This window comes from Benincasa hispida, chromosome 1, assembly GCF_027475165.1.
Source record: "Benincasa hispida cultivar pf3 chromosome 1, pf3_genome.v1.1, whole genome shotgun sequence".
Classification (NCBI taxonomy): Eukaryota; Viridiplantae; Streptophyta; class Magnoliopsida; order Cucurbitales; family Cucurbitaceae; genus Benincasa; species Benincasa hispida.
Window position 1 is genome coordinate 43,053,511 of NC_143478.1, and position 60,948 is coordinate 43,114,458.

The following is a 60,948-nucleotide window of genomic DNA, read 5'->3' on the forward strand; positions in this document are numbered from 1 at the left end:
AAACCCATATAACGAATAAGTAGATTCGTAACCCTCCCACTACGTCGAGGTTCCCTCAATGATTGAGGTGGATATGTCGAACTAGATGCACCTTTTGTTGATGTACTAGGCTCTTCAACAATTCTTGTTGAAGGTTCAGTAGTTTCATTGGAAAGCTCATTTAACACTATCTTACTGTGCAGTTTATGCTCCCTGATGTGGTCCACTTCTAAAAATGCAGCATTTGTTGATAGAAACACTTTACTATCTTTAGGATCATAGAATTGGTTACCTCTCGTTCCCTTAGGGTAGTATACAAATAGGCATAATTTGAGATTTCAATTTCTTAAGATTAGCCTCAAGCACATATGTTGGGCAACCTCAAATCCTAAAATGCATAAACTACCTTTACGACCATTCCATAATTCAAAGGTGTTTTAGAAATACTCTTAGACGGAACCCGATTCAAAATATAGGCTGCAGTCTTTACTGCATAACCACAAAACGAATCAGGCAAATGAGCGTAACTCATGATAGATCGAACATTTCGATAAGGTTCAATTTCTCCTTGCTAACACACCATTCTACTGAGGTGTATCAAGTGCTGAGAGTTGGGATGCAATTCCATGTTCTATCAAATAGTTTTGGAATCTAAGATCCATATATTCTTCACCTCGACTAGTTCGAAGTTTCTTAATTGTTTTACCTATTTTCAACTTCAGCCTTGTACTCCTTGAACTTGTCATTGAATTCATACTTATATTGCATTAAGTAAACATACCCATATCTTGAATAATCATCTATAAAAGAGATGAAGTATTCAAACCCTCCTCTTGCCTTAACATTCATAGAACCATAGAGGTTCCAATGTACAAGTTCTAAAGGCTCATTGGCTTTATGATCTTTTCCAATAAAAGGGCTTTTAGTCATTTTGCCTTCAAGGCATGACTCACATACTTGTAAAAAAATTTCTTCTAACTCACTTCGTAATCCATTTTTTACCAATCTCTCAATCTGAGAGATTCATGTGACCTAATCTTAGGTGCGAATTTTTTTAGAAGAAACTTTTTGTCTTTTATTTTGAGTTACTGCAGCTTTGAACATTTTGATATTAAGGAGGGTCTTAAATGCTAATGGCCTTAGCACATAAAGGTTATCTTTGAGATTTGCATAACAAATTTGAACACCATACTTGTAAATAAACACTTTATTCACAATAAAACTCAAAGTATAGTTTTGTTCTAATAAACACTTTACCGAAATCAAGTTCTTTTTCAAATAAAGAACTTCATACACATTGTCTATTAATAAGTAAGATTTATGTAAAATCAACCGAAGCCCTCCCACTTCCACAGTCTAGACGAGAGCCCATCCACCTGCCGCCAGGAATTTATTCCCTTAAAAGAAGAACAAACATGATTAGTGGCGCCCAAATCTACTATCCAGGCAGAATCATCATTCTCCATTAAACAAGTTTCCAGAACGAGTAAATCATTTTACCTTGTTTGGCTTTCTTCTTTTCTGTCAAATAATGTCCCTCTCGGTTGCAATGCAAAAAGATTCCCTTAGCAACTTTGGCCTTCTTGCCCTTTTTGGGTAGCAATGGGATTAGCCTTCCCCAGACCTCTTCCCTTCTTCTTCTTCCACTTTTTGGTGCCCGAAGAAGAAGATGCAGATTTTGTTTCAGAGGTCGAATCTTTGTAGAACTTCTTTGAGAATGAGGCAACATTTGCCTCACCTTTTTGTTCCTTGACTTTCATTAAGAACTGGTATGTCTACAGCTCTTCAAGAGGGTGGTCAGGTTATAGTCAAGTTTGTTCATAACAACATTACTACGAAACTGGAGGAAACTCTCAGGTAGAGTCTTCAGTATGAAGCTAATGTGATAAGCTTCATCGATGACATACATGTTCATCTTTGCCACATTAAAGTAGATCATCATGTTCAGAACATGTTCATGAATAGAGGCCCCTTCTTTCAGGGCATTGAAGATGTACTTAAGAGCATTATAAAGGAGCTGTGTGGACGGTTGTCCAAACATGTCCCTTAATGAAACCATGATCTCACATGCTATGAACATGGGTTTGTGCTTCTTGGCCAAGACTTCAGACAAGCTGGCCAAAATATACGCTTTAACCTTTTAATTCACCTTGACTCATCTATCATATTCTAGGATGCTCCAGCATTGGGTAATTAAGGACACTCCTCAACAAGGACGAACCTCAGGTCATCGATTATTAGCACAGTGTTAATTGAGTTTTTCCAACAAGTGTAGTTTTTGCCAGTTAATTGATCAGGTTTTAGAAGCTTCAAAATAGTGCTAGTCATTTCAAAGTTTGCTGAGACCATACAAATTATTTATATTAGTTGTTAATGCATTACACAATTAAAACTAATCAATTTAGCAAAATTCTAATGTGCCTTAAATGACATCTATTTTCTAGTGATGCTTTAGTAGGTCAGGATAAAAGCCATCGTAGGGTGATTAGTTACTCCTTCATTGAATTGAGACATTCTGAACTAATAATTACAACAGAATAACCTTATTCCTATAGTGATTAGTCATCATTGTTCAGTTCAAAAATCATTAAATTACGTAACAATTTCTTATAAGTGTAACTCTTTAGTTTAGATTCTAGAGTTTCACCCCAACGAGCCAACCGTAGGAAAAAATTGATTGGGGCAAAAACTAAAGAAATCCCATCCATTTCTAAAGTTTGAGTAAAAATTCATGTAATCACCATCTGTATAGGGGATGCAAGAAAAGGTGCCTCAAGGCCAAACATGAAAGTTAACTACAAACTAATGAAAGAGATCATAGGATGTGTTGACACACGTCCCTCTCACACTTACTATAAACACTCTCTCCATTCACCTTGTTATTGACCTATGAAAACACCATCCATAAGGGGACACAAGTAAAAGTGCCTCGAGGCCGAGCATAGATCTCACAGTGAGAAATTTTAGGGAGAAACATGAAAGGAAATTGAAGTATCATATACATCATTTCCCTCCCACTGAGTGTTTTACCTAAGGTTAATTAACTTAGAAAAAACCCGGCTAATAATTTTTATTAAGTGATTGTTAACTTTTCCCAATGTAATAATTACATTGGATAGTTTAATAATGTTGATTTATGTTTTTAAAATACTTTAACAAACTTTATTCACTCCATTTTCGTCTGCTTAAAAACCTCAGTCTAGACAGAACCTTCCTTAGACAAAGGTCCCCTATAGATAAATTTCTTATAAATTTAATCTTTTATTCGAATCCATTTTAATCCTATTAAACGAAATTAAAACATTAAACCTATTTCTAATCATATTAGAAATATTGTGAACATAGGTCTAAAATGAAATCAATTTTGAACTATTTAAAATCAATTTTAACCTATGTTTGCATGCAACTCTTCATTATATATTTTAATTATAATTTCATTAACTTATAACAATTATAAAGATTAATGAAACAGTTAAAACCTATACATACATCTAATGACATACTTTTTAAAAAAATATAACAATTATATTTTTATTAAAGTGGCGTCATGCTTCATGCATTCCAGTTTCATTACTACATAAATAATATATATATAAGAAAGTAATGAAAATAAAATAATAACATCCATTCATCCATACTATATATTATAACACTTATAATATAAATGATGCATGGACATGCTATCATATCATATAACTATTATATAAACAATGCATGATCATGTTTTTCATTAATAATTTAACTCTTATATAATATTAATGAAACTATATTAAACATGGATTTATAATATAACTCTTATATTAGAAATACATGAGCATGCTAATAATTCATACAACTATATAACGCTTATATTAAATAAGGTGCATGAATAATGTTTATCCTAAGTGGGATTTTCAAATAAAAACTATAATGGCAACATTATGTGACATATATTTAATTTGACCATACATCAAATGCAAAATTAAATTAAGTAGCAAATTGGACTGAATTTTGGCACCTCTGACAAATTAGTTAAATTAATGTAACTAATTTATATTAATCTAATCAATAAAAGAAAATAAAAACGGCTTCAAAAAACCAAAACCAAGCTCAAACCCACGACCTCACGCACACCTTCTGTTGGGAGTGGTGTCCTAATTCTCCCAGAGTCGCGTAATTTGTAAACATTCTACACATTATTATGAATAAAATAAGAGTTATTTTATTGCATTTACTCATATCCAATAAACAAAGATCCATGGTTATTGTATGTACACTTAAGCATGTATATGAGATATACAAGTGAATCATGTCTTAAGTGATAACCTAAAAAGGTCTTTAGTATACGGATTAAGGAAGGATACCTTATCCTGGTGACACTACGGATACGACCCGTTTTGTAGAGGTTTACAAGTATTGTGAACTACTACAGATGGTCTGGTTCTAACCATTCATGTGGAGTCATGCGAGTGGGGGTGTCCTATACAAAGAGTTTGTATAAGACCGGACCACGAGATGATTAGTCTCTTTATACAACACTGTTAATACTTGGGACTTACATCTCACCTAAACAACCATAGTGACATGACCCTAATCTTGAGTGTTTTGGGAACTCCTGTCTTTGAGGGCAGTCCTTTGATTAGTATGGCTGAGAGTGGCCAGATTTTCAACTCAACAAGCCTATCTTATTGAGGATTTGTCTAATTGGGGAGCTAAGAACTCAGTTACACAAGATGAAATTCACTCCTTCCCCGCAGCAGGGGTAAGTAGATAGATTATTCTCTTAAGGGTTGATTATGGGTCTTGAACATAGTGGCCACAATCTCTCTTTTGAAGAGAGGACTCAGTCATAGTAAGATTATGACTTATGTTCATTAGAGAAGTCAGTGGTACTTAAGGAGTCAGATATAACTATAGGGGCAAAACAGTAAATTGGCCCAGCTGTACTTACGAGCGATCTGTGAAGGGTTATTGCACTGTTGATTGGTTGATATAGACACAAAATATATCTGTAGTGAGAAGAGTGCAATTGTCGGTTTTTAATGGAGTGCCCAACAGTTAACGGATGATGGATCCTGTGACTAAAGAGTTTAGTCAGTTATTCACATACCGTTGGAGCTTTAAGCTACAGGTCCATAAGGTTCCCTTGGTAGCTCAATGGATTCAAGTTGAGAATCAGTTATTGGGGTTAATTTGAAATGTTCAAATTGACAAGAGGAAATTCAATTATATATGATATAACTGGTGTGATGTATGAGATACATCAAGTGGAGGATTAATGTAAATATTATTTACATTAAGTACCATAAAATAGAAAAAGAACTATGGTTTATATGTTTCATAAGATGAAATATTAAAACTATTGGTTATAAATATAATATGATAAGTTGATTATCATATTTATTTATAATAATATTAATTATTTGATAATTATTTCTTTTTCTCTAATAACCGATTGAGTGGGAGGTTATTGGTGATTTTATGGTAACCGTAAGATAAAATGAAAAATGTTTTCTTAAAATTAGAGTTACTCAATGCGGAAAAAACTCACGGAGAAGCTATCAAGTGAAAGTGTTTCACTAAGTGATAGCTAGTAGAGAGACTAAACGATCGTGGAGTTTAACTATCCGATAGTTCACTCAGTTGGTCGTAGCTAAATGATTGTCTGGCTTTGTCTATATGATAAGCTGCCATCTTCTACACAATTGAGTATTTCGTCTATATGATAGACACTTCCTATCTCCCACTTACTCAATCGTCTACAAAATTGTTGTTCCTCCAGTCTTTTCCTCTAACCAAGTTCATACAGAGCTCACAACTCCTAGATTCTCACACCAAGAATACCAAGGTAACCATTGTTGTGGTGTCCTCACTCAACTCGATTGATTTCGAGGTTCTGGAGGTCGTTCGTTGGGTTCGTGATCATTGTGTTCGCTGTGTTCGTGCTGTTAATCATGCTGTGCACTGGTCATTGTGTTCAGTTTGCTGTGTTGTGAATGCTTATAGATTGTTCGAGGGAATTTGAAGAATGGTTCTCCAAAGGTACGCATACTCTATCCCTTGACATTTTTGAAAGCATGTTGTAATTTCGTTTTGTGCATGACCTATTAGTTTCCGTTCTTGTATTGTAATTGTGTATGTTATATTTTGAATGGAATTTGGGACGATCCTTCCGCTGCTCATGGAAATCCTCATGTCTGATTTTCTTCACCTTCAACATCGAAGCACTGCAACATTGTACCCTAGCGTTGCGATGCTACATAAATGATTTTCATTTCACTTCGTGTCGGAGTGTCAAGAAGCTAGGGTACAACATCTTTATTAGCCTCATAATCTAAGATAATGAAGTCTGCAGGTAGAATGAATCTGTCTATTGTTACCAAGACATCTTTTAATTTCCCTTCAGGGTGCACCAAAGATCTATCTGTGAGTTGAAGAGTCACCATTATGGGTGTTAGCTGTCCCACATTCAATCTTTTGAAGATTGAAAGGGGCATTAAGTTGATGCTTGCCCCAAGATTGCATAATGCTTGACCAATATAGATTCCTCCTATTGAGCAAGTTATTGTGAAACTGCTTGGGTCACGCATTTTTTGTGGGATTATAATGTTGGATTCTTGTGTTAATGCCATCATGGTGAATCTTCCCGTGCTTCTCTTCTTCCAGACAATGTCCTTAAAAATTTTTGCATACATCAGCATCTGCTCTATCGCTTCTATAAATGGTTATTGATGTGCAATTGTTTCAATATTTCTAAGAAGCATTGATACTGACCTTCATCGTTATGTTTCTTTTTCCGTCTTTGAGGAAATGAAGGTAGCTGTACTTTCAATGTTTCATGGTCTGGAGGCTTAGCGGTGATCGAATCTTCTGGTTCCCTAGTTTCGGACTCCTTTGATTCAGTCTGCACTAGAGGTTTCTTTGATTCAATTGTAGGTTGCTCCTTTGATTCGGTCTTGTGAGGCTCCTTTCTGACTTTTATCGCCACCTTTCCACTACTTAAGTTGATTTCTTGGTAGTGTTCTTTCCCTATATTACCTGGATTACGTGGAAGCTCGGTTGAGCTAGGCAATGTCCCTTGGGGTCTGTTTTTTAGCTCTCCTACAATTTGTCCCATTTGAATATCCAAATTGCGGATGGATGTAGCTTGGTTTTGAAGGACTATTTCATTTTTTTCGATGTATTGCTTCAACAATTTTTCCAGGGATGATGAGGATGGTGTTTGAGAGCTGCTAGCTTGCTGTTGTCCATTAGTTCTATGGAAAAATCTTGGTCGTCCCTCTCTCTGAGCCACAGGTTGATTACGTTGTTGTTGGTTGTTCTTCCAAGAAAAATTAGGGTGATTTCGCACCCCGGGTTGTAAGTATTTGAAAAAGGATTGTTTTTCACAAAGTAAACTGATTGAGGATTTCGTGGGCATTCCTTAAAAGAATGTGATTCTTCAAATACAACACAGCTGGTGCTTGTTTGCTCTATCGCATTGACTTGCCCATTACGAGTTCCTGAATTGTTTATTGCGATGCCTTGCAACAAGTTTATCATCGCATTCATCTGATTTTGTAATGATGCGATGGCACCATTACTCGTATTACCTTCTCTGGGCTTTGTTCTTTGATTGCTTTCTTGCCAATCTTTGTGATTTTTTTAGATGCGATCAAGAATATTCTTTACTTCATCATATGTTTTGTCCAAAAGACTGATAACAGGTAGAAATACACGTTATTACAGCTCAAATAAGTAAAACAATGAGAGAATGCGACGTAAAAAATAAACAATATCATGTCCAAAAGTGTTAAACTGAGAAAATTGCGATCGCATGCACTCATCGCATAAAAGCAGTTAATTTACTTTTTGCACAGGAAAAATCCATTGGTGCAAATAAAATTGCAATCAAAGGAATTAGGCGTCTGCGCGCATGAAAGATTACGATCGCAAAGTCATGCGATCATATGCGATCGTGAGGAGTCGCTCAAAAAGGTGGCCGCATAAAGACTGCGCATCAAGGTGACGACATGATAAATCATGATGGGACGGAAAGCTGATGACAGTCGAATCTGAATTTAGTTGACAAGCCGTTAAAGCCATACTGTAGCAAGTACACTAAACTTTTTATGACCATTAATCAGTGCATCAGAGTAAGAGATTTAATGACCGCCCATCATTGAAATCATTAGAGAGAAAGGCTGCTTCACCTTGAGCTCTATAAATACAAAAAGCCACCATTGTAACGGGGGATGAACATATAGAATAGAGAATAGGTTAAAGAGTCGTTAATCTGTTCACGTACATATTCATACTTAGATTTAAAGGACGGAGACGAGCAAAGAGACGAAGAAGCCAAGAGATCAATCCCGGATAGATCGAGATACTGCCGAAAAGCGCTACAAAGGGAGTGAGGGCTAACACTTGTGAGAGCAAGAATATTCATCTAGACAGAGTTGGAGTAGAAAAGACAGTGTAAAAGGCCACGGGAAGCAAGACATTGCTTACCGGGTTTCTTATCTCTAAATTTCATTGTTATTTTGTATTAAGCACTTTATTTATAGAAAATGGAAATCTCATTTCAATCTATGTTCAATCTCTCCACATTTCACATGTGTAGCTAAATTTTCGAATGGGTTGAGAAGTACTTAGCTAGCATGACCTAAGATTTACATTTTATGCGATCATCTTGCCTTATGTATGCGTCATTCACCCTTTAAAGATGCTTGGGAGAGTAGTTTAAAGTTAGAATCTAGGCTTGAGAGAGTCATATTAGAACCGCATAAGCAAAAGATAGAAACTTAGACATAAGTTCTATTGCTATTAACACATCACATGCACCCTAGAAATAGGATATGATAGTATGTGGTCACCTTGTTTATGTGTGCATCACTCTTCATTGCGTAGACAAGAATAGAGGCTTAGACATAAGTCCTATCTACATTTTCGTATACATCGCATGCATTCTAGAAATAGGAATTATGGCATTTTCATTGAGAGATGACATGTTGTTTTTTGTGTGTAGTATGATCGCATAACTTGTACGTAATCTTAGGAAGTGTTAGCTAAACCCCTTCTCAACTTGTTCATCGATACTCATTATAACTCTCGATTTCATCAACTCTTCGTTCGAACTCTGTCGCATAGGAAATTTTCTTAATCAAAACACCATCCAACTTATTTGTTTTCACCACCGCAAGAGAATCAAAGTAACTGTCGCATATTTACTCAGTAGTCCCTGTGTTCGACCCTGGACTTACCAAGAAATCTAGTGAGGCTTATGCATGTGCAACACATAATACATTACCACAAACTCACACCATAATCGCATCACAATTTACAATGCATCAAAGACCTTCTGTTGTTGCCGCATTGGCAGCTATCTGCGATGCAGAGTTGAGTCCATGATAGAAAACTCCATTTGGAGGCAATCCGGCAATCCATTGTGTGGGCAGTCGCGTACTAGTCTCTTGAATCTCGCCCATGCATCACTGAGCGATTCATCTTCTTCTTGTTCAAAATTGGTGGTCATTTTCCACCTTCTGACATTTTCTGTGGGAGGAAAATACTTCTTCATAAACTTCTCCCCAACTTGTTCCCATGATGTTATCTCTCCTGGTTCGAGAGAGTATGCTCATTTTCTTGCTTCATCGCATAGTGAAAATGGAAATAACGTGAGTCGAACCTCTTTTGGGGAAATATTAAGGAACACAAAAGTGTTGAAAATTTCAATGAAGCTTCGTAGATGGGCGTGCGGATCTTCACCATGCCATCCTCCAAACTGTTCTGCTGTTTGTATCATTTGTAACATTACTGGCTTCATCTCGAACCTTGATCCATCAAATGCTGGTCTCATGATTCCTGGGGAGAAATCATACAAGTTTGGTGATGCATAGTCCCGGATGAGTCTATTGCGATCATTTGCCAGTAGGATAGGATTTGTCATCATGTTGTTTTCATTCGCTACTCGTTCTTCAGGTTGTTCAACCATTCTACGAAATCTTCTTTGCCACTTATTGTTACGCAAAATTTGATGATGCGATGATATGCGATACTACTTCTAGATGTATGCGTTATTAATGAAATACTTGTAGTATGCTATGCGTTGTCACAAGTTTCCTTGCGTTAAAACCAAGTACAATTCCACCGCAATTTTCTCGGAGTAAATCGAGGTCGAACACAGGGATTGCATAGTTAATGCGTTATGTTCGTGATATATACGACCGGGGGTTTTTCAATTAATAAAATATTGTTTTATACAGGAATTTAAAATTGCCGTAAAGTAAAATATGCGGTAAAGTAAAGTTGCGGTAATACAATAAAAGTGCATAAAAGTAAACCTAAGCTAATATGATACAAGATACAGGATACTGATACATGATACTGAGATTGAGATTGACTGCGAAGATTATACAAAGGGTCGTGTTATGTGGTGGCAAGTCTTTATGTATGAAACAGAGATAGAAAGGGTAATTAATATAAACATCGTAAGTTCATTAATTGCGTTAAAGATATAACTACGGTTCCGTTTTCCCTTGGCGTACACCTCTCAGTGATCGGTCGTGTTCCCACATCTCTGTGGTGAAACAGGGATGAACGTGATGAACGCAAGGTTGCTTCCATCTCTGGAAGTACTTCTCGCTTTAGTTAACGCATTCTTCTAACCTTCTCTCGACAGGCAGAATGGCATCTTCACTTCTGCTCTCACAGGTGATGATGCCGTCTAGCATGCTTTAGCTAAACATATTTATTTCTTTAGCACAGATTAATTTACTTGTTTAATTCATTCTAATTACCAAGGGATTAAGAAAACATCATGGAGAAAGCGATTAATGGAGGAATGGAAATAGACAGAAAGATGGAGATAAAAATGATCATGACATTCAATACTAATATTTAGCGTCTAATACATGGTGTGAATGATGGAGATTAAGAAGATGAATATAATTGATGATAAGAGATAAAAACAAATACAGAAAAGTGCCAACATCTTGACATAGATCTGGATGATGGATTTTCTTGCCGGCGAATGGAGTGAATGGAAGGAAAAGCTTCCCTCTCAGGTTTGCTCGTCCGGTGGAAGTGACCTTGGTACAAACCTTTATGGCGAGGATAGAAAGGATTTTCCCTGAGACTCACCTCTCGGCCTTGTCTCTTAAATCTTCCCGAATATTCTCCGATCAGCACTCAGACCAGTCTCTCTCTCAATATACAAATAACAAAATATGCTCCTATTAAGTATATTTTCTCATAGAATTTCAGAGGCTATTTATAGGCTCAGCTTTGACTTTCTGTAGTGTGAACCCCACTTTATTGTTATAGCAATTCCGAAAATGGTGGAGTGAATATTCTTTCTGTTACACGATCAATCCCATCAGAAATGCACAACGGTCAGCTGTACACGTGTCTCAATCCTCCGCAATTGTGTTGCTCTTTTGCATCTTCGATCGTTTGCTCGCATGCGGTGTTGTTTTTTATTACCGCATGCGGTTGAAGTTGTGTTGATCGCAAAGCTCCTGATCGATTGTTGCCTGCGCCGTCATTATGTTGATCATCTATTAATTCCTGAATGATTGGCGCAATGCGACGTAGATGCGTTGATCTTTTTCTCTTGAGCCATGAACGCATACGGTGACTTGATTTCCTGCAAAACAGAATTGAAATATTTTTTTCTACCATTGCGATGGTGTCAGTGGGTGTATTGACGACAATTTATAATTCTTGCATTTCTTAGCCAATTTCCATACAATTAACGCAACTTTCCTTTCTTTTGGCCGTAATATCTAAATAAAGCAGTATAAATAACTTGTATTTCTACAAGTTATCACTTACGTCGAAGGAGACACAAGAGACATCAAAGCACAATTGTTAGCCATTATGTCCTATTTATAGTCTATGAAGGGTTCCACGGTGTTTGAAATGACGAGGTCACCCACTCAACAGATAGACCACGATGCCACTAGTTCACCCATCCCTCCTATATCTCAGTCACCCACCCTACCTCTACCTAGTCACCCACACAGTTTCTACCTAGGTCACCAATCTCACCCCTACCTCGGTCACCCATCCAACCTCTACCTAGGTCACTCACCCCACCTCTACCATGGACATCTACCTCACTTGTAAAGCTCGATACATCCACCTCATCTATTCATCTTCCACTTGCAAAGCCTGATACGACGGCCTCACCTATCACTCTTCCACCCACAGAGCCAGATATCACATCCTCATTTATTTCTCACCCCGATACCTTTACCGCTACCATATCCACTATCCTTATACCTTCCAGATACAAGTAGAGAGGACATTGGATCTCTACTTTCTGAGAAACAATGTTTGCTGAAGTCAACCTCTATCGCACAATCTGACACCACACATCTCGATCCACTGGTATGATCCTTCTGTGATAGGAAAATCTCCTTCCGTATATTTGTTATTCGACATGTTCATCATTTTTTGATATTTATGTAGGTTATGGTCGAAAGTCGAAAAACCACTCATAAGAGAAAGGGTGTTGACAAGTAAACACCTCCGGTCAAACCAACGAAGTAAATAACGAAATAGAAGGAAAGTAAGGTACAATTTCCTTTGGACAAACGATCGATTAAGTACCTTCTCCTTGAGTACTTACAACATTGTTTAAAGCGACTGGAGGGAGAAACCTCATTTTGATTTCATCATTGGTAGAAATGGAGCACAAACAAATGAAGGAAGGAACCTAGTCGTTTAAATCAGATCTCCATTTTGGTACAACAAGAAAGAGTTTACTAATTCAACTTGGCATAAGAGGTTCCACCTTTTGTATTTACAGAAATGATGAATTGGATTGCCGATAAAAATATAGACTATGAGGTTCGAGAAAATGCATTTTAGCCATTATCCAAGTCATTCTAATTACCACACATCCTTTCATTGCATGATAAATCAATGCATCAACGGTAATGAATCGAACACAAACAACCGGCCTCTATTAATGAACATCCAATGTTCACCGATGTTTGTTGTCGTATACATAATGAACCCCTCTTTCCTAACATATACCTTATTATGGATGAAGGCCTTAAATCTTTTGTTTCAGTTTGTAAAAGATAAATTTTACAGCCAATCGAACATGTGCATGAACAAGTTCACCATCCTGCCAATTGGAATAATGGTAACCATTTACTGCACTTGTGAATAAGACTATGTGGTTGAATATTACATGTTTTTAATGTTGAATTCGCTGTGTAGAATCACTTTAATGCTGGAGATGGAGTATATAAACAGATTAAGAGCAAGTCGATATTGCACGCTACCTTAGTATGAGAGGAAGAAGAAATGTATAAGGATTACGTCATAGGTAAATTTGATGCCAAGTGGGCAGATGTGGATTTTATGTATACAACAACAAACATCGGTGAACATTGGATGTTGATTAATAGAGGCTGGTTGTTTGTGTTCGATTCATTACCGTTGATGCATTGATTTATCATGCAATGAAAGGACGTGTGGATGCGATGATCATGCAAGTTTTCCTAACAAAGCCCAAGTATAAGCCTTCTTAGGGTCCTGGTAAGTCCAGGGGTGAACGCAGGGATTACTAAATAGATATGTGATGGTCTCTCTGATCCTATTGCGATGGTGATGAAGAAGTAAATGGTGATTTAACTTAGATTTTCTAATGCGATAAAATTAAATGCCCAGTGATGAAAGGGTGGTATTATAACCAGTATGTGATGAAGGGGTTGAGAAGAGATTTAGCTAGCATTTATTAAGATTTTGTACAAGTCATGCGATTAAGCTATACACAACTATTAAACACTACATTTCTCAATGCATAATGCCACATTTCCTATTTCTAGGATGCATGCAATGTAGCAGATAGAACTTATTTCTAAGTCTCTACTTTTGCTTATGCGATCTAATCCGACTCTCTCAAGCCTAAATTCTGTCAGACTACTCTCTCAAGTACTCCAAATGATGAATGAAGCATACATAAGACAAGATGATCGCATAAAGTGCATAGCTTAAGTCATGCTAACTAAGTACTTCGCAACCCATTCACAAATTTAGTTACTCATGCATGGTATGGAGAGACTGATCATAAATTAAAATGAAGTTTCCATTTTTGCAAATAAAGTGTTTGAGTACAAAATAATAAATGGTGTAAGAAGTATCAAGCTGGATAAGCAATGACTTGCTTCCTCTGGCTTTTTACACTACTTTTATCACTTCAATTCTTTCCCAAGATACACTCTTGCTCTCGCAAGGGTTTGGTGTCTCTTCCCCATGCTATTTTCGGTAGTCTCTCGACCTCTCCGAAAATTAATTTCTTCTCAAGAATTCCCTTCCCTCGGCTTTGCCTCGCCTCCTCGCGTCCTTTTTCTGGTTTGGTAGCATTGGATATTTATAGACTTCTAGACAAAGAAGTTCTTCTCACTAATGATTGCATGGATGGGCATCATTAATTTCCATACCCTGTTGCGTCGTCTAATAGTCACCGGAAGTTCAATGAATTTGAAATGGTATGGTCTTCAACGGCCGTCAACTGCATTTCTGATTTGACTATTATTAGTTTTACGTTTCATCATGTTTCATTACATTAGGCTACCGCCTTTATGTAAAGTCATCATGCAATCATCTTTGAGGTACCCATGGATCGCAAACTCAAACGCGTCATCGCATTCTTCCCTTGGATCGCAAACTCAAACTGCGTCATCGCATTGTACTTGCACAAAATAATGCAATTTAACTATTTTTATGCGATGAATGTTAGTGATTGCAATTTTCTTTTAGTTGTCCCATTCAATGCCTATTTTACCATCTCTTTCTCCCATTGTTTAATAATTTAAGCTTTAATAACTTGTATTTCTACTAGTTATCAACCATCCATCACATCAAAGAAGAAGTTGGAGTTTTGGCTTGAACAATTAACTTACACCCTACCATTGCTCCTTCATTATTGCGACTTCAAAGGAAACCGGACCTAGAAATATTCCGTTGAAAAAAATCTCGACCTACTACTATAAACATATAGCACGGGTCTCTTGATTGTGGAATATTTGTAATCAAATTCTTAGAGCAGTTGGTGACGGGTAGTGATCCTTCTATAATCACTCGGGAGAAGATGAGTGATTATAGGATGCAGTTGCCAAGTCAGTTGTGGGCAAACACTCCATATTATTGATGTATATAAAATGTCAGTGTAATTTTACATGTGATTAACATAAAATATCAGTGTAATTTTACTAACATATCGTATACATATATAAACATGTTAAGTAACTTTACTAGAGAGAGCGTGATTAGCGAGAGCGACAATAAGAGAGAACGAGACAATTACAAAACAAGTCATAAAGAGATATAAACATGTTAAGTAACTTTACTAGAGATAGTGAGATTAGCGAGAGTGACAATAAGAGAGAGTGAGACAATTATAGAACGAGTCATCAAGAGATGCAAGACGTTAAGTAACTTTACTATAGAGAGTGAGATTAGTGAGAACAACATTAAGAGAGAGCGAGACAATTACAGAACGAGTCATCAAGATATAGCAAGATGTTAAGTAACTTTATTATAGAGAGTGAGATTAGCAAGAGTGACACTAAGAGAGAGCGAGACAATTACAAAATGAGTCATAAAGAGAGATAGAAAGATATTATGTAACTTTACTATAGAAAATGAGATTAGTAAGAGTAACACAGTTTAAGAGTATACATTATTCTTGGAAAGTGGCACATACAATTTAAACACCCTAGACAATGGACATTTGTCTGTACATAGAGAATACAATGAGGATTAAAACTGGCAAATAGAAAATCAAACTCGACCACCATTTGAATCATTTCTACTATGTTCAGTATGTCGCTCAGATGTGAGCGGTTCATTGCAGTTTTGTCAATTATGCCCATAATTCCCACATCTACCACATTTTACTTGTCTGCAATGTTCACTTCTAGATAGTATTCTTTTTCTCTTTGTCGCCCTACCTGTGCCACTCTTCTAAGAGGATGAATATTCTTTTCTACATGTCCGGAGGTCTCTTCCATTCAGATGTGTGACCAAGCGAATTTACAGGCTCTACATAAGTAGCCATGAAGGAGTCACTGCTATAAAATTGACTACAAAGACTTCGGATGGGGATGTTTCATTCCTAAGCAGCCACAATTGCATGCAAACATGGGATATCGAGTGAGTCAAATTCCTCACATGTGCATTTCTTCGTATGAAGATTCACAATACCATCCAATCGATTGTCCCGCACATAGACCCTATAACAATCAATCGGCTCAACTTGATATCGTCTGCCCTTATCACACTCACTTGCTAATCAATTTTCACAATAGTCCGGTGTAACATTGTTCGACATGCCCAATAATTTCTCCATTCATAAAATCATGACTGGATGAGGCTTCTAACATGTTCCAATAAGCACATTATGGGCAGCTGTCGATATTCTTTAGTCAAAGAATTGAAACACTCCGTACTATTGGACGGCATGTTGTTGTATCTTCGTTCTGTTTGGTAAACATGTGTACACCTTTCAATGTCGATATCCTTCAAATATTTCGTTACAACACCATCTCAAAAACTATGAAGTTGATCCCATTGTGCTTGGAACTCTGACATGCATAATTCCTGGCTGCATCCTTGAACATCCCAACAATCGTACTATTCTTAAAGTTTGAAGTAATATATATTTTCTATGTGGTACGTGCACAATCCATGAAATTTCGTGGGGAAAACTGCACAAACGGCATTATCAATAGATACCCCCGATCGGATACGAACACCAAATTAGGGGGGTTCTTCAATGGCACACTTCAAATTTGACATAAACCATTTTCATGCTCGATCAGTTTCATTGTCCACTATGGCATATGCTAGTAGGTATACTTAGTTGTTACCTGATAACTTGTAGAAGTACAAGTTATTGTCTCTCAAAAGTTGGAACAATTAGGGTTTTTAATGATAAAATCTCACCATTCTTAGAGAAAATGCATGGAATTACTCAAACACTACTAAACTTATACAAAAGAATGTTTATTGCTGAAAGTTGCGTCACTAATGCATAATATTGTATGATTTCAACAAAGATTCTAAGTGTCGCAGACAACGTCAATGCATGGACATGTGTCGGAGGGATTTCAACACAACAAAGGTTCATTGACTTAGGCTATTTGTGTCAAATTACCACTTACAAGCATGGGCATCTGCAGCTGGCAGCGTCTGAAAAGTGTTTGAGTGTTAGGCGACTGACCAGGGTAAGGAATTTAATGTTGCCCCATCATTAAGCTGGTGAAGAACAACGTCTATAAATAGAAGAAATCCCACCAGAAGAAGGATGATCAACGCATTTGTATAATTCCAAAATTTAGAGACTTAGAGCTTTGCTACTGTGACAAGAACACAAAAAGGAAAAGATCCACCCCCATCGTTGATCAAGGAGTGAAAAAACTTAGCTCAAGCAAGAACTTTCTTCCATTTCTTCCACAAGTTGGTTGTACACGAATTTAAATTGACCCAAAGAGGACAAGAGATTGTACTCTACGGCTTGACTTTTTCTTTTCATCTCAATTCTATTCTCTTCATCTCATTTGATTAAGTATTGATATTGTAAAGACAATCTGGTTTTTTATGAATTCACATATTTGATCAACTACACTTTGCTACTGTTTATTTCTTGCAATATGTTAGATGCTTCTATAACTTCATGCAAAGTCCATTTCTAAACGCCTAAGCCAACATAATCACTTGGTAAAAGTTACTTTAGATTGAATTATTCGAGAGAATAAGCAAGCAAGCATTAAGTTAAAAATTCTTGGTACATCTAGAGATAGAACCACTAGTGTTTTATTACATTCTGTGATTAACACATGTATCCTAGAGATAAAAACTTGTGTGGCATTCACATTGAGAAGTGCTTAACAGAAAGTAAGCAAAATCCTAATGCATCTACACAGAGTTATAAACGAGCAAAGGCATTTCCATTTGCACCACATACTCGTAAGTGTATATTCCACTTAGATCAACACATACCACTTGCACTGAACAACATTTTCACACGAACCCCTATTTTTCCACTTGACCATTTTGCATCTTCTTGCATGCACACAGCAAACTTAATGTAGACAACACATTCAGCATTCACTTAGGACACATTCAGCATCAGTATGCCGCATCCAATAGTGTTACTAGAATAAGGTACCCAACCTTATTCATATACTATAGATCATTTTGACTATTTACTCGAACTTGATCCACTTGTATGTCTCCACATAAAGTATTTATATAATAGTCAAGGGACTTAGGTTTATTGGATTTCTAAAAAATAATATATTTAACAATAACTTTATTGAATTCTTAGAATAAGTTCTAATGTTTACAAACCACGAGTTTTAGGACATAAAACCCAACAGATTAGGCACAAAGGTTAGGCAAAGCACTTTGGGCCTGTAGAACTACCTACAAAACTTTAATAGGTATGTCTCCATACTCTTTGGTATTGAAAAAGCCTGTCACTTACCATTGGAGCTAGAGCACAAAGCTTTTTGAGCAATGAAAAAGCTGAACTTGAACCTGGAAGCCGCAGGCGAAAAACGTAAGTTTCAGCTCAATGAGCTTGATGAATGGCGGCTGAAAGTATACGAAAACAGCAAAATCTACAAGGAAAAGACTAAACGTTGGCATGACCAACGCATCAATACGAAAGAATTTTCTATTGGACAAAAAGTCTTATTATTCACTTACGATTCTGTTTGTTTCCAGAAAAATTGAAATCTAGGTGGTCAGGACCGTTTATCATTAAAACAATCTATCCACATGGAGCTGTTGAATTAACACGAGAAGATGGCACAAATGTGTTCAAAGTGAATGGGAAAAGGGTGAAGCCCTACTTTAAAGAAAGTTTAGAATGACAGAAGTCATCTCTTGAGTTATGCGAAGCCAACTGAGGCTCGTGTCGGAGCTTCCCTGCATTCAAATAGACACATATTCTAGGGATGCTTTTTCTACACTAACTCTTTTTGCATTTTGTATTCTATGTTTTCATTATTTGCGTTTTACTTTGTGCTATTTGTTAGCCTTTGCTTTGATTTATGGCCATTTGCTGAATTTATGCATTACAAATTTTAAAAAAATGTTAAATCAACTTGAAGAAGTTTGAATTGAAAGGGGGTAGGATTCTAATGTGCTGGACATAAGCCAACGCATAAACCAACAATCAGAAAGGACATCCCTCGAAAACATAAATCACTCGATTGCTTAGAAACCCTAGGCATGTCCTTTCATCTACGCAATTAATGACGATGTCAGGCACCGCCTGACGTCACTTCACATTCCCCCCAACAGCCTATAAAAAGAAACCCCCCCTAACCTTCTGTCTTCTTATTTCTTTACTTTCATTCCTTCTTGAGCTCTCGAAGCCCTCGTCGTCCGTTCAAACCAGGCATTTCAGTCAGCATTTCGGTCATCTACCTCAGCCACGATGTCAAATGTTTTAGATAGCTAGAACCAATCGCTGAGCTTCGAAGGAGATTCACCGGTAAGCTCTTTCTTTTCTTCTTCTATTTCCATGTTGCCTCCCCCATCCCCTTGCCCAGCCTCGAAAGCCCTTTTTTCGCCAAACCTTCGCGCAACGGTTTGTCTTTCGTCTCAGCCGAAATCCTCTAAAACCTTCCAAAAACCTCAACCCTCTAAAACCTCCCACAAACCTAAAACCACCACCAAACCTAAACCTAAAACTTCTACCAAGCCGAAGCGACAGGTGGCAACTATGCACCCTTCAACCTCTGTGTCTATCGCCAAACCCTATAGATAACCCACACCACCACCAGTTATACCAAACATCAATCCGGTGGTTGCGACGCATGACCCTACCCCAGACCACCTTCGCATTGCTCCATCACCTGACGTGCGTCCCCTTACCTTTCTTTCTATCTAACCCTTAACCACAATCTTCCCCACCAAAACGGAACCATCCAGCCAACCCATTCAACCCACCTCACTCATCATCATATCATCCCCTAAGTCACCGCATACCCCGTCTGGCACCCCACCGACCACACCACCTAAACCAAGCTCTGACAGTCCTGCGTTAGAGTGCGATAGTGTTGATCTTGTGGAGCTAGCTCGAAAAGACGAGCAAGAAGTCTTTAGGGCGATTTTAGCGAGCCTAAACCGAGGACAATTCGATGTGGATCAAATGATGCATTCTGACCCAACCAATGCATCACTCAAAGTTGAGGATGAGGCGAAGCGATATGCGATGATGCTCGAAGTTGAGTTAAAAGAAGAAGAAAATGAAGAGAGAGAAAGAGAGGTTGGCCTAGACGTATCACAACCTCAACAAATCGATGCGGATGAAAGGCCATCAAAAAGAAAAAGAAAGTTAATTTTGGAGGATGATGAAGAAGAGCGTCTTGCACCTGGACCTAAAGGTGCAACACATGAGGCAAACTCTGACTCGAAAACCATGGAAAGGGAATTGGAGAGGTATAGGCATGCACTCAAGGGTAGAGGAAGCTTGCCTTTCAAAGAGAATTAGAAAATGAGCTAAGAGAGCTTGCGTGAGAAGCTAGAATGAATGAAGCAGGGAAATGTAAGGTTACAGTTGCGTCACCTAAGAAGACTAAGGGGAGGAAGCGTCAGTTCAATGACATCCTTACAAAGAAAAGTTTCTTCCTTGAATGCAACCCATTGCCTGCTTATATAACAGACACTGTGGATGCAATGGGCTGGCGTCAGCTTTGTGTTGAGCCCATAAGGATTTGGCCCAACCTTGTTCGCCGCTTCTACAGTAGTGAGTTTGATGAAGAAAGAAACACAACACTTGTAGATGATATCTTGGTGCACTTCTCTACTAACAAAATCAACGAAATGTTCAATATTGAGAGTAATCCAGACGCATAAGGGAATAGCATCTTGGAGCAACCAACTCTCAGCCATTTAGAAGATGCATTAAGAGTGGTGGCCAAACCTGGAAGCACTTGAAAAATTTCAAGAAGTGGAATGATGATTTTAGCTTCCAGGAACCTCATATCGGATGCAAACCTATGGTTGTATTTGATTAAGAACCGTATCATGCCAACAATGCATGATGAAACGATTTCAAGAGAACTCGTTCTGGCCATCTACTGCATCATGCAGCGCATCCCCCTAAACATAGGAAGGATAATCGTGGATCAGATCAAGGCCATCAAAGCAAAACCATGCAACCAACTTTACATCCCTTGGCTGATATGCACGCTATGTGAACGTGGGGGCATCCCTCTGGGGGATGAATATGAGGAGATTGATGGTCTCATGGACATTAAATTAATCAGGCGTGTACTTCGCGGTTCGCCAAATCAACCTGCCCTACCTTCTAAGACTGCGGCAGCAAGACCTCGCTCCTCCCAATGCACCCCAAAAGAAGACGCGTCCAGATTATTGAACACAGCGATGATGCTTCAGAAGATGAACAAGGATCTAAAGCGGAGCATGCGTTGACAGAAGAAGAAGTGCGGTCAGACTTGAACCTTCCTCTTCCAAACTCACCCTTGGCCTCGCAAGAAGATGAGATTCTTGATGTAACGCATCACGATGACACCAACTTAGATTAAGAAACCCTTAGTCCTCTTCCTTCCTCCTTACCATCTTCAATTCCAACCTTCATCCCTCCAACTATCTTTGAACCAACTGGGTTAGGGACAAGCAACACAAGAAACTTAGAAGACCCAGTTGGAAGAACTGAGGAACCAACACCACTGCAAGCAAGTACCAATCTTGATGAGTTAAAGGCGTTCATTAGTGATCAACTCAGACCACTGGCTGCATCCATAGAAACACTTCAGCATCAGATATGGTTCTAAGGGACTACATGCGGCAGCAAACAAGAAGAATGCAAGACCAGTTCGTCTTTGCAACTTAATACATCAACCAGGTCCTGATAGGGATGTTTGCCTAGCCACCTCTGCCTGCCCACCTGATGAACCCTTTGTGCTTCATGAATGAAGGCCCTGCAGATGAACACAAGGATGACGCACCAGCACAGTAAAAATTTTGGGGGTGTTGGTTAATTCATTGTGCCCATTGACCATTTGTAATAGTTTGTTTTGTTTCTGTTATTCCATAGCTGGCCTATCAATGAAATGAATGAAATTGCTATCATTTCTCATCCTTTTGTTTGTCTTTAGCATACCTTTTTTTTTCTTTGGGTATTTTTCTTGTCTCGTGCTCTATTTTACCTCAATGATATTACTAATATGCGAAATTTATAAGTATAGAGTAGGCATTAAAAAAATCAACCAAGTTTGAACTTCTCTAATCAACCAAGTTTGAACTTCTCTAAAATGCCAAGTACATGCTTTCTTTCTAATGCATGCAAACCCTAAATCAAACCTCTTTTTGAAAAGCCTTTTCGAAATTTTGCTTCTCTTTTAGGAATGAGGATTTTGCTTATCTCCAAAATTTGGGGGTGAGAGAAGTCCGAGTTAAGACGCATTAATCAAATGAATTTAACAAACGAAAATATTAAAGAGAAGAAGAAACAAAATAGAAAGATGTAATATGCAAACTCCTCTACCAATACTTTATAAAAGAAAACCTCAAATTAGCCAGAGTTAGATTGGAACAGGCACTTAGCCATAGTTGGATGCTCGTATGACACCCGTGGGGGCAAGCCAAAATGAAGTTAAGTCTCCTAGACCAATGCATCCCAAAACTCCACTATCTAGCTTAAAGAAATTGTATCCTGAAATGCATACATACTTAGATATGAGTTTAGTTGTGAAGGGCTTTCACCCGTAGCAGGATGCTCGCATGACACTCGTGAGGGCAAGTCAAAATGAAAGTGGGATGCCTAGAACAACACATGGTTGGTCCAGAATTCATATTTTCTTACCTGCATCCTGTTTTAAAAAGAAAGCATCTAATGCATTGCTGGTTTAAGAAAAATGAAAAAGATTTTAGAAGCGAAAAGAGTTGTTGACAAAAGGCTTGTTGCACTAAAAATAAAACATTCTTCCTTTTAGAAAAGAATCAAACTTGCGTTACATTTTCAAGACACCAATCTCAAGCTTATAAGTGAATATGATGAGAGGTGAAACCTGCACATTCAAGACAATGAAGATAACAAGGAATTATTTTTGGAATGCTCGAGGACGAGCATTGTTCAAAATTTGTGGGTATGATAACTTATAGAAATACAAGTTATTGTCTCTCAAAAGTTGGAACAATTAGGATTTTTAATGATAAAATCTCATCATTCTTAGAGAAAACACATGGAATTACTCAAACACTACTAAACTTATACAAAAGAATGTTTATTACTGAAAGCTGCATCACTAACGCATAATATTGCAGGATTTTAACAAAGATTCTAAGTGTTGCAGGCAACGTTAACGCATGGACATGCGTCATAGGGATTTCAACATAACAAAGGTTCATTGACTTAGGTTGTTTATGTCAAATCATCACTTGCAAGCATGGGCATCTGCAGCTAGCGGCGTCTGAAAAGTGTCTTAAGTGTCAAGCGGCTGACTAGGGTATAGAATTTAATGTTGTCCCATCATCAAGCTGGTGAAGAGCAATGCTTATAAATAGAAGAAATCCCACAAGAAGAAGGATGATCAGCTCATTTGTATAATTCCAAAATTTAGAGACTTAGAGCTTTGCTGCTATGACAAGAAGAACACAAAAAGGAAAAGATCCACCTCCATCGTTGATCAAGGAGTGAAGAAAACTTAGCTTAAGAGAGAACTTTCTTCCATTTCTTCCACAAGTTAGTTGTACACGAATTTAAAGTGAGCCAAAGAGGACAAGAGATCGTACTCTGCGGCTTGACTCTTTTCTTTTCATCGCAATTCTATTCTCTTCATCTCATTCGATTAAGTTTTGATATTGTAAAGACAATCTGGTTCTTTATGAATTCACATATTTGATCAATTACACTTCTCTACTGTTTATCTCTTGCCATATGTTAGATGCATCTATAACTTCATGCAAAGTCCATTTCTAGACATTTAAGCCAACATAATCACTTGGTAAATGTTACTTTAGCTTGAATTATTCGAGAGAATAAGTAAGCAAGCATTAAGTTAAAAACGCTTGGTACATCTAAAGATAGAAGCACTAGTGTTTTATTGCATTCTGTTATTAATGCATGCATCCTAGAGATAGGAACTTGTGTGGCATTCGCATTGAGAAGTGCTGAACAGAAAGTAAGCAAAATCCTAATGCATCTACACAGAGTTATAAATGAGCAAAGTCATTTTCATCTGCACCACATACTCGTACGTGTACATTCCACTTAGATCGACGCATACCACTTGCACTGAACACCATTTTCACACGAACCCCTGTTTTTCCACTTGACCTTTTTGCATCTTTTTGCACGCATACAACGAACTTGGTGTAGATAACTCATTCAGTATTCACTTAGGATACTTCTACATTAGCTATAATGCAAGCTCTACGTTAGCTTTGATCTAAATTCCTGAGTTCGACCCTGGACTTACCAGGAACCTGAATTAGATTTATACTTGGATCCAATTCAGGAAAACTTAAACGCATAAAGAGGAGTGTCACGCGTCCCTTGATGCATTACTAACGCATCACCAATGCATCATTCACATTTGCACCCTATTTTTCCAATTTTCTCACACAATACACTCCTAAATTCGCATCACGAAGACAACAAACATTACTGTCCATGAAAACGCTGGCCAACATGGTCTATTTGTATTTTCATTTCAAATGCGACCCATCAACAATTATCGCAAGTCGGAAACTTGCAAAACCTCTAATACAAGGTCGTAATGTCATAAACATTTACTTGAAATGCGCATCATTTTTCAAATTCGATTTCAAACCTTGTATTTAAATTCTCCATTTTTAACGTTTCACCATAAGCATGTAATGATAGAGTTAGCATGCATTAAATGGAAGCAATTGAGGATCTAAGCACTCTAACTACATTAATTTTAGTTAATTAGCATGCATGTTCATAGTTTTAGTATATTAGGGTTTCAAGTGAATACATTTGATGATTCTCCTAAATTGATTGAATTCACCATGAAATTCTTCTTCAATCTCTGTAGTAGACCACTACAAGTGTCTTCTCTACTAATCTCAGGTCTTGGATTGAATGGTGGAACTCAAACTAAGAGTGATTTGATGTGATTTTGAGAGTTGAATTGAAGAGGAAAAATGCAATATTTTTTCTTCAAAATTTTCAGGTTGCATAAACTGATTTCAGCATGAATTTGTATCTATTTATGTAATTAAACATGCAACACTGAATTGAAGAGGAGTTTGACACATAAAACTCCACTAATTAGGTGGATTAGGTGGAGGAACTTGGAAAAATGGGAAATACCCACTTCCAATTTTAAAATTAGTTTTCATTTTAATTTAATTTTATTTTTTTTAAATAAATAAAATTAAAATAAAATAAACTTAATTTTTCAATTTTAATTTTTCAAACTCAATTTTATTTAAAATACTTAATTTTAAATAAATAAATAAATAATTTAATATCAAATATTAAATTAATAAAATACCTAATCCATGCATGAATCGCCATTCATGCATTTGATATTTAAATCAAACTTAAATATTTCCAACTAGCCAAATTCGTTTAATTCGTTAATTAAACGTTAATTATATTGAATATAATTATCCAAACCCTAATCCGAATTCGAACATTTCAAATTCTCTCAACATGTTATTCTAAGGTTTAATCCTTTTACGAGCTAGTAGAGGGATCTAATGGACCTACATATCATGAACTCCAACGATTTGAGATTAATTGGCTAAACTCTTTAAACTGAAACCACGTTCCTAAGAATAGGTATGATATTTGAGATTTGAGATTAATTGGCTATACTCTTTAAACTGAAACTCTTTAAACTGAAACCAACGATTAATTGGCTATTTTCATACCTTTTTTTAGACCACGTTCCAACAAACATCGACGAAACCACGTTCTAGAAAAGTTCGTTCCATTTGAAAAACCCTGTTCTGAAAACTCTGTTTCGTTCTGAAAAACTCATTCAATAAAACTCCGTTCAACAAAATCACAGTTTAATTGAAATTTAGATTTTAAAGAAGTCACCATTATATGTTCAGCGTATTAACGATTTGAGGTTTTAAACAAATAATTTTGTGAAGATTGTCAAATTATTCGTAGGTTGACAAACAATAACATCATGGTGGAAGAGCGAGAGCGAGATCAAGTGAAGTGAGAGCAAGACCAATATCGTGAGGGACAATTCTCGTAATCTGGTATGGTGATGACGTCAACGCTGGTTTATTTGACATTTTTTTTTTAAAAAAAGGATTATTTGACATTATGAGCCCAAATTTTAGGTCATCTACCCAAATTTCTTATTTCTTAGGTTGTTGCTGACAAAATAAACCTCTCTCTGGAAAATTTCACGAAATGACCCGAAACCCAAAAACTTTTCTACCAATGACCTCTTCCTAAAAACTTCTACCACTGACATTTTCTCCATGCGAAATTTCAAAATTACCCCCAGTTTTTTAAAAGCCTTCAGACTGCACGGTGAACACGTCTCTACGAATACTTTAAGCGTGCATTTAGATATTACTAAGTGATCGGATAGATATTACTAAGCGATCGGAGAGAATACTAAGCAATTGTTTAGCTATCAGCTATAGTTTTTATTAAGTGATCGTTTAGAAAATACTAAGCAATCGTTTAGCTATCCACTGTAGGTTTTATTAAACGATCGTTTAGAGAATACTAAGCGATCGTTTAGCTAACTGTTCCCCGATCGTTTAGATATCCATTATGTGATCGTTTGGCTTTTGTTACGCGATCGTCTAGTTTTTGTTATATGATCATTTAGGTTCTGTTATGTGATCGTGTAGAGAATACTAAGCAATCGTTTAGCTATCCACTATAGTTTTTATTAAACGATTGTTTAGAGAATACTAAGCGGTCATTTAGCTAACTGTTACGCGATCGTTTAGATATCTATTACGCGATCGTGTACTAATTTATAAAGAAATCGTTTGGCTAATACTAAGTGATCGCTTAGGTTTTGTTATGCGATCGTTTAAATAATACTAAGCGATTGTTTAAGTTTTGTTAAGCGATCGTTTAGCTAACTGTTACGCGATCGTTTAGTTTTCATTTAAATAAATTTATGCTAAATTTGTAGAATACTATTGGTGTTGTACATTTAACTAAGCAAATAAATAACTAAGCGATAGTTTAGATAAATTTGTGCTAAAATTACATATCATACAGTACAATTGGTGTTGTACAAAATATAATTGGTACTAAAATTACATATTGTATAGTGTAAATATGTACAGAATAATTGGTGTTGTACAGAAAAATCAAAGCGAAAGTGAAAATTACATATTGTTTAGTCTAGATGGGCCAGTGCCAGGTGTTATCAACGTTTGTCTACACGTTTTCTTGTTATGTCTTGTCTAACCACATCGTGTACACCTGTGTATTTGTCGTGACTCCTCTCCAATTGAAGGGAATATCCTTGCAACCGCCTTTGCAGTTGAGATGTGACGATCTAATATAATCACTAGATTGGGAACGTCTCCTATTGAAGCCTTCAAATGAGTCATGAACCAAGTCCATGATGCATCGTTCTCACCATCTACAATACTGAAGGCGATAGGATATATGTTGTTATTTCCATCAATACACTTGCTATTAACAACATACCTTTATATTTCTCATGCAAATGGGTCCCATCAACAACGATTACTGGGCGGATGCAGTTTAGAAAACCCCTGATACACGGACCAAGTGCCATGAAGACGTACTTAAAATATTGTCCGTTTTCTACTTCAACCTCAAATATGGTACCTGAATTTGCAAGCTTAAGTATCTCGCCGTAGCCCTAACAACAGTATATGATCTTTCTGGCGACCCTCGTGCATACACCAATTCGTACTCTCTAGCGCGATAAGCCCGTCCGTAGGTAATGTTCACTCCATATTCTCGTCGGACGTCCTCAATTATATCTCTTGGGCGGTAGGTTCGGCCAACTTGTTCGTATTTGGACTTTATTAAGTGTCCAATAACCCAACTTTTTGCTTGTCGATGATTACCAGTTCTCATTTCAAGAGAACATGTATGTTTGTTGGGATATTTGATCACTTTGAAGGAATCATTTTCTTTCATTTTTTTGGCACGGACCCTCCACTTGCATTCCTCCACCGAACACTGGACAGTTAGCAAACTCTTTGTTGACTTTTTTACGTGGTAGTCAAAGTTCTTTCTTATTGCAAGCATCAATAATTTAACTGAGAAGTCATATTTCAAAAAGAAAATTTGACCGACCTTTATATCCTGGTCATTCAGACAGTCATGAGGTATTGTGACGAGGTTATCATACGATGGGTCCTCTAATGGTTTTGGTATATCAACAAATGGTTCGGTTAGAACGGTGGAATGCATTAGAACCGAAGGCATCACAACCGGTGGAACGGGAGCAGGTGGGGTTGAAACATGGATGTTAGGTGTTGAAGAAGTTTGTCCATATCCATGTTTAGTATTGAATTGTGAAGTACATCTAGGTTCACTGTTCGACCAAACCAAGCTTCACTTCGGTCATCCCCCAAGTTACATGGCTCAATATGATCATCAATTGAAGACATGGTATGAATTTGATTGGTTTGATCGGTTGGATTGCAATGTTGGTGTACTCCATGACTGTTAGCAGGTGTAACTAATACAAATAATAGCATATGGGATGCCTCACTGCCTTCTAAAAAGAAGCTAAGATCTTCATCGTCGACTATGTCAATTGCAATGTTGGTGTACTCCATGACCAACAGATTGTAGCAACATTTGATGTGTATATCAAACATATCCGGATCGATATTCAGTCGTTGGTGCATCATGCTCACTAATTCACTGACTGTTATATCATTTCTGACTTTTAGACCTTTCATATGACCACCAACATAATTTCTTCCGGACTCATCCCAATCCCCACCAAATCGTACAAAGATGCGAAGAGCGCCATTGATCTACAATTGGATAAACAAATCATTGATAAGTGAACGATCGTGTATAAATTACTATGCGATTGTGTATAAATTATTAAGCGATCGTGTAGAAATTACTAAGCGATCGTATATAAATTACTAAGCGATCTTGTTTAAATTACTAAGCGATCGTGTATAAATCACTACACGATCGTTTATAATTTACTAAACGATCGCATAGTAAATTACTAAACGATTGTTTATAATTACTTAACGATCATTTATAATTTACTAAACGATTGCATAGTAAATTACTAAACGATCGTTCCTAATTTACTAAATGATCGTGTATAATTATTACTCATTGCATATATTACTAAACAATCGTTTATAATTTACTAAACGATCGTGTATAAATTACTACACGGTCATTTATAATTTACTAAACGACACTTATTATGAAAGCGATCTGAGAGAAGAAATCATACATTGAATGAAGGGTTGAAGAAATCATTGAAGGAAGAAGAAATGTGGACAGAATCCAACGATGAAAGCTACGAGAGAAATCTACTAGAGAATCCGAAGATGTTGCCTGAAACTTTGAGAGAAAGCTACGAGATGAGAGAGACGTTCAACGACAGAAAATGAATAATGAGAGAGACTGAGAGAAAGCTACAAGATGAGAGAGACGTTCAACGACAGAAAGTGAATAATGAGATAGATGTTTCATTCTCTTTAGAATATTAATTGGGAATAAATGTTTTGGTGGAATGTTGATGGTGTATTGAATGCCATTGAATAAAGGGCAAGGAGATCGTAGAAGGAATAAGAAATGTGGCGGTCTAAAGACTTTTTAAAAATTATGAGTAATTTTGATATTTCACATCGGAAAAAAGTTTTCAGAAAGAGATCATTCGTAAAAAAAAAAAAAATTGGGTTTTGGGTCATTTTTGGAAATTTTCCCTTCTCTCCCCGCTTCACTTAAGACCGTTTCTCCGTCTCCCCGAACCGTTTCTGCAGAATCCGCATCATCTTCTTCTTCAACCTACTCCGGCAGCTTCCTCCGGCTCCGACAACGCCTGAAACAAACTACTCCCGATCCTCTCTTCACCAACAACTATGCCCTAAAATTCCATCCACTATCCACCATGTTTGTAAGTTTTTGGATCTGAATCGGACCCTAAATCGAAACTGGCTTCTCTCTCTGTATTCTGAGAGAGAAAGAGAGAGAGAACAATGTCTGCTATGATCTTCCATGTTTTCTCATCGTCGGCGCTGCTCTCGCTTGGCCTTTACCACATCGTCTCCGTTACCCTTAATTTCCTTAAATCCCCACAGTCCTACTCCGCCAGGCCCTACCATCCTTTCCCGCCGTCCTCCTCGCATCAGCTTCCTCTTCTTCATCACCAGCACCACCATCACTACGGTCTCCGGTACCTGCAACTCTATCTCTCAATCCCATGTCTCGTTATTGCCTTTGCCCATCAAGCCATTGTCGCCGCCGATCCTGACCCTCTTCTTAAAGGCAGCACCCCTGTCCACCATTTCATTTCCCTTCAATCCGCCGCCGTCATCTTCCTCTTCCTCATCTTAACTATCGCCCTTCTCCTCTCCGACTCCACCTCCCTTCTCCCTCTCCCTTCCGATCTCTTCTTTGCTCTAGCCTCCGCTCTTTTCTTCTTGCAATTCTCCGTTTCTTCCTCAGCTGCTTCTGTTCAGACCTCCGATCTTGAAGCCAAATGCGATTCCGTCTCTGGTAAAATCTCCGCCCTGGCCTCCTTCCTCTGCCTGGCCCTTGCTTGCTTGCCCAGGCTCTTCGTGGCTGATGTGGGTTTGGGGGCGACTTTCTTCCTCCAGGGTCTTTGGGTATTGCAGACGGGGCTCTCTCTCTATGTCGAAGCGTTCATTCCTGAAGGATGTCACAGGTTGCTGGATGTGGTGAGTGGCGTGGAGGGATCAACCAAGTGCGATTTGGAGGAATCCCGGCTCAGGGCTGTTGCCATTTTGGATCTGGCTTTTCTGATCCATGTTATGTTTGTCCTGCTCATTGTAATTGTCATTTATGCTGTCATTGCCAAGACTGTTGGCGTGCGGAGAATTGGGTCTTATGAAGCTTTACCAGCTGCTGCTATTGGTGGGGAAAGCAATCATATACAGATGAAAGCATTGACGGGCACTCAGGCTTAATCTCTCTTTATTTGGTTGGCTTATATCCCTTCATCTTTTTTCTTCAACTCTTGTTTTTGTTGTAGTTGTGCTGGCTATTGCGATCAAAGATTTTGTGCATTTTTGCTATCTGCTTCTCAGTATCAACAGATTTTTCTTTGTATAATCTGATCCCCCCTCCCTTCTGAACCTTTTACAAGTTATTCAGGTACTTCTACTTTGTTTAGAGTTTAGAGTAGCTATCTTGACTTGATTGGTTACAGTGCTTTAATTCCTCCTTGAAGTAATATACCAAACATGATGTGGGCCTTCATACTTGATTATGCTGTCTGAACTGTATGCCTTCTACCGGGGTATCATTGTATTATTATGAATCTGATGCCTTTTAGGATCCCTTCACTTGAATGTGATACTGGAAAAATGAAAGATGATTTCTCTCTTGTTGGGTTTTGGCTTATGTTCTCTAGTTGAATTACTTTGGCTACCGGAACTTTAATATGATTGGTTTCCCAAATTCGGAAGTATGAAATGCTGAGGGAAGATGTTTATTATTTCTAGGAGCTTGATTCTCATGTATTTACCTTGGAAGTCTTAAGGATCACTTGATGAATTTGTACCCTTATTGCTCCTCCTGAAACCCAAATTAGATCAAGTTTGTTAGGGTGGGGGGAGGCATTGCTTTTGTTCAAGCAATCATTTGTTCCTCACAAATCATGTTGACCCAAATCTTCTCTGGGTGGGTTTTGGTTTTGTGTTGGAAAAACTATCAGGTGGGATTATCTTATCTTACCAAAGAAAAGTTCATTTTCAAAATGAAATCAGACATTTCCTATCCAAAAAGAAAAGAGAATGAAACCCAGCACTTATTTTCCTGGTACTTGAAATGGTTGATGCTAGTAAGGAGATGTTATTGTTAAGAATAATGTTTTGTTTATGGATTGATGTCTTCTATGTGTGGTGAAAAGTTCAATATTGGAATATAGATAGGAGGAAATGGATCCAGGTTCCTCCCTCCCTCTGTTATTTTCAAAAGAATTGCTACAGCTTGAAAAACTGGCAGTCAACCAGACCACTTGTGGATGTGGCCATGTGGGTGGAATGGAGGATGTAAGAAAAATGTACCCTGCTTCCAAACTTGAGATAGAGATCATAGGTTCAAATTTTTCATCCAATCCACTCCACCTGTTTGGTTGTTAGTTAGGGCAGGGAGAGTCTCCTTTTGAAGCGAAGATGTTTATTTATATTCAGCTTTATGGGGGATGGTTTCAAGTAGTTGCCCTACTCCTCAATAGTCTCTTTCTAAAATGCGATGCAATGATTACTTTCTTTCTAAATTAATTTACCCTAGTTTAGTAATTATTTCATTTTTTTTAAATTTTTGAAAATTAAACTTATTTTCTTTCTATTTTTTATCGTGATTTGCATCTTTGTTGAACACTATGGATGAATTCTTAGTTAAATTCTAAAAACAAAAACTATTTTTTTTAGTATCGAAAATTTGGCTCGACTTTTTTAAACTATTGGTAAAAAGTAGATAACAAAAGAAGAAATTTAGAGGTGGATGTAATCTCTATAGGCTTAATTTTTAAAGATAAAAAATCAAAAAGCAAATAGTTATCAATTGAGGTTTTAAAGTTTGGTTTTTTTAGAATTCAAGGACACAATAGTACAACCTATTGAACAAATCTTGTTTTGTTTTGTATTTTTAAATAAGGTTTTTGGTACCATCACAACTTTCTAGGACACTTTTCTATCATAATTGAAGCTTGAAGACTTCAAACTTATTAATATCGAGAGCAAAACAAAATTCCATCTTTTTATAGCATGTTATAGCTGCAATTTTTTTTTTTTTTTTTTTTTTTTTGTTGCTTTCGCAGGTGATATCCTCGCCTAGAATTTTATGAGACTTTCAACTCAATCTTTAATGGAGCTGTCAATATTTGAAACTCCTCTTCATTCCTTTTTAAGTTTTTATGCCTCTCTTCTTCGAGAAGTGGGGTCTTCCATTTCTTTAGGTTCTGAAAACCTTCAAGGCACTCCAAAGTAATGATCAATCACAGGCACGCTTGTGTGGAGTCATTGAAGCTGTGGGAGATCGTCGTGGATTCTCATTCAAAAGCCGTTGAAGAGAATTTACCGTTGTCTTTTTTACTTTTTGTGGTGCCCTAAATAGACAATTAACTATGTCGGCCCTTGAATCTCGTTTGCCTTAGATTGCTATGTTAGTGTCCTACCTCTGGCCCACTTCCCTCTAGTCTGGTTTCTTGATATGGAGATCTTTGCACCAGTGTGATGTTGAGCCTATTGCACTCAGATGCCTAAGTTAGTACAAGGAGGAAATAATTCAGTTAAGCACTTAAAAGAAGTAAAGTTGGGTCTTTCCTTTTGAGATTACTTGCTCTTCTCCTTGGGATGGTTGAATGAAGCTATTTATAAGTCTATCCTCTGACACATGTCCACGATTGCATGTGACAGTAGGAGGTGTTAGGGACGCTTCTTACACTCGAAGTTGTAGGGTGCCAATCTGGCATTGGCTTATTTAATCTCTCTATTGGTATATATTTACTGGCTCAACTGATCGGTCCAAACCCTGAGACACTAACATTTTTCTTGATGTGCTTTTTGATATCTTTAGGGCTTGGACCTCATAGACAAGACTTTGCCTTGAAAAGAAAGAGAAGTGAGATTTCACATGGTATTGAGGAATCTGGAAGCAAAATAAGGCATATGAAATTGAAAATGGGAAACAGTAATTATTCAACTAAACCTCTAATCCAAACGCAGGTCTCAATGTTTGTTGGCAAAAAGGAAATGGTTCACAAAAAAACGTTACCTTTTCTCCATTTTCCTACTTCTAGTTTGTTAAATGAGAGTCACAGTGTTTGTATTTGTTGTGTTTGTTGGGAGAAACATTTATCAAACAAAAAATACAAACGTTCAATTATGATATTCATTCTGGTTGAGATTCTATTGAAAAAACCCAAATAATTAGTAGTTCAAATGTGTCAAGTTAAAGTTAATTGTTTTAGTCTCGATCTTGACACTAGATGAGCCATTAAAACAATTAATAAAAAAAATAGTGTTATTTGTGAAATGTGGAAAACTTTAAGTGCTATTTCTAATAGTTAGCTTAAACAAGGATACTAAAACAATACAAGACATTATGCAACATTCATGAGAGTTCTTTCAAAGCAATTGGATTATTTTCTTATGATCTTTTTTCGTTTTGTCGTAAGAATGATGGAGATCAATTCATTTAAAATATTTACATGTTAACTTAAAAGTTAAGGCCTTAAGTTTGAAACTATTAGGTTGTTAGAGTTTAAAACTAATTACTAGACTAAAATGGAATTCGTGAATTGAACTAATATGAAATAACATCAAAAGTTTGTGAAGGTCACACATGAGGGAAAGGAGGTGTACTCTCAAGATTGAAGATATTGATGTCAACAAAAAATGTCCAAGTCTAATTTTTTTTACGAAAATGTCAATAGAAATATCTACAAAATGTTCAAAATATTTCTAGAAAAAGCATATATATGTGTGTGTGCGTGCGGGTGTGCGTGTGTGTGTCTCCATTTTACTTTTTTGTCATTCTTCTCTCTCTCTTTATATATATATATTCACTCTTCTTTATATGTATTATTGCCAATCATCTATTATCACCCATTAGATATTACAATTCAAATTTTAAATTAATATTTATTTGATAAAAAAATCGTAAATTATTAAAGAAAAATAACTAATAAAAATAATATCAATTGTATTAAATTGAAAAGAAATTAAATTGAAAAAAACAAATATGCCACATAAGTTCACATTAACTATAAATTAATAAATAATCTTAAGGATATTCTAGGACCATTATGTAAATTTAACACATTTTCGTGTAGAAATCTTTATAAAATAAACACAATTATTTAAAGATTTTCAGATATCTATAAAAGTATTCATACAAAACAAACATGGTTACGTAGGATGCCCAATATTTGTAATTTCAGACATCTATAATTTTTTTAATTGATTTCAGTTTTAAAACAACTAAGTGCAAAAAAAAAAAGAATGAAATAGAAAGAGAAAAATACATTTTTTGCTCCATAGATTTTGAGTCTAGTTTTTATTTTGATCTCCAAGTTTCAAAATGTTACACAAATGGGTTTAAAAAACTAAAAAATATTTTTATACACAAGTTTGTTTGGTTTGATATACTAAAAGTGTTTCTATTAATCTCAAGTTATTATAAAAGAAGACTATTAAAGAACTGGTCATCAGAGGTGATTGTCAAAGTTAGCCGTTGAAAGGAGTCATCAAAGCTTCGTCACTGAAATTGGGGGGTCGAAGTTGGTCTTCACTAGAATTGGTCGCTAGAGTGATTATTTGAGTTAGCCATCAAAGTTTGTCACACAAATGGTCGCTAGAGGTGACCGTCGAACTTGGCAGTTGTTGAAATTGGACTTCGGATGTGGTCTTGGCTAGAGTTGGATGCTTGAAGTGATTATCGAAGTTGGTCAATAGAAGGAATCATCGGAGCTAGACACTAGAGGTGGTATTCGCTAGAGTTAGCCTTTAGAGTGATCACTAGAGTTCGTCGTATAACTGGTTATCAGAGTTGGTTATCGAAACTAGTCGTATGAAATAACGATGATTGGGCTATTATAGTCCACTCAATCCACTCTAATTGAAAGCCTAAGCTTCTCGTTATAATTTATACTAACGTTAACCACATTTTGTTTCTTACTCTTTTTTTTTTTTTTTTTATCTTTTATGATTTTTTTTTAGATGTGGTTTTACCTTGGGTCGATATTAAACTCATAATACCATGGTCCCTCGTTATTAATGTAGTCCGGAGCTTACCCGATCCATCTTGACCGACAGGTGGTGACAGTTAAGTACGCCGGGCGCGGCCATGGCTTTGTTCACAATCCTCACACACAGAATCAGTCAGTATTCTCTCCCCTTCATCTCTAATTGACCGCACAACTTCCCTTCTTCTCCTTTTTTTCACTTTTCTTCATCACGCCTTCTTTCTCTCCGCCCTCTCACGACGGCGACGGAGTACGGCAGTTTCCTCTTCTCTCTAAACTCCGAATTCCCTTGGGAGGGAAGCTACTCACACCCAATTCCTCCCTCCCATTCTTCCTACATTCTCCATTATATTTCTTCTCAATGCCACACTTCCTCTCTTCGATTGGAACTTGATCTCAACTGCGCTCCATCTCCACTCACGGATCTTCTCACAGGTAAACCCTCGCCACCCACCTCTCAATTCTTGCTTTTCTTTAATCTTTCTTCATTTTTATTTTTGATCAGTTTTACTTTTTCTTTCCTTCTATTTGACTCTTTGGATTTAGATCCATAGTTTTGGCTTCAGATCTTGATCAGTAACTTGATTGACCCTTCTCATCCCTAGTTTCCTTGATGCCTCTATCATCTTTACTTCTTTGTTGCCTGTTTCTTTTCTCCTCCTTTTGTTAACATTTTCAGTTTTACTCCATTTACATTGCTGGATGTCGCCCAAATTACTCTCTCTAGGTCCGTTTTTGTTTCTGAATTTGTTCAAGACTGTAAGCTGTAACAGTTGTCTGTGCGTTTATGTTAAAAGACCTTCCTGCCCGGGTCGCAGGGGAGTATTATGTTCCGAAATTATTCTGTTCCATTTTGAAATCGAGATTCTGCTTTTTGCTCAATTGGTCGAAATTTAGATATCTGCTCGAAATTTTAGGTTCTTTCAATCCATTAACACGTACTCGTGATTCTCCTTTTGAGCTTGTTCTATGCTTAGCCTCATGAGCAATTGACACTGCCTCACTTTTTTGTCGTTTGGTCATTTACTTCTCTGCTGCTTTTCAACGACAGGCTGGGATATTCAGCTGTATGCTGATTCGCTTATACCTCTTTAATTTATGGGGGAGTGGGTTATTGGAGCTGTCATCAACCTCTTTGGCAGCATTGCCATCAACTTTGGGACGAACCTTCTTAAATTAGGCCATAACGAGGTTGGCAGAGATCTCTTTTCTTACTCTTGCTCTACTCTGGGCTAAGTACTCTTCACCCATTGTTATTGCTGTTTTCTCTGTAGAAAACATTTCTTATCCACATTTTTCTTGAGGATGCAATACAGTCATGCTATTCGTGGCTGGTGTCAATGTGTCATGCATCATAAAATATAAGTGGCATATTTCATTTCAAAAGAAAATAAAAAGTATATCACTTTTTCAAAGTTGTAAACCTGTTTCCCTAATTTGTTTGGTAAGTAATAGCCCATCAAACTTCCGAGTTTCTTAACTAGTTGGACTCAGTTATACTTCGTTTGTCCATCACTTTTTATCAGAAGTGTGTTCGGGATATCTGGGTTTCAAGTATTCTATTTGGCATCATTATTATATGTACTGTGGTTTGTAAAGAATTTACTCTTGCAGAGAGAGAAGCATTCTATGCTAGAAAACAATGGTTCTAGTGGAAAGACTCCATTGAAGCCCATTATCTACTTCCAGACTTGGAGAGTTGGTAAGTCATTTTCTGGTGTACATGTTATACTTTTTCTGGAAGAAGACTACATTTGGTACCTAAGGCCTTCGTTATAACTTAACTTATACGTTTTTATGTACAGGTATTACATTTTTCATTCTTGGAAATTGCCTCAATTTTATTTCCTTTGGATATGCTGCCCAGGTTGGTAGAAATACTTTATCCCATTTCACAATTTGAGTATATTCATATCATTGGTAAGTCACTTTCTGTTCCACTTTTTCTAATTTTACTTGTCTTCTCCCTTCTCCTTCTCCTTCTCCCCCACTCCTACCCTGCAGTCTCTTCTTGCAGCACTTGGATCCGTTCAGTTTGTGTCCAATATTGCTTTTGCATACTTTGTACTCCACAAGATGGTTACTGTTAAGTATGTAAATATCTGTAATCGCACGTCTTTGTAACCATGAAGGCTCACGTAACATGTCATCATCGTTATTGTTTCTAATGGTGAAGGACTGTATTGCTTTTTTGCAGGGTAATGGTTGCCACTGCTTTTATTGTTCTTGGAAACGTTTTTCTAGTTGCTTTTGGCAACCATCAGTCCCCTGGTAGATGCCATGCTTTTGATTTATTTATCTTTCAACTTTCAAGTTTTAGTGGCTTGTTCTTCTACGTGAAATGCCAAGAATGTCTATTTGAGTTTTCATTGAAGAAGCTTCTATGATAAGGGGGAAGGGTAAATGATCATTTAATAAATATCGTGTGTTTAGGGGGATTGAAAGGGATCATAATGAGTGTGGTGCCTTGCTAGATTTCATGTTTTCTTCTGAATTTCGATTTTGAAGACCTTTTGTAACTATCCTAAAGATTCTATTTTGTATAGTTGGAGTCCCGTCGTGTAGTAGGGCTCTTTTTTGTGGGCTCTTTTTTGTATGCCCGTGTATTCTTTCATTTTTATCTCAATGAAAGTTGTTTTTACAAGAAAGAAACTAATAAATTAAAAAAACCTCATAACACCATCGATTATGTTTTTTTTACTGATAGGCCATTTTTGGAATTTGGCCTATATTGTCATTGTTCTGTGGTTTAGACCCTGATTCTAGGGGTTGATATTTAAGTGCCATGAAATTTTGTTGTATGGTGGCTTAACATAGAGAACTGGATGCATTTAAGCCTAGAATTGTTAACCAATATGTAGTAGGTTACTAACCAGAGATGCATTTTTTGTGACCACTACTAAGATGATAAAAATGAATGGGGAGAAGGGTTAAGAGCCGGGTGGTAGTGCTGAAAACTTTTATCCAATGCATTTATTTCATCTAATCTGCTTGTAAGTAATGAATGTTCATATTTGGTTTTCTCTTTTCAGTGTACACTCCAGAGCAGCTGGTGGAGAAATATGGAAATATAACTTTCCTTCTATACTGCGTAATTTTGATCTTGGTTGTTGCTTTACATCACTCAATCTATAGGTTAGAATTAAAATGGATTCTTTCCTTCGTACTTTATATGAGGCTTTGTGATGATAATAGTATCCCCCATGGAACAAACATGCAGAAGGGGAGAACTGTTACTTTCTGTTTCTGGACAAGATCTCAGACCATATTGGCATATGCTACTACCATTTTCCTATGCTATAGTTTCAGGTGCAATAGGCTCTTGCTCGGTCTTGTTTGCCAAATCTCTGTAAGTTCGCCGACTATTTTGTCCTTTTTCTCAGTAGGTACTGAACCCACTTATAAGTCTTTTTTGCTTTCTCTTTCTGATACCAAGTTATCTGTTTTAGCTCAATACTGCTCAGATTGGCCATGTCTAGTGATTATCAGCTGCATAGCTGGTTTACATACTCTTTACTGCTTTTATTTCTCAGTACTGCTGGATTTTGGGTAAGGTCATTATACGACTCTACTTTTCCTTCTTTATTGTTTTCATATTATTATTTTGATGTAAACATCATTTCTTTAACTGTTATGGATTTTTTTTAATCTAATTCCACAGATGGCCAGGTTAAACGAAGGACTTTCCCTGTTTGATGCAATCCTTATTGTTCCCATGTTTCAGATAGCTTGGACTTTCTTCTCCATATGTACAGGTTTTATATACTTTAAAGAATTTCAGGTTCTCTCTCTCTCTATCTCTCTCTTTCCTAAAGAATGTACTTTCTTTGGGTGTTTTTTTTGGGGGGGTGGGGTTGGAATTCTGGAGCCTAAACACATGAAGAGAACCGCATGAATGACACTGGTTGACCTAGTGAAGCTACTAAATATCATGCCTATTCTTAGGAAAATGGTGTACATAGCATTGGATCAAAGCTATATCAATTGGCTTCTACCATAAATGGGAACTAGCAGTTTTTTATACAAGATGCCTATAGCATTTTGTGGGCTGAGATAACTGTTCTTTGTTTTTCACCTTCTTAACCCTAAAGAATGAGATTCAGATTTCTTGTATGACTAAACAAGTAACTAAGTTATGTTTAATTTTTCCCCTTTGCTTGACACAATTATTATGGCATCCAACATGTATTGTAAATTAGTCCTCCCATTTCACTGTTTGTATAAAGCGGTAAAAAAAGTGTGAATTGTTTAATCATACGCTTTTTTAACCTTTGATTTCAAGGTCATGCTTCCTGTTGCACTTTAATACTCTCCATGCCTTAATTATGAATTCAATTTAGGTAGCAAACTTAGCTTCGTATTATCTTCCAAACAGGTGCTTGATGCTTTGAGGACAACAATGTTCATACTAGGAATGATGTCTGTTTTCATAGGCATTTCTTTGCTAGCACCTGATGAGCCGAGAGGTATTTTAATTTAGGTTCAAAGTATTTTTGGGGATTATGTTACAAGTCTGAGAGCTTGATTGGAACATGAATTTCAGACTGTGACTTCAAAGATAATTCATCTTTGGTTTCTGGGACGTCGACAAGCTTCACATCAGAAGAAGAGAGGTACATCAATTATTTTGCATGCATATATGACATTAGTTTTTTCAAGAAATCTTACGGATTTTGAGTTCAGAACCCCTTCTGTCTATAATGAAGATATCTGGTATTGTACCATTTTCTTTTCTGGGGGCAATGTTAGTTCTAAATTTGAATTTCTCAGCAGTGAGCAACCAAGGGTATTAAAAAGGTTTCCTTGTAGGGTTTAGTTTATGGAACACATAAAGTATCGGACAATGAAAATTCTCTGATGGATGAAGTGCTTAGATTTTCTGCCATTTGATCTGCAACTCCTTACTCATTTCTGGTGCATATGTTTCATTTGCAGACTAATTGTGTCATCCAAAGAATTAGAAACTAAGGACGCTAGATCATTTTCACAAGGATTCTTGTTAAAGATTACAGATGTAGTAGCCAAGGCGAAGGTATTGGAGTCAACATTGTTGATTTGAGAAGCTTCGTTGGTTGATGGTTCAAACAGTAACTATATGCCGTGTTATTCTTTGTGCAGGCTGCTTTAGCACTTTCTCTGGGTTTTGGAGAAGATTCACTCAATGCATCTGCAATACTTGTGATGCCTATGGTGTCATCAAGGATGACTGGCTTTAGAGGAACTGGGTTTGAGCGCTCAAAGTTTTTCTCCATGAGGAAGCCTGATTGGAGTAAGATCTCATTGGATGAGGATACGAAGGTGCTCGACACAAACATAGGTTTCTCCCAAAACCTTTGAATAGGAGTAGTAGTAAGAAAAATTGGCTTGGAGTATTAAACCAACGCCTTTTCTCTATAGATATAGTAGTTAGAATTCAATATACCAGTTACTGAGCATGTTCTTACATAGAATTATAACAGACAATATTGTATATTATGGAGAACAATTTTTTCTTATAAAGCAAGATATTATTTCTCATCCCCCTCCCCCTCCAGAGACGGTTTTAGACTCTCCTACCAAACTACTGGCTTGTTTTAGAAGAGAAGTCAAAGTGCCGTATTGATAGATGCCTTTCCCAACTTCCTAGGACCATGCCTTCTTTTCGAGTTCAAGATAAAATAAATTTTAACCTTTGATACTTGGAATAAGCAAAATCTATAATGATAACATCTAAAAGTTTTTAGCAATAATGTGATAGAGGTGGCATATAACATGTACAACAGAACAAACTTTAGTTGGTTGTATATTTTCTTTAGGATAACAACCAGTTTAGAGAGCCCATCTTGAACTCAATTCTTTTTTTATAATGAGGAAATAGGAATTCTTGAAATTCTTGGACATTCCACCGACCAGTAATTGAAAAGATCAAATCCGCGTTTCTTGAGTGGAAGTCTTCTTGATTAAAATTATTTACGTGTTACAGAATCATGATATGTGGCCCATACCTCCCAACCCACATACACAAACACCATCCCCCAATAATGCTGTATAAAATATATACAGACAGTGAGATCACAGCTAATTGAAACAGTGACCTTTTAACATATCAAGAATAAGGGGTTCTTTGGTGGATCGGATGGACTTATTGCAAGTCTTGCTATTAGATAGGTGAACCAAGGGGGGCCTCTTTGTCTGCTGGTTTAGGGTGTCTAATAGGATATGCTAAATGCATGTCTTATAGACGTTGTGGGTGAGATTTTTAAAATTAAGAATAATCCACGTGTACCCTATTAACACAATTCAACTAAGCCACTCCAAAGCTTAAGTAATTAGGTTAATTAGATATGTGTTAAATCATTAATGAACCTTAAGCTTAAAAACTTAAGCTTATACATTATGGTAAATTTAATTATATCATCTTAACAATTTCTCTCACTTGTGGGTTTTAGAATTTGTAGTAGGATCCAACAAGTGGAAATTAATATTAGTTAGAGAGGAAATGACATTACATGAGTTCAAACACACGAACTCCTACTCTGATACCATGTTATGGTAAATTTAATCATATCAATATTTCAACGACTAGAAGTTCTTGATGACTATGACCCAATTAAGTGGGACCATTGGCTATGAGGTGTGAGATATAACAAATAACCCAACCAAGTGAAACTGGAAATTCATTTTTCTTTTGTAGCTTTCATTAGAAATGTGCCATTGTATTCTTATTCTATATCCTCTGACAATGTCATTGCAGTCACTAGTAGTGCACACAACCTGTTCACATTTTAACTAGTCATAATTGAGTTGCAACAGGTAACTTCCATCAAGGTGTGACAAATAACAATTGTCTAGTGTGATTCTGATAGTTTCCTCTCTATACTAAAAGATATCTGTAGATGAAAGATAGAAAACAGATATTGAAACTTTGCCTAATTTAAACCTCCTTGATTTTGCAATCTACCCGACAAATTGCACAAACAACTTCATTTTTTTTCTTATAATGTATAAAAACAAATTGATACATTTTAATGAGAGGGAGTTGGTGGAACGAGAGGTGGAGGAATTGTTGAATTGAAGCTCCATTAAAACAGGAGAGAACTATGTATAAACCACTCCATTAATGCTATCACTTTCAAGAATATCTTCTGAAACCAAACTTGGAAAGAACTCATCTGTGAAAAATCAACCTCAACTCAGTTCAACGTTCAGGTGTACACATAAAAAAACCTTTTTCATACACATTTATTATGTTGTCATAACTGATGAAAGAATAACATGTTGAATTTCTGTAAACCGCACATCAGGAAGAGGAATGAATTAGCTTTAAATTAGTTATATTGCAGTAACTGCAGGCGTCTTTGCATCTTCAGCTGTTCATAAAACCTTTTGATGAACTCCTCAGCCTGATTATCCACTTGTCCACTTTCACAGCTAATTTCATTGTCCTCTTCGGAGGAATAGTTGGATATCCTTACATTAAATGGGGAAACGAGTGGGCTTGCCCCCTCCATTGCAGGACTTAAAGCATAGCTACAAGCATTATACTGCAAGTGATTTAATGTGTTCTCAGGAGTCATAAGTAGATAACAGCCTGCCTTGGCTTCTGGGTATGAATCTTCTTCCTCTTCTTTTTCTTCTTCTTCTTGTTGCCGCCTTGTTTCGATTTCCACTGGAAGGTTGATACAGGGGAAGTAAGTATGGTACTTGGTGCCGCGCTTTGACGTGTGGGAAAAAACAGGATTAATGGGAGTGTTGCTGCAAGAGAACTCATAATCCTGTATGCCGAAACTGCCACGTGTCATATCTCGGCCGTTGGAGTGGTGGTGGTGGTGATGGAACATGAAGTAATTGGTAACAGATTTTCTGAACAACTTCCCTCTCTTCACCATTAAATTCATGTCCATAATGAACCTTCTCTTTGAGATCAAACCTTTTCTTGCCATTAGAATAAGTGTCACCTTCAAAACATTCCAAAGCCTCTTGGCTCTTACAGAGGACTGGAGACCCATGATAGATTTTTCTTTTCTTTTGTATTTTTCAGCCTAAAAATGGGATTGGGTTTCTTTGTTCCTGCGAGGTTGACCTCGCAGAAGCAAAGAAAACCCGAAAAGAGGAGGAAACAGGAGAGGAGGGAGATGGGAAACACCAAACCTTGTGTTGGATTTTTATAGGAAAATAGAAGAGGTTGTGGATGTGGCTTCTTCATTAGGACAGAGGAAGCAACGCTCCTCTATTTGAAAATTTGAGATCCAACCACCGCTCCTAATCCAACTCCATGCTCTTTTCCTTCTACATTAGTTTAATAATATGTATTTTGAATTAGAAAAGAAATTAGACTTTACAAAGAAAAATAAAGGTTGAGGGGCCTTTTCAATGGAAAAGAGTAAGCAATTGTTTGGAAATTGCTGTTGTGTGAAAAAGAAAAAAAGATACCTTTTTCCAACGGTACATTACCATTTGTGTTCCATTATTAGGCCAGCCAACCTATTATTTGGACATGGTCCAACTCCATCATTGTATTTACAAAGTTTCTTCTCAGGTCCTTGAACGTTTAAAACAAATCTAAGTCATCCAATTCGTGTCATTGTTCGGGAGAGAATTTTTAATACTTGTTTGCTAGCTAGGCTGCTCAGCCCGAGTCCCAACCACGACAAAAGGAAGAAATTTGAAAAAGAAATGAAATTAGTTTATCATGTGATATCGTGTGATTTCTCTGGGTATTGGCTTGTAAAAAATAGTTGCAGTCTAGCTAGTGGTCAAATATTAAGTGATACATACTTCTTTCATTTAACATCTGACAACAGATAGAGGTAGTAAAGAAAATTTTTCAAACTTCCAATTGATCGAGATCACTTCGAAGATGTTATGACCATGACTACAGATCAATCACAAAAACTAACATGCTAGATCTAGTAATCGTGAGATTGTGGTAATAAAAGATGTTTTTGAGATGTAATGCTTTTAAGATGCTTTCATTTAACCTCTCACATCATGGATCGGTCTAGTGGTTAATAGGGATCATGGAAATAATAAAATATTTAGAGAGAATAGGTTCAAGTTATGATTCGCCACTTGATCGTGTAATATTTTACGTGTTTGAATTAAAATAAAAAAAATGAAACTTTTGAAGTAATTTGGCATCTTAACCGTAGCAAACTTCATGACTCTTTCCGTGGGTCTCTTGTTTTTTTACTTTGTAAGTTGAGCTTAAAGAATGTGTTTGCGTACTACCAAAAAACACACAAAGTTTGCTTAGATTTTTATGCAATATGCAAAGTAAACAATTAGGACTAAAATTATTATTAACTTCACATAGGATCATAAACTTTAAAAAGTCAACGGATATTTGACATGTTCAATATCTTTTAAAATTAATAAATCTATTAAACATAAAGTTAAATTGTGTGTCTAATAGGATATTAAACTTCTAATTTTATGATCAATCTAAACATAACTCAGTGAATGAGACATTAATTATTAAACTCAAAGGTTTGATTTAAGCCCCCACCCATGCAAAAAAAACTTTCAACTTTGGGTAGATTATTCACATTTCTTAAAAACACATTGGAATTCTAAACCAATTTTTAAAAACAAAATCAAAATTTAAAAAACTTAGTCGTCTTAATCTCCAACCTATTTCTTCCTATTTTGGTCTCAAGATATTCTGAGTTGACATGCATAAAAGATCCTTGCACTAGTCTGGTGTAATGTTAAGCTAATTGCACTCCGATGCTTAATTTAATACAAATAGTAACTAATTCAACTAAGCATACAAAGAAATAAACTCTGGTCTCTCATTTAGGGATTGCTTACTTTCCCTAGGTTGAGTGAGGCTATTTATAAGTCGGTCCTATAACACACAACTAAGGTTACATGTGGCAACAATGGTGCATTTCTGGGCTCAAGGTTGCAAGGTGTCAATTTAGACCTGACTTAGTTATTTCTTGATTGATACATTTCTGTTTGGGACAATTGGATAAATGACCAAAATAGAAATAACGTTTTCGAAATATGACCAAACATTTTTTTTTTTTGTGAAAATGGTCGAATGACTAATTATGATACTAATTAAATTTTAATAATGGACAAAAAAAAACCCTACAACCTAATCCCTATAATTATGCTAGAGTTTGCAAAAATATGATAATCTAATAAACATAACCACAAAAAATCTAACCTTAATCCTAAAAAAATAACATCTAAAATAATATCACACAATCAAAACTAACCTAGAGATACATAATCTAAAATAAACATAATGTTAGAACTCTGATCTTTAAAAGACTTTATTATTGTAATGAGTTGGTACAATCTCCTGGAATAGCAACAAAACGATGAACGAATTCTTTATTAAACGATATGAGTCAAACAAAGACTAGACGATGGCTTATCAAACTCTAAACGATCGTTTACAGAACTTTATATGGTCGCTTACAGTCTCTACACGATCGCTGAGTAATACTAGTCGATCGCTTACAAAACACCCCACGATCGCTTACTAGATACTACACGATCGCTTACCAAATACTATATGACCGCCTACCAAATGCTACACGATCGTTGGGCTCTACTAGCCGATCGCTTAGTAAAAGAGGTAGACGATGAATGACACACTATGACGAATTCTACACAATAGAGACTACTGAATTCCCCCGAGAGAGAGGTCTATTTCCTCACTCCAGATATTAAGACTTCCCTCTTTCTCTTCCGGTTTCTTTCTTCTTTTAAACTTCAACTTCTCCCAACAAAACTGAAAGTAGTTTGGTTGTGGTCCTCCAACCTCCTTAACCGACTTCCTTTATCTCCTTTATTCCCTAGCTCCAACGGCAGAAAACTATCACACACTCTCCAATCACCCAGCCTTATTTCCACATTTTCGCAGCATACTCCTTTACCTCGCACTATGGTTCATGATCCCCAAACTACTCTGTAATTGGTCGTGTCTGTGATGTTCAACTGCAGACGATTCGCTAGACTCTCTGATATGAAGTTACGTGTAACTCCATAATCTATCAATATCATCACCGATTCTCCTTTGATTACCCCTTTAATCTTCATTGTTCGAGGGTTCGTCAATCCCACAACCAAGCTCATAGAAAGTTCAGCAATAGGAAAAATTTTCTCTCTCAACGTCAATGTATTCAATTCTAACATCTCTTCCTTTACTTTGTCGTCTTCATATAATTCTCATTCCTCACCAGACGCCTGCACTACCAATAATCTCAGTTCTCTCAACTCCCGCCCTTTGCACCGATGTCCAACAGTATACTTTTCATCACACTGGAGACAAAGCCCTTTTTCCCTTTTCGACTGAAATTCAGCATCTGTTAATCTTCTTGCTGGAATTTCTCTCTGGTTATCGTTGTTCGACGTCTCTCGCAACGTGACTGTCCTTATCGAAAATGACTCTTCGGTCTTCCCTCCCTCCTTCGGCTCACTTTCGCCTACTATCTTACTTATATTTTCTATATTAAATTTTGAAAAGTTCAAATTTTGGATCTTACCTCTGTATGTTCGTGCTCGTCCCGGTTTGGCCCGCACATTTTCTCTATCTTCAACACGCTGTGCCAACGACATCATTTGTGCTAACCTGGTGGGATCTCAGCACTCAACTTCAGCTTTTATCCACGATGCCAAACCGTTCATGAATTTCTCCTCTAAAACTTCATTCGGCAGATGAGACAACGACACTACTAACTTATCGAACAGATTTCGATATGCCTCCACAGTCGTCTCTTGTTTAATAGCCAAGAATCTTCCACAGATCGTTCCCTCTCTTAAAGATCGGAATCGAACTAACATCCTTTTCTTCAAGTCTTCCCAATCTTTGAACAACTCTATGCCTTCCTTCGATCGGTACCAGTCTAATGCGGTGTCGTCGAAACTCACAACCGCCACCGTCATCTTCTCAGATTCAGTCAAGTTATGAACTTGAAAATAGCGGTATGCTCTGAATAACCGCGCATTTGGATCACTTCCGTTAAACACCGACATTTCTAATTTCTTGAATTTACTTCGATCACAAATCACGTCTTCACCGATTGCTTTCACCAAACTATTTGTTCCACACACATTATGGGTGTTCCATCCTTCTACCTCTTCCGTCACCTTTGCCTTTCCCTAGGTCATTTTCGTAACATAAGAAATGAGCATTTGCTGATATTTCTCTGTCTGCAATCCCAATCTCTCAATGCTCTTTGCTAACGACACCAAATTCTCCTCTATGATTTACAATTTCTGCATTTCGACTCTGAATCCAGAGATCTCTTGGTCTAATAACTCCAGTTTCTCTTCGAAACGTTTCTGAATCATGCTTGCCCAGGTGGTTGCTCTGATACTAATGTTTTAGAACTATGATCTTTAAAAGACTTTATTATCGTAACGAGTTGTTACAATCTCCCGGAATAGCAACTAAATGATGAACGAGTTCTTTATTAAACGATATGAGTCAAACAAAGACTAGACAATCACTTATCAAACTCTAAACGATCGTTTACAGAACTCTATATGATTGCTTACAGTCTCTACACGATCGCTGAGTAATACTAGTCGATTGCTTACAAAACACCCCGTGATCACTTACTAGATACTACACAATCGCTTACCAAATACTATACGATTGCCTAACAAATGCTACACGATCGTTGGGCTCTGCTACTCGATCGCTTAGTAAAAGAAGTAGATGATGAACGACACATTACGACGAATTCTACACAATAGAGACCACTGAACTCCCTCTCTCGAGAGTTATCCTTCCTCACTCCAAATATTCAGACTTCCCTCCTTCTCTTCTCCCAATAGAACTAAAAGTAGTTTAGATGTGGTCCTCCAACTTCCTTAACTGACTCAACCATCGACTTCCCTTTATCTCTTTTATTCTTTCTTTTTTGATATTGCAACATAATTGGAGGCCTATCATTATGCTGGATTGACAAACCACAAAAAATCTAATCCCTATAATTATGTTGGATTTTGAAAAAAATCTGATAATCTAATAAACATAACCACAAAAGATCTAACTTTAATCCTAAAAAAAAAACATCTAAAATAATATCACACAATCAAAACTAACCTAGAGATACATGATCTAAAATAAACATAATTAAAAATTAATGGTTAAAAATAGAAAATTTAGACCTTTGATTTTCACCCACAAATTAACCTTAATCATAAAAAATATTTAATGATAATTAATAACTCAAAATTTAGACCTGAAATATGCAAATACCTTATATTCAAAATAACTATCAAATACCTTCTACCTATCCACTCTCACAATGTGTCTCATACTAAGTCCCACATATACCTTCTATTCACAAACAATTAAATTATACTATCATATTCTCGATCTTTTTTGTCATGCAAATACCTTGTAGTAACTAGAATTTTCATCTTATTTTGTCACACCTTATACTATATTGTAATAGCTAAAATTGATATAAGATTGAGTCATTCAGATAATGTAAATAATATGTATTAAAAAAAACCATGAATTGACCCACACAAATACTCTATACTAAAAATCTACATATATGTTGGAAATGAAAGTTAGTGTCAAAGTTATATGAAAATTGTGATATTTATTCCTTGTATTTGTGTTGCTTACGATAACCAATATAGTGTAAATGAGAAGTGAAAAAAATGAAAACATAAATTAATCATGGGTTAGATGAAAAGACTTTATTATAAACAACCATAGAAGAAAGGGAGAAGAAAAAAAACAATGTAAGACGATAAAATTAAAACAAGATAGTATGATTATGATATACCTTTGTTGAAGAAACCACAAAACCAAAAACTTTCTTCCAATCCACAATCGTGACTAGGTTCTTTTGAAAATTAGGAAACCATGAGCCACAACACTACCTTATTTAAATGTCAATAGTACCATGTCCAATTGAAAAGAAATACATATTTTTTTATTAAAAATGTACATCTTACATATATAAATATGGATAAGAGCTCCATTAATATGGCTCAAGAGCTTCTCATAAAACAATTGGGAGAAGTTAGGCTATATTTAAATCTAAAAATTGGAAAGATAATAGATTTTTCTAAAAAAGGATAAGATACCGTTGTAAATTTGTAAACTATAATTTGAATATTAAATTCAATATTTGATAAGATCTAATGGATACAAAATCTTTAAATATCTCATTTTTCAAAATCAATGGCTTGAAATGACCATTTCACACCATTTCTCTTTCTCTTTCGGGACTCGTGCTCTCTTTACTCTTTTTTAGTATCTTGTGGGCTCTAGGTCTTATCTTGGACAACCTTCAACAAAAAAAAAAAATATATAAGAAAAAAGTGTGTTTGTAAGCAAAATTTTCTTAAAATAAAAATTAAAAACAAAATAGTTATCAAATATAGCTTTAGACCCAAAAAAAATTGAAAACCTATTAGATCTTTATAATATTTAAAGATTTATTTGACATAAAGCTAAAAATATAGGGACCAAACTTGTAAATTAATCTAAATTTGTATACATCCTTTTTTAACTCAAAATAATAATAGTTTAAGAAAAAAAATGTAAGTCAATTAAATACTTTAATAATACAAAGACTAGACGAAATAAATATAGAATATAGAAAGTAAGACAACTTAAATATTTTAAGAATAAAATACCAGAGGAAATAAATATAGAAAATGACATTCTGGACCCTACCCCGCCTCGTGTACATCTTTACTGATAGCTACTATTAGTTGTCATCATTGATAGCTGCTATCAGGGATAGTTTTCAATTTGACAAATATTAATACAACTTTAAAATAGTAACACTTGAAATATCACTTTTCAATTTGCTATCATTCATACACTTTGGTCAATTGTAATCAAACTTGAAATATTAACACCTAAGGCTATTGGTGTGTATTGATGATAGACTTTTATAAGTAGTTATCAACTTTTGAAAGAAAACTATCATCTTTCAAAGATTAACATTTAAAGTATAAGTGATAGAAGTCTATCAATAAGAGATCTATAAGTGAAATCTATCAATAAGAGATCTATAAGTGACTATCTCTGATATTTACCTAAGCCATATCACCAATATCGTTAATATCATTCAATTTATTGATATATACCTAAGTCATAATACTGATATACAGATATCACTGATAGCTATGGCTATCATTGATAGCTTCAATCAGTGGCTATCACTGATAACTTTTAGCAGTGGCTATCAATGATAGACTTTCATCAAATGGAATTAACTTTTATATCATTGATATCATCAATATATGGATATCACCTAAATTCTATCATCGATATCACTGATATCATTTACACCATAGCTATTGGTGATAACTTCTATCATTGATAAAATGTTACACATATAACTTTTGTCATTCCAATTTACCATCAAATAACATGTCATCTTGATAGCTACTATCACTGATAACATGCTATTAGTGATAACTTCTAAGCGTTCCAGTTACACTTTAGTTCGAGATTCAACTTTATTAATTAAATTCACTAAGTTGACTATCAATGGTAGATTTCTATAAGTGGATATTAACTATGAAAAAAATCATCAAAGATTAAGTTGTGAAAAAAAATCATCAAAGATTAAGCTATCAACAATAGAAAATATTAGTGGTCATCACTAATAGACTTTCACTAGCGACTATTAATTTTGAAATATTCACACTCAAAGCTACCAGTGGTTATTATTGAGAAACTTTTATTATGATTATCAATAATGAACTTTTATCACTAATAGACTTCTACAACTGATATCTACCTAAATTCGATATCACTAATACATGAATATGACTGATATCTACCTAAGTTCTATAACTAATATTGCTAGTAATTGTTATTATCAATACACAAAATTACGGTACATAAATACACAAACACAATTTGTGCCATTCATTTTGGGTCATCTATGCCTTTTTTTCAAGTTTAATACATTTAAAGTTCTATCAAAAGAAAAAAAAAACTATTAGCCTGTTTGATATCATTTACTTTTCTCATTTTTTTGAGAAATAAACTTGTTTAATAACTATTCTCATTTCTTATTTCAACCATTTAAGAAATGTTTCTAAAAATGGTGGTGGAAAAAAAGTAGTTCCTTTCATATCCGTTTTCATTGTTATTTATATTTAATGTTCCTTTATAATAATCAAATTTGATGATTGGCTTGTTGGTGTTAAGCCACTTATTAATTGGATACTCTTAGGAAAAAAGAAGAAGCAAAAACTGGATAAAGGAAAGAAAACTAAAAAAAAGAAAGAAAGAAAGAGAGAAGAAGTAAAAATTGGAAAAACAAAATAAAATTAAAAAAAAAGGGAAGAAGTAAAAATGAGAGAAAATAAAAAAAAATAAAAAATAAAAGAAAGGGGATAAGCAAAAATTGGAGAAAAAAGAAAATTAAAAAATTAAAAAAAAAAAGAAGAAGAAGCAAAGATCGAAGAAAGGAAAGAAAATAAAAAAGAAAAAAAAAGGGAATAAGAAGGAAATGAAAGAAAATTTTTTATAAAAAAAAAAGGAAGAAGCAAAAATCGGAAAAGAAAATAAAAAAAGAGAATAAACAAAAATTGAAACAAAAAACCCGAAAAAAAAAAGAAAATTAAAAAAAGAAAGGAAAGAAGCAAAAACAGAATAAATGAAAGAAAATAAAAAATATAAAACAAAGAAATGAAAGAAGCAAAAACGAAAGAAAAGAAAGAAAGGAAAAAAAAGAAAAGAAAGAAAAGAAAAGATGTACAACAAGCAAGATAAAAGAGAACGAAATTAAAAATTAAAAAAAATAAAAATTGACTAGTCAACACTACACTTCTATATTTACAAATATTTTAAAGAGGTGATATATTTTTTAGATTTTTCCCTTATTTTACTCTCTATTATAAATATCCCAGGTTAAATGTTGATGTGAATGGCCCTCCCATACATACACCTAATCTTGACTTCACTTTTCCCATTTTTATAAAAAATTTATCTTTAATTCTTATATCCATTTGTTTTTTAGTTTTAAATTTTTGAAAACTAAACTTATAAATCCTATTTTCTATTAATTTTAAAATTTTATTATCCACCTTTTATCAATATTTTTTTTTAAAAAAAATCCAACCATGTTTTAAAAACTAAAAAACATAGACCCCGTTTTGTAAACATTTTGGCCCTTTTTGACAATCATTTGATTTTTTGTTTTTGTTTTTTAAATTAAACTTATAGACACTACTCCAACTTCCAAGTTTTTTCATTTGTTATTTACTTTTTATCAATGGTTTGAAAAATGAAACCAAATTAACAAAAAATAGTTTTTAAAAACTTGTTTTGTTTTTGAAATTTGGCTAAGAATTCAACCATTGTATTTAAGAAAAATGCAAATTATTATAAGAAATTGGGAGGAAATAGACTTAATTTTCAAAAACCCAAGAACAAAAAAATGAAATGGTTACCAAATGAGGGGTTCATTATTAGTTTTTGGATTTTGAAATTAAGGTTATAAGCATTAGTTCAGCCTATAAATTTCTTTATGTTATTATTCATTTTCAACTAATGTTTTAAAAAATCAAGCAAAATTTAAACAACTAAGGTCCCATTTTATAATCGTTTTGGTTTTTTGAAAATTAAGCTTACTTTCTCTTAATTTTTTTTTTTTTTTTTTTAAAAAAAAGAGCTTACTTTCTCTCAATTCCTTACAATTGTTTGTATCTTTTTTTGTTTTCTTTTTGAAAATTTAGCTTGATTGTTTAAAACAATAGCAAAAAGTTAGATAAGAATGCAAGAAATTTAGAGGCTGAAGGTGCATTTATACACTTAATTTTTAAAAACTAAAATCCAAAACCCAAAAATGGTTACCAAACATGACCTAAAAAAGTAGTTTTCAAAAGCTTGTTTTTGTTTTTAAATTTGACTAAAAACTCAAGTGTTTCTTCAATAAACATGAGAACCTTATAGGCTGTTTGATCTACTGAGTGAAGTTACTAAATGAAAATAAATTTCAAAAACATAAAACTAATAACAAAAATGTTACTAAACGAGACCTTATGGGCCATTTGACCCACTGAGTAAAGTTAATAAGACCGGATTTAGCGAGTTTGAGTTTGAGGTGTAGAATTGTAATATGGAGTCCTTCAATAAATGTGAAAAGTAAAGATAAAATGAAAGATAATTTTCATAGATAAATGTAAAAAAAGTAGAAAAAGATAAGAAGATGGGGTTACTCGATAAATGTACAAATTTTCAAGAGTGTTTATTATTTAACTTAAATTGTTTACACCAACTAAAAAAAGTTTAGTGGGTCAAACGACTCCTTGGTTTTACTTTATTTTTCAAATTGGACTAAAAATCTAAATGATTGGTTAAGCAAGGTGAAAAACTACGGAAAAAAGTTGAGAAGAAACGAACAATAATGTTAAATATAAAAAACTAAAATTAAAATCGTTATCAAACGTAATTAAATCTTGTAAGTCAAAGTTGTATAAAGATGTTTATTTGAAGTGTGGAATTCATAGACAAGAAAGTATAGTGTTATCGAGTGAATTTAGAAGAAAAGTGTGGGTGGGGACAAAGAACAATGAGAGGAATGTTGAAAGATTTTCTTTCTCTATTCTTTCTATTCTCTTTCTATTCCCTCTTTCTTAAGAAAAAGGGAATTACTGAATGCTACGTAACGTAAATGAGAATGTTCATCTAATGCCTTAACTTATGCTATGCGATGTGCTATGCCTTCCACATTAAGTAAAATTGAGAGTGACTCCTTCTCTTCTACTTACCAATCATTTTCTCCTCTTTTCATATGTGATTCATAATTGCCAAATAGTTACCCTATAATTTTGATTCAATTATAAAAGAAAAATTACTAACCTTATCTTTCATAAACTCAACATAGTGTGATGTTGATAGGGATGAACAATGACTAAGACAGTTGTCAGGATTAAGTTTGAATGAACAACGTTCAGATGTGTCGACTTTTTGTCTAACGTTCTAATGGTCTTTCTACTTCAAAGGATAATTTTGAAACGTTTATGAAAGATCAATGTATCATAATATTACAACTTTTTAATCATGACCAAAGTTTATGGATATCAATCACATCCCTATAATTTTATTATTTTAAGGTAAATGAATTTGTTTTGTTTTTTCTTTTTTTTATTTGTTATGTTAGTGGATATATCGTTAATTATGAGATATTGATTGTTATATATAACATAGTTGAGAATACAAATCTAATTGTTATTAGTTCACTAGGTGGCATTTGAGGCAAAGAGTGTGATTGTTTAGTCTTAGAATTTATTTAGTCATAGAGCTCACAATGTAAGAAGTTAATAAAAGGACTATTTTTAAATATAGAAAAATGAACCAAAATATTTATAAAATATGACTAAATTTTAGAACTATCAATGATAGACGCTGATAGAGTTCTATCAATGTCTATCAATATCACTGATAGAAGTCTATCAGCGTCTATCATTGATAATTAAAAAAAATTGTTATATCTTGTAAATATTTTCATCAATTTTACCATTTGAAATAATTTTCCTTAATAAAATCATGATATTGAAGATACTAAATTGTAGGGTCCGCAATTTAAGAACTCATTAAATGAAATAAAGAGTGAAATTAACTTATAGTTAAAATTTAAAAGAGTAAATATCAACTCAAATAAAGTCATATTAATAAGCCATTCTTTATTAATCACACAATAGTTACAATAAGAAGCATGAAAAACTTAAAAGAATGGTGCTCAATACGAATATTAATTACTAGTTTTCTTTTCGATCAATTAAGCATGTACTCTCGATAAAAAAAAAAAATTTAGATATTTAAATCCCTATCTTCACATATTTTTTAACTAAAAAAAGAAAGTAGTAATTCAATTTATCCATAATAATAATATAAAAAAAAAAACATAACTTAGCCATAATCGAGATGTATAGGTAACAAACATGATATTATGCATCTTGGACATAAATCCTCATGACTTGCTTTTAAAATCTTTAAAAAAGGTTTTATATCAGTATAGATAATAATTTGTCCTTATATACTATGAATCTCTCTCTTATATAGTCAACAACGGACTTTGAACCTGACACGTTTACTTACATAACTATATCCAATTGAAGAGTAGAATGATTTGATGCAAACCATTTTTTTTTTCTTTTTAAAAATAGATTTTTGTGAAAAGTATTTGTTCTCTTATTAAGTATTCTCCAACCATAGAATTCTTGTATCTCTTCTCCAATCCAATGAGACCACACCTATTATTTGCTTCCATTTGCACTCAATAATTCACAACCCCACTGCCCACTATCACTTTATTAGTCTCCAATTCACTAATTTTGGCTACCCTTTTAATTTGTATACTTTTGTTGCCCCTCCACTCACACACACACTCCTTTTAATCATATTAAAAGCACTTTTCTTTTAATTGTATCCACTTTTTGTCATTTATACCCCCACAAAAAAAAAAAAAAAACAAAAAAACTAAAGCTCTTATTTCATTTTCAAACCCACCAACTGTTTCTTAGCAATTGATCCCAATGCATTTTCTTTTAATCACACCATCCTCTCCTTCCACTTAAGTCTTTTATCATTCCATTTCGGGTTACTTTTGCAATTGTAAAAAGCAATTATATGATAAGCTTTAACCACTTAAACGCTTTAGTTAACTTATATTTATCAATCCGTAATCACTTTTAAATTTGTTCTAACATGTTAAAACTATTGGATGGAACTTTTAAATTAAAATTTGGGATCTTCCCTTATCCATCTCAAATTCATCATTTTTTTTATTTATTTTCTCACATTTGTTCTAAATTTTAATTGGTTCAATTTATTATAACAATTATTTAAAAAATATTTTATAAAAAAAATAAAATTAGTTGAAATTCAAATAATTATATTATAACAAATTATAAATTAAATATGAATATAAAAAAAATAATTGTACTTATAATCTACTTTTGTTCATATAACTAGATTACCCAAATTTAATATTAATTTACTAAACATCGTAACTACTTTTTTAACATAAAATTAAATTTTACCAAATACTATTTTACTTCTTCACACAATTAATTTTTCTAAAAGCACAACCACCAGCAATTATTTTAAAAGTTACAGCAACCCTAGAACTAAGCCTAAATTATATAAAAAAAAATTCCAAACTTTCTCATTGGTTTTAAAAATATATTTTCATTTTCTTTCCAAGATTACAATATTAATCTTTATCTTTCAAAAATTGATATCTAGTACAATGTCGCGGTACCTTGAAACATAAACTGAATTGATCACTGTCACATTCATTCTAAGTCCTAATTTATATCTAAAGATAATTTTGAAATATTTATCAAAGATTAGAGTAATGTTACGAAAATAGAGATATCTTTTAAATATGTATGGTCCATAATTATTGTTATTAATATAATTATTTTGTAGTCCTTTCAATTCCTAAAGTTCTTCAACAGCCTCGTAATTTGTATCAAAGTTATTCCCAATTAGATTAAAGTTGTAGTAAAATGATGCCACTCTCCTCTCTTTATTCTTTTTTTTTTTACCTCAACTTTATTCTCACAGTCATTGACTTAGCTTATAACTTTTTTCTAATGAGGAAGCTTTTCTTTTTAATCTTCTTATGAGCAACACATTTTGTACCATTTTCTAATTCTAACCCAATGGGACGTGTTTAGTTATATATTATCGATCAAAAGATTAATGAAGTGTGAAGTATTTCTTAAATTGGTTTTCATTTCACGCGTTAGTAACCATTCAAAAATCTTCAACCTTATTCATTTTCTTCTAGTATCTTCTACGAATAGGATTTTTTTTTTTTTTTGGTTTCTAGTGCTACATGTGGGAGTGGGAAATCGAGCCATTCGTAAACTACTGAAATGATAATTAGTATCTTATCCACTAAACTACCAAAAAGTCGTTTAACAGTATGGTAGTATTCATCAACTAATACAATTATATTAGGGTAATTACAATTGGTAACATTTTTAGGAATAATAACCAAGTGTATAACATTATTTTAAAAAAATTGCAAATATAGATATGGTCTACACGGATAGACTTCTACCAATAATATGGTCTATCATTGATAGACTATTTAAATTTAGTCATATTTGCAATTTTTTTTAACATTATGTTATATCTGCTAATACTTTGGGTTTAATGTCTATATTTGCAACTGACCAATTATATTAACAATTTGTAGGTAGATAGAGGTTCATATTGATATCGGTGCATTATGGATTGCATCCATCTTATTACAATCCATCCAAACGTTCAACCAACTATTTTCTCGTGCCAAGTTCTTTTTTCTTTTTCTTTTTCTTTTTTTTTTTTGGATTGCACACATCTTTTTGCAATTCACCCAAATATCCAATTACGAAAAAAAATTCACTTTTTCTTTTTTTTACCGTAAAAAGTAATACTGGTATGGATACAAGTAATATGAACAATAACAGATATTTTGCCTTGCAAAGTACAAAAACAGGCCACTTCTTCTTATCTTCCACTTTTAAATTTTTTTGCTTTTGTTTGTTGGTATCAAACTTATTCCAATTGATATGAAGCTGTGCTTCCATTGAGCGACGTGTCAATATTTGATTGGGTTTGAAACAATGAAATGGACCCTACTCTTAGCTTTTCTTAACCACCACTCTTTGTATTTCTTTCTGGGATATATATACTTATTACCATCCAATTCTTAAACCCATATTTCCATATTTCCAAATGAAGAAGGAATCAGTGAGCAACATGGTGAAGCAGATGGGAAGTGCTTTGAGAAGTATGGTGAAAAGGAAAGCCCGTGCTCTTAAAGCTCGTCTCATAGTCTACTCATTGTTAGCCCAGTCAAACTTCTTGGTTTCTTCTATTCCTTTAACAACAATCTCTACTCATCACCATCAACAGCAACATTCCCAGTTACAAGCAGTTCAAGATCAAGTAGCAGAAACAGAGCAGGAAACAGGGGTGTGCCAACAATATGAAGCTGAAGCTGAAGCAGAAGCAGACGCAGAAGCAGAAGCAGAAGCAGAAGCAGAAGCAAGTGGGTCTGTGATTGAGATGGTGAAGCATTCCAAGGAGAAAGCAGGAGAAGAGTTCAGTCTTGAAAAAGATATTGATCATGTTGCTGATTTGTTCATAAGAAATTTTCATCAACAGATGAGGATGCAGAAGCAGAACTCTCTTAATAGATCTCACCAGGAACTGCTTTTTCATTGAACCCTCTGATTTTTTTTTTTTTTTTTTTTTTTAAATACAAATGATTATGGAGTGGAAATCAAATTATCGACGTTTGGGATGGTAATTGATAACTTATCTACTATGTTGTGTTCGAATTCGCAACATAAACATTACTCTACTCCATGTTTTTATATATTTTTTTGTTTTTTTTTTTTTCATCTTCAATGAATTGTTACTCACACACTATTTCAATAATTTTTTTTTTGCATATATCTTGTATTCATAGTCTTATATTTTTTACTCTTATGTTTAAGGGTTTTCGATTAACCTCTCTAGTTCCATCCAAATTGTAAGAGTTGAGTTGGATTGGATTAAAATAAAATTGGATTGATTGAGTTTAAAGTTTGATTTTTACGGAATCATGCTTCTAGTTGAATTTTGTGGATTGAAACTACTTAAGGTTTTGGATTCCATTTGAATTGAAGTTTATATTTTAAAAAATACTTTTTTATTTGTGAAGTGGAAATTATCAACGTTTGAGATGACAATTTAAATTTCGTCGACATTAATGAAAAATATATTTTCCAAATCAAGAACTTTCGAAATGAAATTATGAGACATAAAATATGAAATAAAGAAATAAAGAAAATGCAAAAACGTAACTAAAATTAAATGGCAAAACCAAGATAATAAACTAAGATTTTGAACCAAATTCCTTCGCTTCTTTCAATTTACTTCCTTTTTCATTTTTCAATGACAATCAAGCTATTACAATCGTGACTTTCGAATAGGTTAGAAACATAAAATTGAACTAAGGTCGCACTTACTAATCCGTAGTTAGACACTAATCCATAGTTAGAATGAGGAAAATTGATAAAAATAGCCTGTTTAGAGTTTGATTTTGTATTTTTTTTATCTATTTTTGAAAAACAAAGTTTTTTTTACCCTTGATGATGAAAATGATGTAAGCATGTAAAATTTTGGTTGTACAATTACTCTTATGTCTCTTATAAATTCTCACTCCCAATTTCAACAACTAACCTATCAAATTAATTTACAAAAAATTCTCCACCTAAAAAATTTATTCACAAAAAATTAATTTATCCAAAATCAATGGATAAGAAAATGTTCACATTCCAACACAAAAAATTCTCCACCAAATTTGATTTGTTTATAACCCCACAAGAAGTTCTCTTACCAAATTATTTCCAGAACGAAAAGTCTTTTGTTAAGTCCAAAACTTGCATTTCACGAAATTGTAATTTTGTACACTTCGTAAGAAGGTATGTATTTCATTTTGTATGTATTCAGTAGTTCGATAATTTCTGGAAAAATTGACAAAAATAAATTACCTTTTTGAAGTTTGATTTTCCATGTTAGAATTTATTTGCTTGTATTTATGCTTGTTTTGTTGATTGTTTCTTTTGTTTTATAATGCCCTGCATTTGATATTTATATAAAAATAATAATAAAAAAAGAGCAATTTTTTTTTTAAGATACTCGACCGGGATTCATCGGGTATTCACCTGGTAGAAAGAAAATGAGTTAAAATTATTCGATCAGGCTTCACCAGATACAAAATAATTGTTGAAATAAGTTTAATACCCGACTAGGCTTCACTAGGTATGAAATAAATTGATTGAAATCATCTGGTCTTCCTAGGTACGAGATAGGAACCGGGCTGGGATTGGTCCAGGGCCTAGTAGAGTTAACTCTAGTCCGATCAGGCGCAAAAAAAGTACGAACACTATTTTTTGGCCCGATTTTGTACCCGGTCGGGTGGACAACCAGGCCAATTTTTTCTTTTTAGTTTCTTTTTTTTATTTTACTTTTTTCTTTAACTACATTATATAATACATTTTTGTTATAAATTGTAGGAAAATGCCTCTGTTTGGATTTGTTTTGGTGGCGTTTGGAATGAAAGGGAAAAGGATTACAATGGAGGAGAGTTGTGGGGGTTTGACATTG

At 34.9% G+C, this 60,948-nt stretch overlaps 4 protein-coding genes and 1 pseudogene across 5 annotated transcripts; 4 read left to right on the forward strand and 1 right to left on the reverse strand.

Moving 5' to 3' along the window:
- The first annotated feature begins 9,377 nt into the window (after nucleotides 1-9,377).
- On the forward strand, nucleotides 9,378-9,490 carry LOC120070406 (small nucleolar RNA R71; annotated as a pseudogene).
- A 20,156-nt stretch (nucleotides 9,491-29,646) lies between these two features.
- Nucleotides 29,647-34,003, forward strand: LOC120069096 (plant viral-response family protein (DUF716)). The gene is made up of 2 exons (XM_039020781.2): nucleotides 29,647-31,085; nucleotides 33,686-34,003. Exon 1 carries the CDS (start codon nucleotides 30,121-30,123, stop codon nucleotides 31,069-31,071), a length of 951 nt encoding a protein of 316 aa, XP_038876709.1. The 5' UTR covers nucleotides 29,647-30,120; the 3' UTR covers nucleotides 31,072-31,085; nucleotides 33,686-34,003.
- Nucleotides 34,004-35,882: 1,879 nt separating this feature from the next.
- LOC120069783 (magnesium transporter, putative (DUF803)) lies at nucleotides 35,883-41,372 on the forward strand. 2 transcript variants are annotated; one of them, XM_039021599.2, is made up of 14 exons: nucleotides 35,883-36,290; nucleotides 36,907-37,046; nucleotides 37,470-37,557; nucleotides 37,661-37,722; nucleotides 37,860-37,945; nucleotides 38,053-38,126; nucleotides 38,888-38,990; nucleotides 39,076-39,204; nucleotides 39,305-39,404; nucleotides 39,517-39,636; nucleotides 40,231-40,321; nucleotides 40,399-40,468; nucleotides 40,791-40,887; nucleotides 40,974-41,372. In XM_039021599.2, exons 2-14 carry the CDS (start codon nucleotides 36,954-36,956, stop codon nucleotides 41,190-41,192), a joined length of 1,332 nt encoding a protein of 443 aa, XP_038877527.1. In that variant the 5' UTR covers nucleotides 35,883-36,290; nucleotides 36,907-36,953; the 3' UTR covers nucleotides 41,193-41,372. The 2 variants fall into 2 exon arrangements, with proteins under 2 accessions (XP_038877527.1, XP_038877538.1); XM_039021610.2 differs by lacking the exon at nucleotides 36,907-37,046 and having other exon boundaries at nucleotides 35,911-36,290.
- Nucleotides 41,373-42,897: 1,525 nt separating this feature from the next.
- Nucleotides 42,898-44,195, reverse strand: LOC120077324 (uncharacterized). Its single transcript, XM_039031206.2, has one exon. The coding sequence runs from the start codon at nucleotides 43,841-43,843 to the stop codon at nucleotides 43,163-43,165; it is 681 nt and encodes a 226-aa protein (XP_038887134.1). The 5' UTR covers nucleotides 43,844-44,195; the 3' UTR covers nucleotides 42,898-43,162.
- A 14,299-nt stretch (nucleotides 44,196-58,494) lies between these two features.
- On the forward strand, nucleotides 58,495-59,235 carry LOC120090474 (uncharacterized). The gene has a single exon (XM_039048171.2). The coding sequence runs from the start codon at nucleotides 58,528-58,530 to the stop codon at nucleotides 59,017-59,019; it is 492 nt and encodes a 163-aa protein (XP_038904099.1). The 5' UTR covers nucleotides 58,495-58,527; the 3' UTR covers nucleotides 59,020-59,235.
- The last annotated feature ends 1,713 nt before the right edge of the window (nucleotides 59,236-60,948 follow it).

Bases quoted from the DNA above. Each gene is read 5' to 3' on its own strand.
- LOC120069096 (XM_039020781.2), top strand. From the start codon at position 30,121: ATGTCTGCTATGATCTTCCATGTTTTCTCATCGTCGGCGCTGCTCTCG.
- LOC120069783 (XM_039021599.2), top strand. From the start codon at position 36,954: ATGGGGGAGTGGGTTATTGGAGCTGTCATCAACCTCTTTGGCAGCATT. The intron at 38,127-38,887 runs GTAGATGCCATG...TTCTCTTTTCAG, and splicing joins TGGCAACCATCAGTCCCCTG to TGTACACTCCAGAGCAGCTG. The intron at 39,405-39,516 runs GTAAGGTCATTA...CTAATTCCACAG, and splicing joins TCAGTACTGCTGGATTTTGG to ATGGCCAGGTTAAACGAAGG.
- LOC120077324 (XM_039031206.2), bottom strand. From the start codon at position 43,843: ATGGGTCTCCAGTCCTCTGTAAGAGCCAAGAGGCTTTGGAATGTTTTG.
- LOC120090474 (XM_039048171.2), top strand. From the start codon at position 58,528: ATGAAGAAGGAATCAGTGAGCAACATGGTGAAGCAGATGGGAAGTGCT.